The following is a 72,089-nucleotide window of genomic DNA, read 5'->3' as shown; positions in this document are numbered from 1 at the left end:
GGTAAAACTCATGGGCTGGGATAAGGACAGTTTACTAGGACTGCAAAGGAAGAGGAAAATAACAATAACAATACTTACAAAAGAATATACAAAGTGGGTGATACACAATGCAATTTGCTCACCACCCCAAAATCCAATGCCCAGCCCTTCCCCGAGCAGCGATTTCTCCCCCTTTATATACTGAGCATGATATCGTGGTATGGAATATCCCTTTGGCTAGTTTGGGTCAGCTGTCCTAGCTGTGTCCTCTCCCAACTTCTTGTGAAAATCAACTCTATCCCAGCAGAAAACCAGGACTTTAATATCAGTTGAGGCATTAAGTGACCTATCTAAAGACACTTTGGAGCTTTTCTCAGGATGATACCTTTGAAATTTGTTTATTTTCTTGCTCTGCCAGGCCAAGAAAAGTGTGAGTATAAGAACATTAGCAAATTACAATCAAGATTTTGTTTTGCAAGGATGTCTTTTTTATATTAGTGCTAAAAAATTTTAACTCAATCTCTGCTTACATAAGCAGAGTTTGTAATGATTTTTGTAAGCCAGGGCAGGGTTGACTCTAGCAAAAATATTGAGTGGTAATTAAGTTTTATCTAATTCCAAACAAATCTGATGGTTAAATCATTTTATGTCAGCACTGTTCCCTTGATGTTCATTGTGGTTTTAACTCCTAAAGTATTTAGAGACAGAAACTACATTCCTCATTTTGCTATGATAAACAAGTCAAATGGAGCCTGAATTCCTTTTGGACAGTAAGATTTTTGTGAAATTCCACTGATATTTCAGTGGCCCTTATCTCTTCTTCCATTTATCTTGAATATGGTTAACTGCAATTAAAACAGAAATGGCCGCAAGACCTTGTAAAATAACATTAGCATTTTACCTCTACAAATAACATTTTGTGCAACATACTCAAGGGTGCATTTGTCTTTTCATAGCCGTATCATGGTTCTGACTGATGGGATGCAGCTCCAGAAATGGACTCCAAAATTTAGGTGTCTGTATGTGTGTGTCTATATTATAGTCAATAGCACCTAGGCAGCTATTCACCTCATCCTTAAATGAGCCTCTGCAGACTCCATTTTCTGTAACAACTTGATCTTTGTTGACTATATTGGGACCTTAGCAATCCATCTCACATTGAGGCACATACATTGTAGATGCTTACATTTAGGTGTCTGAATCTACACTCCCATTTCACACCACATAACTGGCTAATACATCAAGGTCTTTTCTTTTATAGAATCATAGAATCATACAAATTAGAGAATAATTCAGGCTGGAAGGGACCTTGGGAGATCTTTTGTCCAGCCTTTAGGGTCTACTTTGTACTATTTGAGCTATTAGAGCAGTCCAGGCTGTCCAGGGCTTTATCCAGTCAGATTTTCTCCATTTCTAACTGATGAGCTTCATTTTACATCAGAAATTCTTGCTAATAGTACTGAAGCAGTGACCTTCACTTTCGTACTGTCAAAACCCTTTCCATTTCTATTTCTCCATTTCTATCTCCTTGTATTCATTCTGGAAGGCATTCCAGTCTTCCCCTCTGTTATGCATGCCCAGCTTCAACTTCTCTTTGAGCTAAAGTATAATTTTTAAAATAAAAATACTATCTTCACCTCCAGAAAAATCCAATGATGAATTCACCACCAGCCTTGGTAAGTTGCTTGTTACTTTCTTAAATGTGCTGAGTTTTAACTTCCAACCCTGTATCTTACCATTTCTTTAAGTGATGGACAGAGGAGCCTTCAAGAAGCAATTCCCCACTCCTTTTTTGAAAACATATGTGAATATAGTAAATTATGTTATGTTTTGCAAACAGAAATGCAGTTCACTTACATCACCACTCACTGGGAAAAAGCTTCACGTAGGAGCAGAGGGCAAGGCACGTCCATCGGGCTATAGCTGAAGAGTGGCAACTCAGCACGGCATTTCTGGAGATCTCATTCACACTTAATGAACTTCTCTAGCAAAGACAAATTCCTGGAACACAGATGTCACTGTTGTGTATATCACTGCCAAAAATGTCAATAACGGGTAAGCATCCAGGCAAAAAGTACCAGGATGATGAATGGTCTGAAGAGAAAGTTAGTCGTAGGGTAAGTCAGAAGGACTAAATGCAGATGTATAGTTTGGCTAAGTGGCATCTAAGAGGCCAACTGACGGTTTCATCTGGCTTCTTCCAGATGTTGTATGGGTTGAACAGCCTTTCTGTGGCAGGCTTGGACAAAAATAACCTTTAATATAATGACATTTCTGCTTCTCTGGAAAATGTTTACATATGTGAGAATAAAGTATGAATGTGGGTAGTGACTGGGTGCAAGAATGACTACATTTTCCTATTACTGCTGTTGCTTACAGCCTGCTTTAAATCCCTGCAAGGGCCCTGGGAGCACTGACGGGCCTGACTGTCCCTGCCCACACCCCTGGGACTGCCTGACCCTGTCCATGGCCCAGGACCCTATGTCAGCCCCCTGGGGCCTGTCAGCCCCTGCCCCAGCGACACAGCAGCAGGGCCGGTCTCCAGCTACCCACAGCCCTGCCCTTCCCGGCCACAGACCCCACCGAGACAAGCCCACCCGTGGACCCATGTCCCAGCCCGGCCTCAGCCCATCCCCAGGGAAATGCCCGATGCCTGGGGCTGCCCTGGTATCCCCAGCTACCCCGCTCCTGGCTGGGGCAGCAGGACAGGCCCTGCCCGCCAGGCCCTGCCCTGATGGGGAACTGCCATAGCACCTGGGAGCCTCCAGCCTCCACTGCACCCTGACAATTATATTTCTACTCCACATAGTTAATATGACAGCTTTCTTCAAGGTCTTCTTTCACTAACATGCATAAAAATCTCTTTAAGACTGGAACTTCTTCTAACTAACTTCTTAAAATCATGCCAAATTACCTCCTAAGTGCAAGGTTTCTGATAGAATAAACAGCTAAATCTTTGAAAGTAACAGCCAAATTAATGGTAATAGCCTTATGGAATAAAATAAGGAACATATTCATTTCAATTTTATGTATCATACTAATTGATATCAACAATAGTAATGCCATATTTTGCTGGTGTAATCATCCCAACTCGGCTGTTTCAACTTTCAGGCTGTCACAATGATTTAACAGAGCAATAGCTTGCTTAGTTATTCTTAACTGAGCTGTGATTCTCTTCAAAATCTTTCTTATGTTTGTTTTTTTTTTTTTTTTTTACCTGATTCTACTGCTGGAATCTGCCCTCCCAGGTTGGGAGAGGAGGCACTGAGCCATACCCAGGTGAAGATACTACTCAGCCATGGTGCGGGCACAAGTCCCATATGGCACGTGGACATGACGTCTTCTTTTTACTGGTGTTGCACATTCACGCCAGGGGATTCACTCCACGGCAGAGACATTGCAAGGCATACGCTCCAAAGAGATCCTATGTAGATCCCATCAGTTTAAAGATTTTGTCGCGCACAGTCCTTGAAATAGTTCTTCCATGACAAGGAAAATCTTGTCTCTCTGGAATAAACTGTGATCAACCACACAGCAGGGCTTTATCCACCTAGTCACTGACCTGTATTTTGACACTTCAGATAAATACGACAAGGTGTTTTGCCTTCCATCTGAAGCATCTCATTTAATAAGTAATTTGCTGCCAAATTTTTAACTAGGGCTCCATCAGAAAACATTTTCCTTTGTCAGCAAATCATGCAACATCTGCCTGGTAATATACTTTCCCCTGCTCCCTGATCCAGATCAACAAATGAAACAAATATTTAAAAAATCATCAATTTCCTGCCTACTCAGAAAAAAATACAACCCTTCTTCAGTCCTGTATTGTCTGACTCCCAGATGCATCAATCCTTCCACTGTCATCCCCCTCTTGCATATGGAGGTGAGAAGAGCTGCCTGGAGTCGTGGGTGGTCTGGAAGGAGACTTTCTTTGCTTAGAAGAGTAAAGTGAGTTAAAGCTGGCTCTGTCTGCCACGTGGGGCTGGCAAGCCTGGCAGGTCAGCCAGCCCCATACGGCACAGGGATTGCAAAGAGGGCAGTGTTGGGCAGTGAGGGCATCCACCATTCCCGATGGACAGGAGCCCATCCAACTGCACTGCTCTTCCCTGTGACCCCAAGAGCCGGACACGTCCCCATTTGTATGATCGGTATGGGTCCCATCACGGGGAAAGAAGACACCAAAACCGCAATCGCCCTCTTGTATGCGCTTGAAGCAGCTGGACTAGCAGGGGGATTCAGGGATTCTGCAACAGTCTCATTTTCTTTCCCTAAAAACATGCTGATGGGAACATTAACTACGGAAATTCCCGCACATGAGTTCTTGTTAGTATGTATGGAGATCACAGTGTATCCACAGATGGATTTATACACACTAAGAAGACTTGTAGCAGCTTCTAAAAATGTAATCCTTTCCTGTCTATGACTGTGAGACCTCAGAGAGGAACAGACCGCCTAGGCTATCAGGCCACCCTGCTATATGAGGCAGCTATGCCTTAATACTGTGCTATGCACAAAGCTGGCCAGCAATTCATGTGAGGGAGAAGTTTTATCCAGAGTATTCATCCGGAACCTCACATCCTAAGCTCTGCGGATTTATCTCGCATGAGAAGTGTGGGTGTTTGGAGGAATCCTTTGGTCCTTTCTTGTCTCTGCCTGCAGAAACAGAGAGCAGCTGTGCATCCATCTTAATTACAGCATTTCCCTTGCAGTGGTTTGCATTTCCAAAGTTGTCTTCCCAAGGCAAAGGTGATAGTCTTCTCTATTTTCCTCTAATCAAGAGCTGAGTCACTCTATTACAAAGCCCATAGGCCAGATATGTTACTAATGCAGTTGCCCGAGTCCTTGCAAGTTCACCAAAACAGTGCAGATCCAATTCTGAGAAACAGCTGACTGTTGCATGCTTCTATTGAAAATCTGAAAGATAACATTGAAAGAAGCTACACGGTTTTCTTTCTGCTTTGCTTTCCTTGTGTTGCTTTAATGTCAAATATTACCTCCCTGTGACTTCAGTGAGCTTTTATTGATCCTGGGAACTGGGCTACTGAATCATATTCAGACAGTTTCCTTACACCTGCCTACTTTAGATATTGCAGCTCCTTTTCTCCCTTTGGGATGGTTCTTGAAAACAGGCAGACATTGCTCCTTTGTTTCAGATGCCACAATATTTGTGATGAGTGATTTACATGTGCAGGTAGGTAGGTCCGGTCCAGATCCTCAGAAATATGCAGGTGAATAGGGAGAATTACATTCCTACACACCTTCAAAAAACTGAATTTGCACCCCTGAAAAGGGGTATTTGCAAGTGAATTCAACGTTGCAAAAGTGTTACCATTAAGTCAGTTGTATTCAGTAAAAGCAAAGGCATTGGCTTCAGTGGAAACAGAGGTAGAGCCACAAATTGCCCATTTGAAAACTGAACCCCAAATACACAAAGAGTTAATGTTGACTCACCCAGATAATCCTACCTTCTAACTTTGCCTGGAAAATAGGCTGAGATAGATAATAATATCTGAATTTCTTTATATTGTACCTATAATTTTAATTTGGGTGTTTCTTTTCCCTAGCATCAATCCCAAACACTACTTAAAAGCAATCTACTCCTTGTTCTGATTTCAGAAAAGGCTGTTTTACTACTGTTTATATAGCAGTGAAATCAAGTTTATATCCCAATGCTATCAGTGTTTCTTTTATATCGCACATGTACATAGAACGAACTTCCTGGTGAACTACCATTTCTAAAAGGTTCATTACTGAAATTTCAGTCTCAAGTATTACTTTTCCTTACAATCACCGAGCGCATTCCACTTGGGTAGCATTAATCTGCTACACAGACGGAGGCAAGATGTTTCCATTATTCACTAAGATAACTAGTTCCTCAGTTTCTGCTGACAAGGTTGTTTTCCAGCTACTCCAACCCAAAAAGCTAGCAAGAGTTTATTAGGAACATAAAGACACAACCCTCAGGATTAGTCACTGCATCTATGCAAAATGTTAAATCTTTTTATTTCTGTTCTTATAGACCTGGAAATATGGTAGATGGCGAAACTACAGCTTCTATATTTTATACTTGATATAACAAAACAGTAAGATCTGAAGTTGTGTAGGATGAGTTTTCTTCTGCAGGTTGCATGTTCACAAACTGACAAAGCCCAACCAGTTTTTTGCCTAGGGGATACGTGCTTTGTACCAAATTTTCAGGCAGTTTTAAGATAGTCTCTATAATTAGTGGTCTAATTTTGTCATGCACAAATGACTTTACCCACCCAAGTAGGAACACGAAACTCATATTTGTGAACTCAAATTGGCTGAATATGTGTCCTCAAACAAATGTACTGTGAGTCTGCAGCATACATAATATTAAGTATGGCAGGCTCTGAAACTGCAGTCAACAAACTAATATGGAACACTGTGAAATTATTTTGGTGTGAAATAGATGAGACTAGGAAATAGACCAAAATGAAAACTTTTACTTTCCTAAACTGGCTTCTGTCCAGATCCCCCAAACATGAGCAAATTCTCCCAAGAAACTTTGAAGCACTGAGAAGGTTTTGCAATGCCGATGTGTTGCCCTTTAAGGGTGTTAACATTTGGTATCATGATCTCATCATTGCTTCAGCCTAGCAGGATCTAGGACTCCATCGCTGGACCTCATCCTTCAGGAGCACCTTGAGGCCATGCATGAAGGAGATCTATAAACCCCTGAGAACCAGGGACTCTATAAAACACCAGACAGAAAAGATTACTGATAATTCCATTCACGATCTCAAAATAGACTTGCACCACACATTTTCTACACTGGCATTTATATTCTTGGTTTTCATACTGTGCCTGTTCCTGTATTTTATAAGCTGTGTACCAGTACAACTCAAATGCTGTACTCTTAGCTCTATCATTCTTTAACAATTGTCCATTCCTGTTTCAAAGCTTCTCTCTTCTGTTGAATTATCCAAATAAGGCTAAAAGAATGATTAGTGATAAAAGGACTAGTGAGTGCAGATAGTGTTCCAAATCTTCAGGAAAAAACTATGAGAAAACATTCTGGCAAATAATGTATGAACCACCATGGCTTGATTCTGTTATGTTTCTCGCAGTATTCCATGGGAAAGCATAGTGCAGTAGGAACGATTAATCTTATTCACCTACCAGATGTGGGGGGTTATATATGCTTCTGAGTAAACCTTGATTTTATTCTTGTCTGCACCCTTTACTGCTGCTTTCTCTATATAAGTAGAAGATGTAATGATAGCAATTATTATTATAACTAATAGCACATTTCTTAAATTGAGGCTATTTTGAGTTATAAGAACACAAAAAGCTTGAAACAGGTGGAATGATTTTCTTTAAAAAATCATAAAATACAAACCAAATGAGTCTTTTTTTTAAGTTTTCTTTTGAGCTAAAACATTGTCAAGTTTCACCCTAGAGCAAATTTCTGTGGATGAGTTATAAATCTCTAAATAATGAGGTTTTTAATGAAAACAAGGCTAAGTCAGTGTGAATTGTAGCAGAGCAAATTGTGTCACTATAACTGTAACTTAATGGAAAACTACAGATTATTGAAAATGTTTTCTGATTATTGCTTAATTTATCAAAATCATATCATTTACAGCACACTCTAAATGAGGCAAAAGCATATTCAAGGATGTGACAGAGATAATTATAAAAAGCACCAAGCAGCCAAGTAACGAGTAGGTAGAACTGTAAGTCACACGATAGGAGAAAGTAGTATTAGGCTCAATGTAAATCTGAGATTTCAATGGTTATATTGGTTGTACGTATGGGAGATGGTGGGAAGAACTGAGGACAGGGGTTGTCTAGATGGAGGGAGTGATACAGAAGATGAGTGGAAATGGCTTTGACCGGTGAGTTAGTAACATCATCTGTAAAGTTTTCTTCCTGGAGTATGGTATAACTGCTGTAAATGTAGGCATTTTTAACTGGAAGCTTGAGATGCAATTAAGCAAATGAACAGCTAAAACCAAAGGGTCCCAAAATAAAGGAAAGGTTAGCAAATTAGCTCCGAGGTAAACAGCACTCATCAATTGTGCAGCCTTTTACATTTTCAAGGCATTGTACAAACATTGACTAATGAAGGCCTTTTTTTTTTTTTTTTTTTTTTTTTTTTTGTTCTCCCTGGAGGTCACAGGAATTGAGGCAACTACAGATGAGCAGGAACAGGCCCAAAATGAAGTAGTGCGTCAACCAAAGATAACAGAGGAGGGGATACCAAGCAATAACTGAGTAATAGGTAGACACATGGAAGATACAAACCTAGAAGAGCCATTAATAGTGTGGTGCAGAGCTGCTACAGAGCTAGCTGGTCCATTACCTGATGCATTAACGTTGTGCAGCCGTAGCGGCTGCATCTGAGCCAAGAAGTCCTCCCTCAGCCAGGCACAGCGCTGTGCTGGGACCAGCCAGTGCTCTGTGCCTCTGCGCCTCTGTGCCTCACTTCATCGCACATGAAAGATGTGCCTGAAGCATCACATAGTGCACCGAGAGGATTACAGACCAAGAAATTGCATCCAACAGGAGCTCACACCCGCTGCAGGGAGAGCCCATAACCACCACACTGATAGCACTGCTCTTTCCTGAAACTCGCCCACCATCCAGGCAAGAATGGCAGATTCGTGGAATGGAAAACACTCTAAAGCCTAATGCTTACAGAATTTGCTTGCTAAGGGAACAGCCAGGTTCCTGGGCGTTAATTTTATGTTACAAATTCTTACAATAAAAATACATAAACTACTGTGGGAATAGGAGAAGAAATGCTTGCCAGTGAATGCCCTTATCATAAGATGATTTTGCAAGGGCTCCCTCCAGTCTCACAAATCTTTCAGTTTCATTTGTAAAATGATCCCATTTTCATCTTTCTCCTGTTTTCCTCCTAACCGGAAACCTCCCATAGTACCCTGGATTGTGGGAGAAATACAACCCCTTTTCAGCTGAGGACACCAGAAACTTGGTTTTACCACCTCAGTCAATATTCCAGCCACCAACGATTTTACAGAAGGTGGATGTCTCCTTCTCTTTCTTCTGAACAAAACCAGCTTTGATGGCTCACCATGCTGTGAGCGCAATAAATGAAAATGTAGCAGTGCTGTCTCTGCTTCAAACCCAGACCAGTCCCCCAGTGTGAATTAGGTATGCTAAGAACAAACCTACCAAACCTGGCTGCTCAGGGTTTTAGGGTTAGGCAGGCTTTTTGGATCCCACAGGGACTTCAGGCTAACCCCACACTACCCCACACTACCTGAGAAGGCAGTAGCTCTGCGAATGTGTACTAGCAGAATTTTCAAGGCCAGGCAAAAGTGCAAGCACTTGAGTATTCACTTCTACTGAGGGATTAGACACAATACTTGTGCCTCAGTTCCACCTACATAGCATTTGAAGTACCTAAATGTCTTTTTGCATCTGGGCATGAGTGTTAGAGGTGACATTAAAAGCATGTAAACAGGAGCCCTAAACATCCTGGACTGTCCAACTTCGAGTCCTTAGTAACAAATATCTTCTGAGTTGTGAAGGCTGGATCACAGAAAAAGATGCTGAGAGCATACAAGTCATTTTGTGACTGTGTAGTGGCTGCTGGTGCAAAGCACACATTTTCAAGTGTTTCCAGAACTATAGAAGCCTTGCAGCTGGTTCTGAGTCATTTATGAGCACCAGAAAAGGTGATGAACATTATAGGAAATGATCTCCAGTAACTTCAAAATATTATTCTGGAATGGAAACTTCAGTGAGCTATTTGCTCTGGGAGGTATTTTGTGCTTATTAGGCTCATTTCTGTTCTGTTTTTACAGAACTGCACTGCCTACTCCTGCCCAGGACTTCACAATGATAGGCACAGCTGCATCCCATGAAGACTGTGCAAAGCATCATTTAAAGAAAGCCAGTAAACAAACCAACAAATTATAGCTCACTCAGCAGATGTTGAAGATAGCATCTCATGCTGGTACACAGGGTTCTTACTCTGTACGCCACTAGAGTGAGTATTCACCAAAGCTCTCACAAATCAGAGACTACAACACACAAGAGGACCAGCCCCAATTATTATGAACTGAGCCAGCAGGCACATTAGCAGCAGCACCACCATTCTGCTGGCTGCTGTCAGCTTTCTTCTCTGTCTCCATGCTTCCAGGATGATGGTCTGTTCCTTCCTGGAGTAATTTGTCATCTCAACTGTTCAGCCAAGGGACAATATAACATGAACAGATGAGATCTTTTGGAGATGGAGAGTGCTCTAGGAGCTGAGACACACAGGCCAGCAGCTGGGACTACCTGCTAATTGTAAATGCAGTGAAGATACAAAACACCAATCTTGTACATTTTCAGAAAAAATTTTCCTGACACTGACTTCTATTCTATTGCAGTCTAATATCTCAAAGGAAATGGTAGAAGCTTCCTGACTTTAGGCATTTAAGCCTCGACTGCTGAATAAAACTTAACAAAATACACTGCAGTGAGCAGCTTTTCTTTGGCAAGAAGACAGCCTCATCATAAGGCTTGCCCTCTCGCGTGTCTGTGATTTCTGACAGATTACAGTTAGCCAAGTAATTAAGGTAAAGAAAGTAGCTTAAATAGGAACCTAAAACTGTAAGAAAGGAGAATGATTATAAACAGTGCAGACTATATTAAAGGATTATAGCAAAAAGAAAAAAAATGCCTCAGGAGGATTAAAGTGTTAAATAGTAGTTAAATAGCAAAGAGAGAGAGAGAGAACAGTCTAATGCCTTTTTTTTTTTTTTGTAATCCAGATTTAGCAGCAATTTTCAGATGTCTGATGCCCTGGTGTGTGAAAATTGGATGCATTTTCATGAGATTAATTTCCTCAACAGGAATGGGGTCAGGTGAGGGAGTTTTGCAACTTCTTGCTGCCAGACAGCCACTAGGACATTGGTGGAGGTCATGATACAGATCTTAATGCCTTGCTCTTTCCTTCACTAGAGGGAATGCTTGCAGAAGGGAATGATTGTGCTATCCGGCTTGAGCTGAGCAGCACTGTGAGTACCGCTGTTTACTTGGAGGGGGTAGATGTGGCATGAAACAATATTTTTAGCATCTGGTATCAACAGAGAAAGATAGTCTTAAAAGAAAGAAACATGGAAGATTTGTCTGAAAGTGAAGCATAGATTTAACAGAGGGCACCTTATACGCCCCTATGGTGTGGTAACCCGAAAAAAGATGGATTTCATCAGAAAGCAGTTTATGACCACAGCTGATTTACAAGGTGAGTCACTGAAGCACATACTCTAAAAGAAGGCAGTGCCCAGTAAAAATTGACTACATGTGGCAAACCACATGCCAGCCCTGCCTCAAATTCATCCGTGCTGGCCACGCTCCTGTGTCTAGCCTATGTACTGAACCTATCCCAGAGTCAGCCAACGCTCCTCTCAGGGTTGGCAATGTCTTTGACAAGATTTTAGCTTAGATTCAGCTAATATATATCAAGCTATTTGCACTCTGCGCCTTTGTCACTTGAATGAGGAAAAGATACCAGCCAGGAATCTGTGTTTAAATATAATTTAGCCTGTCAAGCAAGAGTGCTTCTTGGTTGGGGGTGTTTAAATGGGAATCGAGGAGCTTGTTGTGAAACAGCAAGGTCAAAGACAACCCCTCTGCCACCGTTCAAGCCCTCCTTCCAGCTCCAGGCCCTGAGGCAACAAGAGAGGAGCCTCAGAGAGGAGAAGGCAGCATCTGGGAGAGCTGAGGAAGCCCTGCTTGGGGTGGGGGGAGCAGACAGATGCCAGCTCCTGGGGCTTGCATTTCCTGAGGCCAACTTCCCCTCTTGTTTTTCCTCTGCTGCTACAGACCACCAGCAAGCCAGACTTCCCATGCATGTACGTAGCTCCAAAATCAGCCACCTCCAGAGCTTTTCCCCACACTGAGCTCCCAGGTCTGCCTTGGGGAGGCTGCCACCGGGAAGGGAGACTTACCCCTTGCAGGCACGGGAATGGGAGCAGTGCCAGAGCACCCACCACCTTTGTACATCCTGCTCTGTATGCAGCCAGTTCGCAGCAACCCTTAAAAAAAATAATTCCAAGAACACATCCTTAAATAGCAGTGATTTGAGTGATTTTAAAATGCCACTGTGCTGCTGCACAGATCTGCTCTCTGTGGGTGAAGTTTTCAGTAATGTCACTCACTTCCCGTTAGTACTGAATCTTGCGGCTCCAGCTCCATGTATTACTTTGAAAATTTGCCCGTATGTATCTTCCCAGATCTATCAGCTCAGTTTACTGACACAATCAAATGTTTACTGCTTTCAGCGCTGCAGAACCAATATAGCTGAACAGCAAGCTATATCTACTTCTTGCAGCATCATCAAAATTGCCAGCTAAATTTTGATTTCTGATGCCTTATTATTGCAATGAAGATGTATGGAGAGAGAAGGAAAAAAAAAAAAAAGAAAAGAGGTTTCATTTCCAGATACCCATCTGATTCTTGAAACTGTCATTGAAACAAAAAATACCCACCCCCACCACCTCAGAAAAGCATATATATTTTTCCTGAACAGTAAATGAGCACCTAAACACAAGAATAAATTAGATAAGAAAGAACCAATAAGTCATTTTTTACTTTAACTCCATGTGGAACTAAATTCTCAAAAACAACTGTCAGTCTTGTGAGCACAAATTTTGGCACCCATGACTGTAGCCAGTTAATAACTGAATGTCCTGACGTAACCCATAGGTCCTCTCTTTAGGCATCCTTTATGTCTTTAATTGAAAGTACAAGTAAACATGATCGTAACTGTTCTTTGCAAAAGCCAGGCACCCCAACAAAGGGTGTAAGCAAGGTGGGACAGCCTCAAGAATATCTGGTTGAAAAAGACCTGATTAAAACAAACAAACAAACCAAAACAGATTTTCAGAACCAAATGCATCTGGTGCAAGGACCCTAGGAACTAAAGCCTGAAGCATCTGACTTGTATGTCCCAGTTCCTGACACGGCAACTAGGACCCAGCATTTGGTGTTTTGAGACTCATTGAGCTATGAGCTGCCAAAGTGAGTTCACAGTTCACTGGGGATGAGAGCTAAAAGCCTGGGACTTGAGTGTATCTTCTTTTTTTTAAAGGCTTTTCAGCAGGGTAGATGTCTCCAACCCCTTGCCTGGTGGTTAGGACTCTTCCTGAGAAAGGACAATCTCAAACTTCTTCATGCTGAGAATTGACCCACAAGCAAGTCTCCCTCAGGCAGTCAAACTGAATCCCCATTTCCCTTGTCTCAGAGCCGTACCCACAGTCAGAAGGAAGGTGAGGTTTAAGAGTCATCCCTCTTTGTTGCCTGCCTGGCTGGTTGGCTTCTCTGTCCTCTTCCCCTTCACACACAGCTTCATGGGCACCTCATGTTGAAAGGCAAGGCCCATCCCAGTGAAGCAATCATCAGGGACAATCCAACACTGTGTTCACACACTGCTTCAGCAGCAAGAGTCCTGCACATCTAAGCCCACCACACTTCTTTCAGATCCACGTCCAGGTAGCACGGAGCAAGAGTGGAGTCAGGAGGCAAAGCAAGCAGGAAATATGAACAGGAGGAGAGCACAAGAGGATGCAGATGAAGAAGAAATATATTTAAGGCAGGGAGGTTGCTGCTAGCGATGAAACCCCAAGGAGGTCTGAGAGACCAGAATGATGTCTGTGCAATTGTAGCTATTACCCATTTAGACCTGTCAAGTCTCAAGCTTTATGTCTGAGGGGTATTTGTTCAGCTGCCTCCTGGACTGGTGCTGTGCAACCTGGAGAGCAACAGCAACACAGATTTTCTCTGTCTTTACCTTCATTGATGAGCTGTATCCAGTGCAGAAGGTACCAGGCCCAGGGGAGGCTCTGGCAAGGGATAGAGGCAATAAAGTTTGTATTTCCATCAGGCCCTTGCTGGTTGGTACCCTCTGGTTTCATGTAGCAGAGCTGCAAGTAACATAATGTAGAGCTGGATGGGGAAAATGTGGAGTCAAAAGCCACCGTAGCCATCTGTCAGGCATTCCGATACCTGAAGTTTGTTACCTCGGAAATGGCTGAATGTCAGTGCTAGGTGAAGATTGTGAAGAGCTTTGATTTAATAAAATAAGGCATTATTATTATTATTGTTGTTGTTTTTATTATTATTATTATTATTGCTCGTTTGGCACACCTAGTTTTAAAGGCCTGGAGAAACCTGACAGCTGATATGGGGATTAATGTTGTCATTTGCTATGGTTACCAGCAAACCTTTCATTAAATTCATTGCTGCAAGGTAAACTGTATTTCCACATTCACTCTTGTTCTATGGCTGCAGCAAGCTGTTAAGGTAGGACTTGGGATTTGGCTGTTCAAACAGAAATGTGGGCAACTGATTAATTGTAATTTGGCTGCCATGCTCTTTGGTGTTTGTTGTTTTTTTCAGCACATACGGATAATGATTACTGCACGGGCAGAGATGTTTACGCTAACTTTCAGGGACCCTCAAGGCAGAACTCTGGTTCTGATCCATCTCTTCTCAATAATTCCTTCTCCTTTTAAATAACTGAAGCACATTCTTCAATCTCCAGGCATTAAATGAAATGTAAGAGATTGAAACATCTACAGTGAAAATACTAGATGGAAATAAAAGGGCAACTACTTTGTAGTTATAATATTAAGCAGCATCAATATGCCCATTTCCATTAAAATATTGCACGCTAAAGGTTACAGGAAAGGCCACGCTGCAGCAATAGTTTGATTTGTACCGCTTTTCTCTATAGAGTATATAAGTCCTGTCTTAATTTTGTCAGAAGATATGCCAGCCTAGAAGAGGGTATGCAATTAAGAATGAAAAAGCACAAATAAACACTGCCATCTTTTGGGCACCGCTTAAACTCCACATTTATTAAATCCCAGATACATGTAATATATCAATGCTATACAGGAATGCACATACACGCTTAGCTGTGCAGCAGGTGACTTTAGGGTACTAGCTTTATTGTTTCTTGAGAAATGATAGGGACTTAAAGCCTGAAAGTCTCCATCCAGGTCTCTGCAGCTGACCACTTTTCTGCTGTGGCATCCCAGGCTCCTGCAGCATGGGGTGCAGAGTGATGCCTGTTTCTGAGGCTGCCTGTGGCACCTCCTCGGTAGATGTAGGTCCTATCAAGAAGCAGATGGATGACTGAGTATTCCTTGAGAATTTTTGTGTATTGAAACACAGGGAATATCAAAGTAAGGTAGAAATGCAGTGTTTTCATTTCTATATGGGGGAAGAACAGCTTCATGTTTTACTAACATGAAGTCCAAATGGATTGCATGTAATATCAGACTGTTAACCTCTGGGATGGGTTTGCCAGCTGACGTTCTGTGGGTAACTGTCCTCCTGACTGATACAGGCTTTCCCACTGTGATCCACACTTCCACCACAGCCGGGCTTGACTATTACAACACATTGCAACTGTAAGCAGAAGTTGGACTTTAAACAAGCTCCAGCCCCATCAAAACGAGTTTCTCAAACCATAAACACCACCATCCCTATGCTCCAGGCACTGCCTTAACACTTTCTGAATGCCACAACAAATTCCACCAGTTAGGAACAGCCTGTACAAACAACTCCAAAAGCAAGCATGGGTTTTCAGGTATATTTATATGTCCAATGCTCATTTGAATAGGAGCTGGGTACTCCAAAACCCACTGAGAGTCTGGTCCTACCTTGAAACGATAGTGGATATTCATCCATACTTTACTGAAAAGGTACCCATAGAAAGACTTTATACAAGATTAAGGGCTAATTACGGAAAAGTGTTGCACGTACCAGTGATACATGCACTGAAGCAGTCATCACCATTGTGGTGGACAGCATCATGGCTGGTGGTAGGTAAGCAAGCAATCAACTCCCTGGACCATACCAAGGGATTAAGCAGTTCTTGAAACATCCAGGAGCACTCTGGCCAAGAAGGGACTGTATAAGGAGATATGACACCAGTCAATCTGATACCAGGTAAATGAAAAATAATAATTTGTACCTGACTTGGGTAGTGTGTACATCTTTGATCAAAGTTGTGTTTAGTCCTGAATAACATAACCTCTCAAAGACTTAATATTCAGTGATTCTGCATGAATTGAGTACACTGTGAAGACCAGAAGATAAAGCCCTGGGAGCTCCTTTCCTGACCTCACTCCTTGGAGACACGGCACTAAATCCCACAGTGTTGTGCAGGCACTGGCATGCACTGGAGTCCTGCTCCCAGTTCCACCACAGTAAGTGTGGAGAGTAAGGCAGAATACTCAGAGACAGAAGAAGTCTTGACCCTTGAAAGATAAAATGTTGCAGAAACTGCAGAAATACAGACAGGCAGACAAAGCCTGAGCTCAAGATGCAGGGGAAAACAAAATAACTTGTTCTGTGGCACAGTTTTTTAAAGATGTTTAGGCTCCTAAATCTTGATACATCAGTTGGTGTTGGCTGCCTCTGAGGTTCGGCTTTAAAAGACCCAGGTTTCTGTGACAGACATGTTCCTGTTTATCTCCTGTCTCTGTGCTCTCCTTTCTTTCTCCTGCACAACTCTGTGGTGGAAAGGCAGTTGTACTCCATTACATTCCCAGATAAAGATACAATTCCTTAATATCTCTCTCAGGAAGGCCTACACAAAGTGACATTTTGGGGAAAGGAGAATTAGATTATAAAGCACCATGACTTCAACAGAGGTCCAAAACTAACCCACTAAATTTTGACATCTCCAGATTCCCATTGCAATTCTTCACCTGAGCTGTGATCTGGGTGATGCTTCTCTCTTCAGATTAGCTTTCTCCAGCTAACACTGTTCTACTCTGCATTTTTCTTCTTACCATCCCCAGACGCTGAATTTACTAATATTTTCCAAAGAATACACAGAATTTTGAAGTCTGATGTGCTCTCTATTTCTGTAAATTGATATGCTCCATTCATTTACTCAGTGGAGTTTGGCAGCAGTAGCCCCAGCCCAGTTGTGCACGGCACACATTGCAGAGAGATCAGCATACAGATATGTCTACTCTGCTTACCAAGCATATCGTTTGCTGCTTTGCAAACAGTGAAAGACTTGATTAAATTCAGGTTTTGTGTGTTTGCCAACCTGGCTTGAGGTCATAGTCAGTGGAATCAAAATCTCATTAGAAATGAAGCATACACTCAAGAATAAATCATTATCTTTTTCACCTGCAGACTCCTCACTGTCTTACATGTATTGTTTCTGTGTGCAGTCTTTCATTCAAATTGGTCCTCAATAAGAAACGTTGGATCCGGTTACTTTCTGGTGACAAGAAGACATTATCTGACACTGTATGGCTTGGATACATTTTCAGGTTGTTCTTGTCTTATTATTTTTATGTTGAAGGTGCAGGATCAGCAAGGGGGATGCCACAATAGTCATCTGCTAGAGATTGCCTGGTCAGGAAGAGGGAGTGGGCGATGCCTTCTTTAAACAACTGGATGAAGTCTCCCAATCTCAGGTCCTGGTTCTCAAGGTGGGGGTTTACCCATTCCAGCATCTGCTGGAAGGGCAGCATGTTGGGCTCAGGCAAGCCAGGAGATTTCTGGGATGTGTTGAGGGCAATTATTTACACAGGTACGGGACAGGACACTAGGGAGATGCTCGGCCAATTCAGCTGCACATGGATAATGAAAGACTAATCAAGGACATGATAGCAGCCTCAGCTGTGGGGACCATGAGATGGTAGAGCCTAAGTTCCCGATGGAAGTGAGGAAGGCAACAAGTGCAAAAATTATTCTGAATTTCAGGAGAATGGACTTCATTTATTTCAGGGCAGTGGTAGATAGGATCCTGTGTTCAAAAAGCCCAGGAGAGCTGTCTGAACAACCACTTCATTGCACAAGAATAGTCCACCCCAACAGGCAAGACAGAGCACATGGCATTGATATTGCAGGAGGCCAGCCTGGTTGAATAGGGAAGTCCTGAGTGAACTCAAATGCCAAAAGGGTATATATAGAAGGGGAGCAGAGACAGGCTATCAGGAAAGAATATAAAGACATTGCCCGAGCATGCCGGAGGGAAGTATGTTTGAAACTGGTAAGGGATGTGAAAGGAAAAAGGAGCAAAACAGCTTGGACGGTCACGACTCTCTGGCCTTCTACAACCTTGAGAGATTCACCCCACACAGAGTTGTTGCTTCACAGTTTATTATGTCAGCTTTGCACTGATAACACAGAGATAGCTGGAATTATTTTAGTGGGAAAATAACGCTGTCCTCACAAAAAGGCAATTTTCCATGAGAAAATTTTCAATTTCGCTCAAAAATGTTTTGATTTTCTGTCAAGTAAATTGAGCAGACAGCAGCCCAGCTGCTGACTTGGAAAGCTCTTTCAGCTGTGTTTCATAGCAGCAAAAAGTCAAATCTACCAAAGCCTGCCAAAGGGGAAACTAAAGGCCACATTCATCATCCTCTCTAGTTCTCAGTCTGCTCATCTCTCTCATTTACGAGTGTCCGGCAGGGAAGCATGAGATCTTCAGCCCTCTGCCTCTTCAAGTCCTTGCTCCTCCTACACCCAAGCCCTCCAGAAACCACCAGCTGATTTCACCTGGCACCCACCACCAAGAACCTTCAGGTGAGCAGCCAGAAACCTTTCCCCTGAGGTTGCTTCGGTTCTTGACATCCCTTTTGCAATTTTCACCTCTACTTAGCATGCTTTGTTGTGTTTTGTTTTGTTTTGTTTTGTTTGTTTTTTAAATGCAAAGGCTTTGCTTCTAAGGAACCACCAGTTTCCAGGCCAGAATGACCACAAGTTGCTTCTGCCGAGTCCTTCAAGGCCACATCTACACTGCTACAGGAAAGAGGCCCATAGACGAGTCTGAGGCCAAGCCCACAGATGGGCTCCTGGCCATCCTGCAGAGAGCTGTGCCCTGTGCAGAGCAGGGCTGTTTGGTGAGAGGTAGTAGTTGCAGCAGTACAAAACAGAGCCACAGCCATGCGGCACAAAATGAGGGAGCCTGTGCTCAAACTTGCCTCCGGCTCCTCTTTTATTTAGCAGCACAGATATACCCTTTGGCACAGACCAGGACTTTGCTGCAGACCATTCCAAGATATGTGCTATTGCCTGACTGGGGAGATCTTACAGCATCTTCTGAGCTCTCCTTTTGCCACTGGCAGAGGTGATCTCTCCCTCTGGGCTCTTATCTTCTGGGGACCTCAGCAGTAGCCCATTTTCCTGTACCCTCGGCAACTCATCCCCCTGCTTAGGGAACCGTTGGGCTGTGCTGGAAGGGTGCTCTTCTGAAGGGTGGCCCCAGAAATCTGGGATTTGCCAGTGATACTGAAAACTGTACTCACCAGGAACAAAGAGGTCCATTGGATAGTTCTAGTGGGGTAGAGAAGTCTCCTGCAAATGTCTAAAAATCTGGTATATGGAGCCTCCATGAGACAGTGAGTTAGACACCTTAACAAGGAGCATCCTCCCACCTCCTCTTTTACAGCAGATTTGGTCCCCATCTAGGGTACCTCCTGTCTCCACTGACAGTTTGGAGAGCCTGGATACAGGTCTCATTTAGATGGTTGAAACTCAGGTGTCTTCAATACTAAGCTGGCATCATACAATGCTCTTTACTCTGGTTAGTGTTAAAATTCACATGCTTTTAGAGGGACAGCCTAAGGCCTATTTACCTCTTCAGTCTCACCAATACCTCTTCTTACATCTTCTGGTCTTGTTTCTTCCTTTACACTGGATTTAAAAAATGTCTCAGAATCCTAATCCTCACATGACTCGCACTGGAAAGGCCAAGGACCATTGTGCCCTACTAATGGCAGTCCATTTTATCTAGTCAGTTAATGGCAATGTTTCTCTGACATCTATAACGTTTAAACACTTATTAAGGGATGTGTTTTATCAGACAGCACAAGAACTTTCTTGGATGCATTCGTGCTGCTGTGGTTCCAGGGAAACAAGATGAACATTTAGTTCAGAGGTGAAAATTTTCAGTTGTGAGTGTGTATCTAGAAAATATGTAAGGACATGCATGTATATATGTGTATTTCATCATACCCTACTTCCTAATTTACAATGACACCTGTGGATTTCAGCTCTTAGATGAAAGCTGAAAGTGGCATTTTGGAGAAATAACTCACAAATAACGAAGTAGAACAAAATGTGCGTGACTACACTTTTACTAAGGAAATTTAAATGAATAACAGCTCATCACAACTGAGCTGATTTCAAGGACTGGAAGGCAGGTGATGAATTTTAGCATGTGCTGAGGTTATACCAGATAACAGCATCATTTTAAATTTTACCAGATAACCCGTTTCCTGCTTCAGATTTTTATTATGTGTTTCAAATGAAGAGGAAATTCTAGGTAGTGCAGCTGCCTTGCTGTGGTATATGACTCCAGCCTGCCAATGGCTGATTTGTGGTGCAGTTTTAGCGCTGTGGATGCTGGCTCAGAGTGCGATAAGCAGCATAGGTCCTGGTTAATGCAGATACTTCTGCAACTGAGGCCAAATCAGATACTGCAAATATCTCAATATCTATCCCCGCCTGCTAAGAAGCAGCTGCCGATGCACTACACAAAAGAAGGTCCCTAAATCTGGGCCCTTTATGGTGCATCACATTTGGGGAACTTTGTGTGTTTTGGGGTGAGGATGAGGTCAGTAGGAAACAGGAGTCTGTTTGGATCTTGGAGGTATTTAGATTTTGGACACAAAAGAGAAGGAGGCAGGGTCTTCCCAGGGACAGTCACTGGAGGAGTGGGGCTAACATCTCCCTAACCACGGGAGCTTGAGTGACCCTGGGAGGACCCTGTTCTTTCTTAGTCATCTAAGCCTGTGTACTAATGTTGGGGGAGAAGAGGGGAGGATGAGTACTCCCCACCTCCCTTGGAGGGATGTGTGCTCTCCTGTCTGTACTGCAAAGTGGAAAAGCTTTCCAGTGCATAAATACAGGAGTGAAAAAACCCCTCACTTGTCTCATCTACTGACCCACTGGGGCAAGTTACTTCAGCTCCGTGTAAAACATTGTTTAGCTTTAATCACAATTATCACGGCAATGCTGAAGAACTAAAAAAGGACTCCATCAGACTAGGGGCTGCACAGACACAAGGAAGCAGTCTCTGTCCTTAAAACCTGTACCCCAAATGGGTGTTGGTGGGGGCAGGTAGGACTCATGGCAGATGCGAAACAAGTCGTCATGACAAAGATCATGTCAGTGCCAAATGGATGCAGGGCTTCTGCCGAGTGGGGAAGGGGTTGCTGTGGGGCAGGCGAGCTAAGAAAGAGTGAGAGAGAGGGGTAGGGATACGGAGGAGAGGAAGACCCAAGCTGAGCAGAGGTGAAGTGATGGGGTGGCAGAGGTGCTGCAAGGAGCAGGATGTGAGCAAGCAGACTGTCAGTGCAGGGAGAGAAAATGAAGGTGGCAAAAGTCCCTGGCATGCTTTTCTCAAGCCTGCTGGCCGCAGGACTCTAAGTGGAAGCAAAATGTATGTTATCATGCAAGTCAGAGAGGATTTCAATTCAAGAGGGGTCCCCCCCACATCAGCCTGGGGCAGGAGGGAAGGTACTATTTCAGGAAAATGTGGCCCTGTTTTATGTTCCCCAACAGCCATCGCAGCATTGCTCATCCTCCCTTACAGACATTAGCCTGGACATTTCTCTTTCCACGCAGCAGACAGGAGGATTCAGAGAAGAAAAGCTTAGCCTGGGTTTTTCTGAGCCAGTGAAGGAATTGCAGTGCTCAGCTCTCAGGAAAATTAGTAGCTAAACCCTTGAGTTCAGCTTCAAAAATCTCAGCCAGATTATTCATTGCTGTTGCTATTCAGTATTCAGATACTTTTGGCCAGGCATATTATTTATGATCCTAAGCAATGTCCCAGTTATTGTTTGCTATGACACTGAGTTAGGACACAATGGGAATGTTAAGAAGAACCTGCAGATATCAACCCTTTCTTGGACAGAAATCAATGCTTGCAGGAATCAGCACAGAGATGTCAAATTGTCACAAGAGTCAGTTTTGGTCAATTGATTCCACGGACATGGTGGGCATCTGAGGCTGCTTGTCCCATTAGTGAATCTAAAGAACCCATTGAGTATTCTGGTTTTTGATGTATAATTTCCAAGAGCTATCTACTTTGCATGGCATTGTGAGGATTATTAATGTTAAAATGATTTGTTGATGATTCTCGAAAGTTCGATCTTTCCTCTCTGACCCCTGCAAACCCAAGTGACTTTCAAGCTTGGTACAGCAAACCTCCCCCTTACTTATGCAATTTATAGGAATGCACCCAGAAAAGTCTGCGTTGAATGTTCCTGCTCGCAAAACCTTAAATGACTCAGTAGCAGCTTAAACCACAAGCAGCATCAATGTTTGCACCACCAATTGTTTTGAAAGGGAAATACATTTCCATTTTCACGAAGCAGAGGAAGATAAAGTGATGTTTTATGAACTTCCTCTTATGTGTCAAGCTGGCTTGGTTGATTTTTTGGATAGCACTTAATCGTGTTGGGTCTTTTCCAGGAAATGATAATTTACAAGCTTTTGAAACTCATACTCCCCCTCTTCACTAGTCAGAAACTATGACCTAGTTTAAGTTACAGCTTGAAGACGTGACCTAGTTTTACAGGTAGCCTGCACCCATTGTGCTCAGCTCAGCATTGTAAAATTTGGAAATCTTCTCTTCATGAAAAGTGAACTGGACTGTCACCTTCGATCATTGCTCCTTTCTTTCTGGCTCATGAAAAGTTAATAGTATTGCCTAATTTAGAAAGCTCAGGACAAAAAATTTGAGAGGTGCTTGATCTCCTCTATTCAAGTCCTCAGAAATACTTTGCTGCCCAGGCCCAATGGTCAAAAAAGGCCTGGGTGCTCTTCTATAAATCTCTGCAAAGGATGGTCATCTGGGGGCCACAGTTTAAGACCACCTCACCACTGAAGACATGGCTGAGTTGCCCATTGGTTGAGGAGCTCAGGCAAAATGAGTGGCTGGCACTGCTGACAAGGGAACAACCTGGGAGAAACACAGAGGGACATGGGGAGAGCACAGCTGCCGGTTTTTTCCTTCTCACACAAACAGTATGCAATTACGGAGGAAAATGCTCCTCGCTTGTCTGGTCTGCCTACTTCATGGCTGAGTGTTCAAGCACCTCCAAATATTGAGCAAATGCAATGTTTTATAAGAGGCCTGGACTTATTCATGGCTTTGATGTTGTCTAAGTACAGCAGTGGGCTTATTTCCTCTGGAGCAGAGGGCACCCGTGTGCTTCCTCTCTACATCTCTACCTGGATGAGGCAGGAGTTCCTCAGATGGGGGCAGTTCTGACCAGGTGCAAAATCTGAAGAATTTGCATCCTTATAAGCAGAGACAGATGGTGATGGTGGGTCTTTCTACACAGAAATGGTCTGACGGGTTTTCTGGAAGCAGTTTTCCTCTTAAATGCTTTGATCTAGCAGAGCACATCACAGCCCTAGCAAAGGCATCAAAACCTTAATGAGTAAGTCATAACTGCTAACTACCATTTGCAAAGATCTCCATGTGGTGTCCTACTACTTTTCTAAACTTTTCACTGCTTTCAGTAAGGTTCTGCCTTAAACACTGGAAATAACTGAAAGCACTGTTCATTGTCACATCCAAGCAGATGAACAAGGGAGAAATAATATGAGAGAGAAAAGTTTATATTGAATAACAAAGTGCTGCTGTAATTAAAATGGAGGTTCCTCTATGTAGAAAGCTATACGTGATCCCATCCATCGTATCAGTGGCTTTGGAGCAATGAGCCAGGCATCTGACCAACGGCTCACTTCCATAGCAGAAGAAAAACCAAAACGTGTGGCACCGAAATATAGGAGCAACGCAGAACTTGAGCCTTCAGAGGTATATACTGAGTTAATTTTCCTCTTAGCAAAAAATAATTGCCCTACAAACATGAGTATGGGCGAGTCATGGTGATGGTTATATTTCACCTCCTTTGCACATAAATAGGAATGGGTTAGGTGAATACGCTATTGCAAGGGTTATTTGCACCACCTAAATCTAGGTCACATCAAGAAATTCAAAGAAAACTTCTGAGTTTACCAATCCATTTTTAGCAAGTACCACATTTCCGAGTACGCAGGAGTTGATAATATGAGAAATACCAGTATTTCGTTCAGCGTGGCCTTTTCTCACTTTAAAATTAGTGCTGTGGTGAACTTTGGGGTAAAGGTTATACAATGTGAAACAAACACGTAGGAAGGGCTTTGGTCCAGCCCAAACTCAGCTGCCAGTTTTCATGGCTGAAGCAGCATGACGCTCACTGTCACCTTCAGTCCTATTTTACTCCCTGTGAGAAGCCGACTGGCATGTGCTGGTCTCTTGATGTTCAACCCAAACTACTGACTCCAAACAAAAGACCGCGATGAAAGATAGTTCATCGGTAACCATTGGGCAACATCAGCTATAATTACTTCGAGAGGAGGAGCTGGTATTAAACCCATGGTACATTCTTGGTGTTGGTCCTTATTTTAGTGGCTCTTATAGTCTGTTATTTTTTCCTCCCTCTAATGGCCAAGAGGGAGAGGAGATCCTGCCCTGGCAGCAGGAACTTGCTCCAGCAGACTCTTTGGTAACCGGCCCATTCCCATTGTTGATTCAGACTGTCTCGTGTTGGGAGCAAACCCACATTCATATACTTTTTTTTTTTTTTTTTCTGTAAGAACTTAAATTACTTTTCATTGAATGTGTCTCCAGCCCATAATGGCCATAAAGGCCATCTGTGCTCTTGGGCGTTTGGCTTGCAAGTGGAGGACAGCGGATGCTGCCTGGGGCCTCCTCTGATGTCTGTCTTTCAGTTTCATGAGTGTCATGAATACCTGGGCAAAACCAACAAAAATGAAACAAAAATAGCCTCCTTACCACTATTTCTGCCCCGGTCATATTTTACAGGTGTTGCACAAACACGTTTGATAAGGCAATGTGAAAGCCACTGGAAAGTCAGGTGTGTCACATCTCTGCTCCCCTGCTAGATTATGGCCTCAACGTTAGGATGGAGCAACTATGAGCCCTTGTTCCCATTCCTGTCCTGTTTCTGGCTGCCACTCAGGGATGCTGACAAGAGATGGATCATTTTGGACGTCTGGTGAGCAAAGACAGCATTTCCATCACCTATTCATTTGTTGGTGGTACTGCCAAAGTCATTCAGCACAGAAATGCCAAAACAAGTAATAACCTTCCTTGTTGGCAGATCTCACAAGAGATTACAAAGACAAGATATGTCACCGATGAGCAAATATTATTCCCAGGGCTATATTATCCTCAATTGCATGTAGACTATACATGCAATATTTGATGTAGATACAACTAGTGGATCTTTTGTAGAAGAAACATTACTTGCATTGTTGCTATGTTTTAAAGCAGTTTATACCACACAGAGTGACAAATAACAGCACACACTAAAATAGCCACCTCCCAAAAAAGGCTTAAAAAGAAACTAATATAAAACTATTTATAATACTAATTTTATTGATGTCAGCAGGAAAGCATCCATTGAGACATGAGAAGCTAAGCCCTTTTTTACCAGTACAATATTAACTGAGATTAATAAAACTGAATGAATTGTAACAAGGAATTTATGTATTTGGGGGGAATTTTTCGCATTCAGCAAGTCTCACAGCACAGCTGGGCCAACAGAGTTCTCAATTATCTTTTTTATGTGAACTGTTTTGTTTCACAATCTCACACATCAGCAAAATTCTGCAAGTGTACAGATGGCATATACCAGAGAACAAGAGCAAACTTGAGGAAATTTGTTTGGATAGTTTCAAATAAATCATGGGAGCATTTCTATTTGGCTCATATTTTTGAAAAAAAAAAAAGTTTTTTTAAATGTAATTTTCAGCCAAATTGAAAAAAAAAAAAAGAAAAGAAAAATAGCCAGACAACAAAGAAATAGAATAAAGTGCTATTAATCCACAGGCAGCAGAATGCTGGAGTGCAGTTTAACACATTTGATAGTAATTTATAATATTACTTTTTATATTTATAATAAGGCTAATGAGGTTTAAACAAAATTATCTCTTCTTATTCATAGTGGTACAATAGGACTGTTAGGTTTGCAAGAAAATGCAGATTCACGTAAGTAGTAATTCAACTATATGTTTGCAGGTGACAACAGATGGTAAGATAGCTGCTTTCAGGAAATTGTAAACACATTAAAAATGTTTTGTGCTGCTAGTTTATTCTCTAATGTATTACTCTCTATCAACAGTGATAGATCAAAGAAGCAAAAGGCAGAAGCTCAGGCGTGGACTTTTGTTGCCCACATGGGTTTACTTTAGCTCTCTTGCTGGCTCTGTTTTGACCTGCTTGAGGAGCCCTAGCTGTCGAGCCCCAGGGCATGCAGCACATACACTCAGTTTCACATGATAAAAACACAACTTAGTGGGTTGGAACTTGGTAGTATCTTCTGCCTGAGAGGGTAGTATCTTCTGGCTTAAGCTGCAAGGCTGTATGCCACTCAGTGCCTTGTAACTCCAGCCCTCTTCCAGTTAGCAGGACAGAAATAACCTAACTATCCATTTTCCAGAACTGCAGTTGTTTTTCCAGAGCAAAGATCTGGAGCCATGATGAGTGATAAACCATTAAACCAGATGGACCTTGTTTTGTTTAAGCTGTGTTACTGCATGTGATATTGTACTGCAAAAAAAATTATTAGTGAAGCTCACATTGCAAAATGCTGCAGGTAACCAGGGAGCTGGTAAAATTTCTGTGTAACACAGAAAGCTTTATATCTGGGAGATGTTTATACAAAAATAATAGACAATCTGCAAATGGTTGCTAACTAAAGCAGTGTCATTAGCTATTAGTTCCCAGAGGGCAAAATAAGTACGCACAGGTTACGCCATTTGCCGTACGTCAGTTCCCCGGGATGTCAGCAGGGTGCAGAGCCCAGGCTGGGGTCAGAGCAGGCACAGGAACCTGTACCAAGCCAGCCACAAACTATGGACCAGCAATGAAGATCTGTTCCGCTCTGTGCATTCACAGCCAACATCTGCAGTGAACTCATTTTATCTGTGTCCAGGGAAAGTTGTGATTCTGGCATCTGGTGGGTTTTTGTGACACAGCAAGGAAAAAAAATAGTTCCAAGCATTTCAGTCAGTCCGATTAATAGTGAAGAGTAGGTTAAAATCCTTCAAACTGGTGGGACATGAAGTAAAAACATTTTGGGTATGAGAGTATCTGAATTTCCCAAACAGTTACCTTCCATGTGGTCATGTTTCAAGTGCTTCAAAATCCATGACCTGCTGGGAAGAGAACAGGGGGAGGAGATCCTGTTTGTGAATCCTTCCCTTATGGAGTAAGAGTCCCCAAAACTGCCCACCAGGCAGCTTTACTTACACCTGGTAGTACAGACATAGGGACTGAGGGGCTTTGGGACCTACAGGATGAGGCAGCAGCTACATCGTGGTTATGAAGACGTGATAGCACCTAAAATGTGAGCTCAGCAGTTGAAGAAGGATTCTGGCATCCTCTGCTAAAAGAACAACCAGGGATCTCTCACGGGGTGAATGAATCAAGAACCAGAAGGTTGGAAAAATCAATCTATCATTTTGTGACTTGCAGCATGTAAGAAGCTGAAAGCAATTGGAGTTCCTGCTTGTCTTCTGTCACAGCCAAACATAAATCGGAGTTTGGTGATGTGCGGTCTGGAGAAAAGCAATGTGTCTCATGCAGGAGGGCAGGCTGTAGAGAGCACGTGGCTCAAATGCTGAATGTACGGCAGGAAAATATGCCCTCCCTAAACTTTACAAAATGGATTGTGAACAGATAGCAGTAAATTAAAAGATACCCAGCCCCTCACCTTCACCACTAGAAACCCAGCACATTCAGACTTCAGGCTAAAAAAAAAAAAAAAGCAGAAAAGCAAAACATCTGAAGTTGCCTGGAAGTTTGTGAAATCTGATTTAAACAACCTCAAGCTGACAGAGGTTTCTCAGCTTTTCACAACCAAGCTTTGCTTTGGAGCTAGTCACAAATTGTAACATTCAGCAAAGGTATGGGGTCTGCAGGGTCAGACACCACCGAGTTAAAAAAAACAACACAACAGTTGGCAAAGTCGCCAGGTTGTGATCCCAAATACCAGCAACTAGGAAATACTGGGCAAGAAACCAATGCAGAGAGGGAGAAAGAACAAGAAATTGCCTGCCTATACGTGTAAGAACATGTTCTGCTTTAGATGTGAGTTCTCTCAAATCACCCCAACAAAATGCTGCATATGGTCACGTTTGTGAAGTTTTGCTGGAGACTAATTTTGTAATGGCAAAAGTATAAGCGCGCGATAATGGTTGGGAAGCCCCCAGAGCTGGTACATCAAACCAAAGGGCAGCTTGGACTGCTTCGTCTGGCCGATCCCCTGGCTCCTTCTTCCCCAACTACTTTTCTTCATTCCTATCCAGCTCAGCCCTTGCAACAATGCTTCAAAAATCTTTTTTTGACAAACATAATTCTTGTTGTTTTCCATCAAGAGATACAAGCAAAGCCACCTGAATTTGGGCCAGATAAGGGGAAGTATACCTAGGTCTGAGCCAAGGCTGTTGCTATCACCGGGAAAAAGAGCTGTAAGTCAGTGAGAGTGGGGCGAGCAGGAGACACTGGCAGCTGGAAGGAGCCAGAGAAAAGGAAGTGGGATAGACAGAAAAAGAAACACTCACTGGCTGGAAAGAGCTCGGGAAGGCGGGGGGAGGAGTACCCAGGTGCCAAAATATGCAGTCGTAACCCCATGTATGAAAATTTACTTTTTTAGCAAAAGCAGAGTAAGAATATACGGATGTTTACATGCACGCAAATACACTGAATTCCAAATAAACTATTTCCAAGTAAGATTTTTTTTAACTTCAAATTTTAGCAAATAATCATCCTCTATCCACAGACCAAAATTATCTTTTGAAGATTATAAAATAAGAGTCACATGTACCTTTCCTAGCCAAGAAAGCATTACCTTCTTCTCAAGGTCTCTTCATTGATTAGCCTGCTCTTTTCATTGTGTCCCGATGAAGCAATCAAATAAATGAAGCAGAAAAGAAACAGACACTTCTGGAGGAAAACTTGGTTTTAGGAAGGTCAGTGCTAGAGCAGGTGGTTTTACTTCATCATCTTGGCATCCATGCCCAGGCTGCCTCAAGTGACCCTACTGAAGCTTTTCAATCTGTGGCTGCTCTGATATAAAGAGCAAAATCAAACTGTACTAACAGATCTACATGGGGTTTCCTGCTGCCTTTTAAGCACATCTAAGGGTGAGAAGGAACAAGGGCCAGGGCAAGACAGGCAGAATAGGACCTCTATGGCTCCTCATCATAAGCCCCGGGGTAACCTATGTAGCCCCATGAGGACTACTGTATCACATCCTTCCCACCTAGTTCATCACATAGTGAGACAATTTGCATCCAGAGGACTCCAAGAAAAAACCCAAAAATCATTAAGTCATCACACAAGGGAAATTTAAAGCCCCATGTTGCATTGTGAAATTCAGATAGCTACAGCACTCCTGACGAGCACAGACTAAGACATCACTACTAAGCTGAGCCTCAGAAGCCCTCTTCTAACTCCTGGTGTGGGTTAGAACCAACCAGTGTCTTCCCAGGGGCTCAACACAGGCTACAGATGCTGTGACCTTATCTCATAGCCTACAGCCATTCAGATGACATTAAGTGCTGGTGGTTCCCTTCCTTTGTATGATACCAGAGTATTCACCAACTCTACTACGCACTAAGCCTAACTCGACTTTCAAATCATTCAAACACCCATCTCTACCTCCCCAGAGGGTGACTTAAACCCCAGAACAGACATACAGAGTAGTCTACATTTTTCTCGCAGTCTGTGCTGGACATCTCTATAGTGGAAAAAAATGATTCTTTGAGTGTGACCCATGGCTCTTGAGATTTTGAAATAAATGATCCAGATTCTTCAGTTATTTCTGGTTTTGAACAGATAACTGCTTGGTATAAAATATAAATTGGAAGTTCTCAATTCCAGCTAAATTTCCAACTCCTGATAATGTAGCCCTAATTGAAAGTGGTGGATGCATGTTTGGAACCAAATAAAAACTCCACAAAATTCATTGTAATTGTCTCAGAATAGTCGATTTGGGCCTCAGTTTGAGTGAGTTATACTATACCCAGCCTGCATATTCTGAAGTCTGAACAAAATGATCGAAGCTGCACAAGAAATACAGGGACACAAGAAAATAAAGAAATCACAAAATTGATTTTTTTCTTAGAAATATATTTTGTAAGAAAACAATATTAACATTAAAAAGAAATGTTTATTATACAGTATAAAATATTTGCTTGAATTCAACTCAGTTCCTTATTAAAAAAAAGCCTGAGGATTTTTATGAAGCCTCTATTCCTACAGATTTGTGTCTTTTGCCTTCTGTGATTCCCACCATGTTAAAGAGCAGGTTTTCCCCATCATCCTTAGAGCATGCAGGCAAACACTCCTAAAACCTCCCTCATCTCTTCCCCAACAAGTTGCTGTTCCCTGCCCAGATGTGCTCTAAACACCACCCACAGTATTTGCAGCTCTCTCCTATGACCCCCATACCCACCCTCCAATTCCATCCACCCACCTCTTTTGGCCAAGCAACTATACAAGCGACAACACATGTTGCAGCAAGCTCAGGGTCTCCCCGTATTATTTTGTTGGCTAATATGAACAGTGGCCAGCCACTGACAAATCATGTGGAATGGCCGAGTTGTTCTCGGCCATCTGTTCTCATAAAACGTGTAAGAATATCTCTTACCACTGCCATTCATCTGCCAAATCCGGCAGAAGTGTGCAGAGGGTTAAAAGCTAGAAGGGAAGACAAAGACAGGCAATGCAATGACATAAGCTTCACTGTCTCAGGAAACTAACCTAAAAAAGTCATGACTCAATTGCAGAATTTACAACTTGCAGATTTTGTTGTAGGAAAATATGCCTGTTCAATAACTATAAATACCCCTAATACATATCTATGGCTTATGTAGTAATTTTTTTAAATTTGTTTCTGGTTTAGGTAATGCCAGCTTTGTAATTTCAATTACCCTCCAGGTTTGAAAGGCACCCAGTGACCAGCATTCTGGTGTAATTATTCATGACATTGGTGTGATTCCCCCCTTCCAATAATACTGACAAGTTTAACAGAAATTATTAAGTTAAAAAGAACAAAGATATATATTACATTTGCTAATTGCAAACAACCTCTTTTAGCTGCAATTTTTCCCATTGGGATTAAAAAGTGCACCAGTTTAACATGTCTGTACATTAAAAACAGTTTAAGACATTAAATATACAAACAGCAAGAGATTTTAAATATTTTGTATCAAATACTATAGGACAATATAATTTACATATTTTTTTTTTTACACAAAACATTACACCTGAAATATAACTTTAGATATTACAGAATATAAAAATACATACTTTTTGTCTAAAAAATGTCTTTGCAGGTTCTGGCACAATGTAATACTTTAAAGGCACACTGTATTTTGGCAGTCTATATTTGCAATTAACTGTGCAACAATAATAAAAATAACCTGTAATTAACCTTGTAGAACTGCAAGGCCAGATGATCTCCCTTCTTGGAATAGCTCTTTTAATCAGGTAAAAACTTATGTTGAACCATTTAGATGTTCTGCAACTCATTTCTGCTATGGCCCGAGCTCTCCAACGCTAATCCAGCAAAGCAAGAACAGGCTTAGCTAAGGATGTGAAAAGCCACATCAAATGCAACGAGATTAGTCATGCTTTCACAATCTTTGCCGTCTCAGGGTCAGAATGCTCAACCCCAAGCAAAACTGAGCCCTAAATGCAAGTTGGGAGCCAAGTTCTGTCCTGCCTATGTTCCCGCCAAAACTAGGAAGAGTAGCGCAGGTTACACAGTCAGGGCAGAACTTGGAAACAGAAGTTCACTAATGTTAATTGCTTTGATTTCAATTACACCAATGGAAAAGTCATAATGACTCTACTGAAGCCAGCAGAGGCATAGGAAGTAAAACTGCTGTAAGACTGACTCAGGAGAACAATGTAATTTTGCTCTTCCGTGCATTTGTGGGACTCCTGCTGGAGTCGGAGGGCAAAAATGTGTCTTTAGAGATACATGGCTTATACAGATGCAATTGGGTTGCAAAAGATTTTTAGTTGTGTCTTCAAGTTGTTTCTGGACCACTAAAAATCCCAACAATTTTCAGCACACTACAGAAAGGTTCAGTCTAAATCCCTTACTTTAAATGCTCCAAAATAAGTTGCTTCTTGTGATGAATCCAGTAACAATGGGTTTGATACCTGGATACTTATCATTTCACCAGATTTTAATTTAAAAAACCCTCCTACATTTACAGAATAAAAATGAAATTCTGAATTCCCTGACCAGTATTTGGTGCTCCCTCCCTTCATCAACACATCAGAGCGCCTTACTTTAAGGTTTGTCTTAGTCATATATACCATCAGCTGAAGCCCTCTTTTGGTCAGGTTTCCTGAAGTTTCATGATGTCTAAAACAAATGTTGGCATAAAGGTAGTAAAATCCGTCTTGATTAACAATTAGTTTTCCATCATTGAATGTCATATTTGATAAGTTTGCCTGGCCTTTGTCATGATGCCAGGATGTGAGGTTCACTTTGCGAGTTCCTGAAGAGGGGGGAAAAAAAAATAATCATTTATAAACATTTAACAAACCCCAACATTTAGAAAGCAATCTCTGGGTTTTTAGAATCAATAGCAACTACAGTTACATAGGCTAAAGTGAATATTAGACAATTCTGATAAAAATTCATAAGAAATTTCCTTTTTTCATCCTGTACTGCCATATTTCACTTGCTATTTCTGTCTGCTCTCCCACCAGAACATCTAGTGGACCATGGTACAAAACACTTCCTTGGCCAATAGTTTGATTATGCTAAGCAATCATCCAGCAAGCTCTGTATAGAAATTGGTTTCCACCTAAAACTTTCTTCAAGTAAAAAATACTTGAGAGGAATTTGAAAAGAAAAATTACTAATGAAAAACTAGCAAATCTTGTTACCAGTCTTTAACCTGTAAGTGTTTGCAAGGTATAACAAAATCTGAAAACAAGTTAAACTGATAATTCTCCAATAAGAAAACTTATGAAGCCTTCCAATATTTTATGTTCTTGTGATTGCAGTGGTACAAAGGATAATAAATTTTAATTTGAGAACACCCAAAAAAATGGGGAATAATCAGTACAATTGTGCATCTTTAATACTACACTATAAGTTGCTTAGACTTTAGATAGCACTTCAAGTATTTATGACATAGCAAACCTTTTTATGCAAAAACAATGTTTAGACTTAACCCAGTGCTTACATGTACCAGAATAAGGCTCCATGATCTGGTTTAGTCCTATCTTAAGATATCTACGATAGTGGCCCACTGCACAATCCTAATTCTTTGATAGTTGTACAAATACTTACAGCTGGGCAATTATAGCTGTTTGGGAGGTAAACCTCAGATTCTTTGTCTAATACCTAGTGGAAGGTCTTAGAAAAAGAGCTTTAGGAAGACAGATGTGATTCTGGGTGCATTGCTCTTTTCTTATTTCTATTTATTTATTTTAAAGTATCTTAAGTTTCAAACTAGAACCAATGAGGTGAGATATTCCATGCTTGGAGGAGGAACAGTCCCCTTCAAGTTGTCTTGTGCTGAAGATCCACAAATTAGGAAAGAAAATGATGATCATATTCTGTCTCTCCACAGAACATCATGCATGTGGGACTCAAAATACACATACAAAAGTTACCACATCTGAGTACCAAAAAGGACAGATTAATAGAATTAACATATGTAAGCAAGAATTATTTAATGTCTTCTAACAGGTACACATAAGCCTTTTCAGCTTTGCCTGCATGATGGTGGCCTGGTAAACAGGAAGCTGTCCCTTATCTGGTAAGGTGACTGAATGCTCTGTGAAGAAAATGAAGAGTAGGCGAGAGACTGGAGATGTTTTGATTAGTTTGTCAGCTCAGCACTGTCACTGAAAGCTAATCACATATACAGGTACAAATGTTCTCCAGGAACTCTGGCCTGAAAGGCACCTCCTGGGTGCTATCATCAAGTAGCCACGTTGTATCATCTCTTGGAGGTTTCAAGTTGGTTGAATCTAAGAGGTCATTTCATGTAGATCCTGGACATCAGTAAAATGTTCTTCGGACATTAAGAGAAGATTTTTCACTGAGAGGGTGGTTGGTCACTAGAACTGGCTCCCCAGAAAAGTGGTCATAGCACCAAGCCTGTCAGAGTTCAAGGAGTGTCTGGACGATGCTCTTAGTCATATGGTTTATGGTTTTAGTACCTGGATGGTCCTTTCCAACTAGAGATATTCTATGATTCTATGAGTCTACTATTGAGGCTAAGCCAAGAAATGACCTGGCAAGAGGTATGATAGGCACAGAGAGAGCATTTGAGTCTTCCTGCCGAACCTGGTCACATTTGACACTTCACTTTGGTTTTGGTGGCACAGTGTTAAGAAGCAGCCCGCAATACCAGCCCAGACAGCATTGCTACTACAGCACGTGTATTATGTAGAGGTTTATCACAGTATTTTCTGTTGAGGATCATGCCCTGCAGCACACTTCTCAGAGTCCCTTCCACCTCCTCGGCCTCACCATCATCCCATTATAGCATCCACCTCATTTCGCAGCCTCTAACTGCAAAAATAGAGCAACAGGCAACAGTGGGAGGAGAAGATCCAGCCAAGGCCCACGGGCATGCCCACACAGAGGAAACAGCACTGTCCTGAGAAAGCCACACAGGCCCTGACCCTTCCTGATATGCACAAGCCACTAACACTCTACCATTTCGTTCAGGGCATAGTACAACAGATGAGAGTTGGCCAACTTGTCCTCCTAACCACTAGCAATTTTCAGCACACAAGACTAACTCCATTTGCTCCCTCCGAGACACTCACAGGAGTGGGTCCACACAGGCACCTGAAGACCTTACACCTTAAGCTCCCGATGCATCTAAATGCCTGCTTGGAATATGCAGTACCTTATTCTCCCAACGTCAAACCAAACCAACCTATTCCCACCAAAATTTCCATGGCTCACGGCAGGGCCCACTGCCCTCTCCTTCAAGCATGTATCCAGGCATGCCCCCGAACCACCAGTGCTCACAAGATGCTGGGAAAGAGCTCCAGGTATATTAGTTAAAAAGATGCCTCCTGGATTTGTTTGTGCAGAAAGAAGTGAGGGGAAGTAGGGACAGGAGAATTTGAGAGCTATGAGTCTTCGCTAACTGCTAAGGGCAAGCAACTTTTGCATGTGAGAGGAATACTTTAATAGTAGTCTAGAACAAAAAGCTTCTGGCACTCTTCCACAAAGACTTGAGCAAAGCACAGGCTGTCAAAAGCAGATCATAAATACAATCCCTTATGGCTCCAGTGCAGCCAGGTAGAAATTGTACAAACAAAATCATACAGAACAGCCATCTTATGTGCAATGTCTCAACAAAACCCCTCTGAAAACCATTAATTAATTGGAAGTCATACTAAGATCTTAAGTCTCTGAGCCCAGAATTATTCACCTACAAGAGATGCTGAGATAGGGGTACCACAGTACATCTCTGAAGCACTGGGCATAGCTGAGGAAGTTGTAGAACATGTGCCCAATGTCTGCCAGAAATACTGCCCCAAGGAAGTTGGGCTACCTTCAAGATAAGGAGAATAGGCAAGAAATCACTGCTTGGATCAGGAGAGGCACATCAGCGATACGGGACAGGAAGAGAGAAAATAGCTGCCACAGTCATTTGTAATTGAGATGCTGAGGGGGGCTCCAGGTGAAGTTTGTTCACACTGTTTTGGTGTTGAGGGAAATATGCATCATTCATCCATGGTCAGGTGGAAGAACAGGCCAGGAGGTGATGGAAAATGACCCTATCTATTTTGAGCAGGAAATTAGCCTAGATAACTTCTGGAAGTCCCTTCCAACTGAAATTATAATGCTAATATTGTATTAACTGAGGTAGTTGGGCATTTTGCCACAATTCAGAGCTTCAGAAGAGGCATGCCACAGCCAGCAGCACAGCACAAAGATGCATTGGTAGCAGTTATGCCATGCAACCTTTAATGGAAAGAGTGAGCAGGCTCTCAGCACTTCTGGTAGTAATACACCCAAATTTGGGGACACCAAAACAATCGGTACTCCAAAACACAAGAAGAGGAGAGAACTGGAGCATACAAATGCCAAATCAGCTGTCTATGTATCAGAAACTCTGAAACATAACCCAAGCCATGGGACTGCTGGAAATGCTGCGATAGTGTCTTCTATGATAAAATTTACTATGGAGCCATGAAAAAAATAGCACAAGGTAAGCCATGTTGACAGAGAAGGATGAGGTCAGAGAGATAATGAGTAAGATAACCTTCCAGACATGGTAAAAAGCATTTTAAAAAGATAACGCACAGTTTTTCTGGTAACTGAAGACAAATCAAACCAATGTCTTGGATATTTGTAGAGCATGAACTAAAACTAATAGAAATGAGTTTCAATAAATTAATAAGAAGGAAGATGATGGGAGGGGAACAGAGGAGAAAGTAGCCCTGTCTTGATAATTTGTTTGCATCCTCATAGCTTTCAGGTATAAATAAAACCCAAGGGAAGGACCAAAGCAGTGTTTGCTCTGAAAAACTGGAGGGAAAGGGTAGCTAAACTGAACCTGTAGCTGTAAACAGCTCAGAATACTACAGCATTTCTTTAGACAGCTAAAGGTATCAATTCACATCTCAAATGATATACTTAGCATTCACATTTATTTCTGTGTGTGATTTTCACCTTGAAACTGTGACTAATTTTTGTAATCAATTTATAAAATCAAAATCCACTGTTTTTATTTAAAACCTAGGTAGCATTTATAGTGAGCTCTGGTAAAAAGCAACCAGCAAGCATCCAGATTTAACCTAAGGCAGCAAACCTAAAAAATACACACAGCAAGCCAAACCACTATGGCTTCTGCAGCCAAATGATGGGTGGGGACATCAAGATCTGGGAAGGGTTATTTCTCCTTCCCTTGCACTCCCTCCAACTACAAAAGTCCACTTGGGGCTTGATATTGTTGTGAAGCAGGTAAAAGGAAAATGCTCTCTTACAGACAATGCTCAGTGCCCCTTCACGAAGGATGTTGGAGCGACTCCAGAGGAGGGCCACGAAGCTGATCAGAGGGCTGGAGCACCTCTCCTACGAAGACAGGCTGAGAGAGTTGGGGTGGTTCAGCCTGGAGAAGAGAAGGCTCCGGGGAGATCTAATTGTGGCTTTCCAGTACCCGAAGGGGCCTACAGGAAAGCTGGTGAGGGACTGTTTATCAGGGAGTGTAGTGACAGGACAAGGGGTAATGGGTTTAAGCTGAAGGAGAGTCGATTTAGATCAGATGTTAGAAATTCTTTACTGTGAGGGTGGTGAGGCACTGGAACAGGTTGCCCAGAGAGGTTGTGGAAGCCCCATCCCTGGAAGTGTGCAAGGCCAGGTTGGATGGGGCTTTGGGCAGCCTGGTCTAGTGGAGGGTGTCCCTGCCCATGGCAGGGGGGGTTGGAACTAGATGATCTTTGAGGTCCCTTCCAACCCAAACCAGTCTATGATTCTATGATGTTGAGCAGTAAACTACTTAAAATCCTGTTTGACAGCGATGAACACTGATTTTTATTTTTTTTTCCCCATCATTGTTTATTTTGGGTCAGAGTGATGACAGTAGTGAACCTTAAAATACTAAGAGATCTGTCCAGACTCATGGATAGCATAAAACAATTTAGAAGAATTTCAGACACATAGGGTAAGAAATCAAGGGAAGAAAATAGGAATTGCCATTTGTAGTCAGAGGAAACAGGATGGGAGAGAAAAACTCCTGGTGACCCTCAGGCAAATCCTTCATCCTTTATGCCTGTCATTAACCTCTGTGCCACCCAGCCAAGTGGGTACTGCCTCATACCAGTCAGCACGATACTAAAGTAACTCACAACCAGTAGGTTCAGGGTTCCAGCTATCCATAAGGATGCAGCCCCTCACTGCTGCAATGCCCGCAAGGACCATAGAAACTATGCTCATGATTAACATCCCAGCAATGCGCTTCCAAAGGAGCCAGAAGCTAAATGTGCCAGATCAGGAGGGCGTATGTCCGACTCAACACATTAGTAAGGGGTTGATCTGCTCCAAGGAGAAACAAAGCAGCCTGATGTCACAGGCACTATATTTCTGAGAGTTCCTGCAGTCTGTGTGCTATTAAAAAAAAAAAATGAAGAGAGCAAGCAAGAGCAACATCTCCCTTGCCATTACCCACAGATGCGCTACATCATTCCCTGGAAGGTTATTGCAGTGATGCACAACAGATGACTATCAGCTGCTAGCCCTGATAAAAATACAGTTTACAGCAACATCCAGGTAGACAGCAAATAAATTCCCCCCAGGAAAAGGTGGGTTTCACAAAGCATGACACTGACACACTCCACTTCTGTAGATATAAGTGATCTGTCTCTATGATTAGCAAATTAATTGAATCTTTCCCAAGACAAAATGCTAAGACAAGTTTACTGATCCTGCATCTTCTACTATTGACCTATGTCAAAAGTCAAAATCTGACTGAAACAGAAGCTTGTCAGGAGGCATTTGAGCTAATAAGAAAGCTTGTAGAAGTTCTGCCTGCCATCTGACAAGCTGCTTAAGCTCTCTGCTTATAAAGCTCTGGATCTTGGCAATGACAATGCACTTGAAGGGAGAAAGAATCCTATTCCTCCAGGCAAGAAGCTAACCGCTTGCATACAGAAGTGCTTTGTCTTTAAATAGAGCAAGAGCAAGGTATTACTATGCAGGCTGCTGAAATCTCAGGTTTCAGGCCTCAACACAGCATTCCCCTTTGGTTTGGTTATATAAAATACAAAAAGAATGCACGCAACTTAATTAACAAGGAGTTCAGCACTGCAGAATGTATACATCTTCAGAGGAAGAAGGCAGTGGTGATCAATGCCCCCTGTCTTGAGATCCTCTGATAACTTCAGAATAAACTCTGGTTTATTTCTACCACACCAATGATGACGTGTGTTGAGAATACAGAAAGAAAAGTCTCAACTGACAGTGCCTCAGGGCAAAAAAGAAAACAGTACTAAAATATCTTAAAATTGTAGGAATGAATCTTTTCCCTTGGAGAGTGTTCCCAGGCAGACTCATGTCTTCTTCCCTCATAGTGTTCTAGGAAGCATATTCCCAAAGCCATCCAAAGATACATGCGGGTAGAGAATAAGAGCTCTGGCTAGATAAAAGAATGCCATCCTCTTACCAAAGGGGCAGATAAAAGCCACAGAAATATTTTTTCCCTACTCGATAGCTCAGAAAAATACTGCATCCAAGTCACACTGACCAAAAACCCTCTTGCTCAGAGTACAACACTATGATCTTTGATCTTCCTGCTACTGGACTAGATGGATGCAGACAGACCCTTGTGAAGCTTTGGCATGTTTGAATGCCAGGAAGGCCCTGAGAGTCTTGATGTGAAAAAGTCTATACCAGCCCTGCACCATAATAATGAATGGAATATGACAAAAATGTTTTCAACATTCCATTAGCAGAAGGAAACACTTGCTATAAATTCAGCCCTGTGCTATGAGAATGCAACGTACCCAGAGAGGGCAGGGAACTAGCAAGTTACAATAATGAAATTAGGACTGCAGTTCTAGGTTTTCAACACCTCAAAATGAAAGATGTGCTTCCTCTATGGCAAGTTCATATACTAATTGGCACCTGACATGCGTGTTGTATAAGATTCTCAGCTTCCAGATCCACCCTGAAGACAAATGCTGTGTTCACCCAATCACACTTCAGCACACAAAAGGAGTGTTGCTGCAAGGGGTTTGAATAGGTGGACATAAGACATTCTTGAATTTTACAACAGAAAACTTCATCTGATGACAGGATTAAAAAAATCTTAGACTCAATAGAAGGGAAGCATCTTCCCACCTGCAAGACCTGGATTCTGACCAATCTTTGTGCTGATGTATCTTGTATGTACGTACGCATACATCTGTGTGTATGTATACCTATAGCTGATGTCCAGTGTGAGTGAAAAACTCCAGATGGGCCCTACTAGCCAAAGAAAATAAAAGTTCAGAGGAGAACATTCAACGCTTATCTTCATTCCTCACTTGAAAACAACACAAAGAGGCAGGCCAAGTCCTCAGAGCTTGACCATGAAAACCAGTCATTTGAAGTGGAGGCCATTCAGCACATAACAGACTGATGTAAGATACTTGAGACAAAGGGGAGCTACCCCTCTTGTTAATGTTACCCCTGCTGCCTCTGAAATCCTTTAACACATCCAATTTATTCCCATTATCAAAAGCCACTTCTGAAAACCCAGTCTGTTGCTGGTATTGCTAAACTATTTTCATATACTTCACTGTTTAATACATTTATAGTAGCATTGGAAGTAGTCACTTAAAATTGAACTTACCAGATGGAATATTCTTATCATCAATAATGAGATGGGCAAAAGGCTGCTTCTCAGGTTTGTTTCTCTTGTACAGATCCATTCCTAGTGCCTCCATTGCAGCTAGAGAGAAAAGAATCGCATTACCTCAGAAAGACAAGTGTAGTAGAACTATAATATTTCTTATTCATAAACTACCTACCTTTTTCTGGTCTTGGTTGTGCTCTTCCCATGACACGCTGGACTTCCTAAAATGAGAAAGAGCCATTACTTCAATGTTGTCTTGTTTTTGTAACATTGTGTATTGCACAATTACAAGACAGTATTCCTGTGTGTGTATGTATATGAGGGGAGTGGTTCTACCTACAGTATATTCAGATGCCTGGGATACATATTCTCATATTTATATGATGTATAATATGAACACACAGTTTAGCTGCCACAATCAAATAACTTCTCTCTAACACATCTGATAAAGGCGGATAGGAATGATAGTGTGTATAATCACCGCACTATTTATCGAAGTAGTGGTGACAGGACATTTACAACCTTTCCTATTTACTGCACTTGGAATATTTCCAAGTATAATGGAACAATGACTGCTAAGAATGCATCACATAAAACAATGCAGCTTATGAACTGATTTAATTACGTGGGGTCAAAAGGTAACGAAAGAGGCAGTTCTATATAGGGACTAGTGTGCAATCACACTAACAACTAAGGAAAGGTAAGCTCTGAATTTAATTTGTGATGAGGTAAATTAAAACCTCCACCCTCACACTTCATCACTAACAAAGAAGGTTGCAAGACTACAAGGCTTTATAATCAAGGCTCATTTCTAACAAGGTATGCAGGAACTGAAAGATGAAGCATCTTCCACATTTGTACTGGGACAAATGGACTGGGGAGCCAGTTTGGAAGTATGCATTCTTCAAAACTGCAGATGAATTTTAACATCAGTGAAACCCATGTTACCCAAAACCAAGAACAGCACAAGTAACAGACATCAGGCACCACAAAAAGCCTTGCTTCTAATAATCCACTCCTGTTTTCCTCTTGAGAAAGCATACAACAGCAGTTTTCAAAAATGTAAGCAGCCTGTTCTTGTTACAAGACTGGACTGAGTCTTGGTAATACTAGGTTCAATCATCAGTTTTGTCCCCTGTTCCGCTATGACTCTCCTCATGTCTGTTTTTTTTAAAAAACAGGAGTAATACTCTACTTGCTATTCAGAATACCTCATACAATGGAGCCATCAAGAAGAAGTTTAGTGAAAGGAAACATTTTGCTCAAGATAGCAAATCATATCTTATCTTTGAAACCAAGAATAGTCCTTTTGTTTTGTCTTTATGTCACACATATTGCTGTTCATCTGATTCAATACCATGTATATGCAATATGCCTCAGATTTGGCCAGATCAGCAATGTTCCACTGTGCTCTCAATCACTGTGATGTTTTAGAATTTGAAATTCTGCTTTGAAAACATACAAAGTCCTGGTTTTATGTAATTTTGCAGCCAGCGTGAAATCTGCAACACCTTAGCTGGTGCATTTATTGTTCTCACTTTCCCCTTTCAGTAGGTGTTTAAATGTTAAACCAAAATGAAAAGCCACAGCAGTATGGAAGTTGTAGTATGACTATCAAAGCATAATACTTCAGCAGAGATATGCTGATTTTGTAGATAAGAATCATTAAGATGCTTTCTGCTGTAGAGACGAGAAGAAAAGCAGAATCGCAACTTCAAAAGAAGCAAAACTCATGTCCACCTCCCCCATTTACATTCACTTCCCCTCTGATCTTCCTACTTCAATGTCAGTTCTAGGAGCATGAAAATGAAGTTCAATTCTAGGAGCTGCACACCAGCATCAGCCTCTAGCCACACTTGAGCTCTAACTTCATCAGACGTAGGAAGGCAACAAAAAATTGCAAGTACTAGATACTGTGAAAAGTGGCAAAAGTCTCTGAAGAGAACAAAAGATAAAAAAGACTGGGAGATGGACCACACTCAGATTACTGCACCACACCTATTCCCAACCCTTTCCCTAGAAAGGGAAGACTGCTTTGTTTTCCTATCAGATGTGGAGTCTACTTTTGTATCCTTTCCTTCTGGGGGATGTGATGATGTCCTTGTCTGGAGAGCCTAGTGGGCAGACCCAGAAAGACCTATGTACATTTTAATCTCCTATTAGCTAATGTGGTACTAATAAAAATATCCCAGGGCTGGTAATGGCACAGCCCTTGAAGTCCCTGAACTGGCCAGTTGTTATCCTCCTCTTAACCTATGTTGTTCTTAGGAGTACAGAGTTCTGCTTCTGCACATTTCCAAAGATGCTCTAGTTTGAGCAGCTGGGTACCTCACCTTCTGAGATCTAGCAGCCTGACTCAGCTCATCTTCCATGCAAAAAGGCTGTCGTTCTCATGAAATGCAGCCTGAGCTGCTTTCTTTCTGTTGGTGATGCTGTTCATTTGCGACATCACCACTTGGTAAGCAGAACAGCTACCCAGGAAGACTTGGGTCCACCACCTTCCTTGTCCTGATGGTCTTGAGCCTACTTTCCTGTTTCCTAGGAGCATCTCTGACAGAAACACTCTCCTGTACTCCTCTTGAAGCTATGCTACTATGCCATTAGACATGCAAGTGTCATTACAACAAAAAGGAGATTATAAGCGTGAGCCCAACACTAACACACTAAGAAGAGCTGGAGACTGGCTCATGTTCATTGACTCTTCTTTGTGCTTATCATTGGATCAGAAGTGGCTAGCCTGTGGCCAGAAAACAGAAATCCTCCCTCAGCCGGGTTCTCCAAACACTGGACTAGTGTCAAGTTCTTTACTTGATTCTGACCAGCCCCACAAAATTTTGACATTTCTTTCTGTTCTGTCACCCAAGCTTCCAAAAGAAAGTTGAAATACATGAACTAGTCCCTAGATAACAGGGATGGAGCTGTGGGTTTCCTCCTGAAGAATAAGTAGTTCAACACTTCTCTTGATTTTTTTATTTCATGTTTTTACAGTTCCAAGGTGCTGATACACAACCTACCTTAGGAAAAGCATTTTAGCAAGTACTTGCTTCTGACCCTGAAGGACTCAGACCACATTTTTCAGTGGACATTTGAAGATATCCGGATGTCTAAAGATGGTCTCTTAGTAGGATTATAAGAGTCCCCTGGTATCCTTACTGCAAGGAATTAAGAGGTAGGATTTTCCAAATCTTTAAAGTATCAGCTGCATTCTTTAGCACCTGAATGTCTTTTAGGTATCTCATACCTCATCACAATGTCACTACCATTAAGACCAACATTACTACCATTAAGAAAGCAGAAACAGCTCAACAGAACCTGTCACTAAGACACTGCTATAATGGCATGAGAACTGCTGACAAAACATTACCAGTGATTTCTCTTAAGACTGCCACCCACAGAACCATGTGTGCTACCAAGCTGTTGAGTTATTTTTAGAAAAACTGTACACAAAAATCACACCACTCTTAGTGTTACAATAAGCTGTACTTGTACACCTTTGCATCATTTGCTCACTGCCCACCAAGTCAACTCTGCTGGCCCGCTTCCCACATTCCAACCTCCTTCATACAGTCACTGTTTAAACAACAGACAAGCAGCCAGTCACAAAAATGAAAAATGTGTCTTCCTTCACCCAAAAAAATTTAAGAGGCCATTGGGAAGCTGCAAAACTTTCACATTTTAAAAGCTAAAATCATGCTTTAAGTGCCTAGCAAGTTGGGAACTGCTCTTTCCTCATCAACAGCAGGCTGCAAGTTTTAACCCTTAGAATCTCAGCATCTTCAAAACAAAAGTAACTCTTGCTGTTCAAGTTATGTCCAATGTTGAGGATGCAGAGATAAGGCTACATCTGAATATGTGACATTTTTGTGAACAGTTTTTCCTCTCCTTTGGGTTTTACAATATCTCAGTATCTACTTTGAGCAGCCATAAGCAGCTGTTTCTTCTACTACCTGAGTGCTTTAAGTCCAGCTAATACCAGGAAGGAGTATCTGATTATCTTGCCGGAAATTCAGCAATTTGAAGAATGCTAATCAGGAAGGAAGTGAAACAGAAAGTACATGAACCAATATTCATCAGAAGATAGTTTAGAGACTACTGTATCCAAATGAGTAGTCTATTGCGGGCATAAAATAAAAGGCATGTAAGGTTGTAGGATGGAAACTGTGACATTTTAACAACTTACAGCAATCACTTGTGACTTTGTCCATTACTATGTGCACTTTAAATGTCTGCTAAGTATATAGAACTCTTTATGCAGCCCTGGAGGTCTAGCAAAGTACTCTGCTGCCATGTGGGAGACTAGTTTACGCCTGAACTCCCCAAGCTGCTAGAAGCTGGGAGTATTGCCAAGAAAAGTTACTTATGAATTGACCCAAGATATGTTTGTAGTCCTTTCTACTTCAGGCTCATAACAGACTTCATAAGAACTGCGGTTAGTGCATCTGGACTGCCAAAAGGTTTTTAGGGTTACATGCAAAAAATTAAGCAAACAGACCAGCTAGGAAAGTGTATTATTTGTCTGCTTCAAAGTTTATATGTAATATTGAAAATATGCTTTTTACTGAGTAAGCTGCTCCCTAAGCAGTATTTTTATCCTGAATTATGTTAAGGAATTCACCATTAGATTTTGATTAAAAGAAAACTTTTAAATATTTTTTCAGGAAACAAGTGTTTCTAGACCTGACCTTGCAGCCCTACTACACTGGTTTTCATAAGAGCACTTTCAATTCAACATTAATCCCTGCTTTAGATTTAAGCACCAGGTCTACAGGTATGCAAAGAAAACCGATGAGAACTGGAGCAGTAAGCTAAAAGCTGTAACCAGACCATAAACCTGAGCAAAAGCAAGTTGTCTATTTTCATTTCCTGAACAGCTTGAATTGCAAAAGACAAAATATTGAAAAAAAAAAAATCACAAAACTGAAATGGTATTTTAAAGTGTTCTATTTCAGTCACTTAACATGCTGCCAATTCAAATAAGGATACTGGTTCTTAAAACACACAGAGGTTACTTTTTTCTTCAGGAAAGTGAAAAAAGCATAGACAATAAACACCTCTTTCAAGTCACATTAGCTGCATTCACACACACACATAAATGACTAGCACAACTGAAAATAAGATTCAGCTGCATCTCTGTTCTTCATTGTAGCAGAGCCAATGAAAGGCAGAGCTTACAGAACATGATAAAGTATAATTTTGCCTTAACACTGTTTCTTTCACTTCTCTGCTATACCGAAAAGATGCAAATGTAGCCCTAGGCAAGCATTTCCCTATTTTCCTCTGTGTTGTCAATATACGATGACAAAGCATCCAGAACACTGACCCAGCTGCTTAATACATACTGTCGCATTCAAAGGAAATTCAGAGTCTGATTACTTTGGCAAGGGAAATTTTATTGTTCTCAAGCTAATGGTCATCAGCCAAAAAAGTTATCCCTACTCACTACTTATCTTGGCCACGGACATTGCAGCATTTAACCTCCCTCCAAAAAGGCAGGATATGCAGCCTCAACTAAAGCCAATGCCTTTGTTGAGTAACCAGCAGCAAATGACCAGAATACAGGGCTTCCCATTCACTTACTGTAACAAGCTCCTTACTCTGTCATGGGAGCTGCATGAACGAGCAGTCAGAAGTAGGTGTAGTGTGAGACAGTCTATAAAATGCTGGAAGATAGAACTAATCCTACAGTTAACTTTTTTTCCCCCTTAAGCTTTTCAAGGAGGTGGCTAGCAAATGGGACAAGACATGAACTCCTAGGTTTCTTTAAATTTTGTTCACAAAAAGATCTGTCACTCAGGGTACTCTGTTAAAAGCAAGCATTAGTGGAATTAAGGTACCATATAATTAACTGAAGTACAATTCACTCTGTAAAGTGTACATGAGTTCAGCTCAAATCTAATGTAGTATCTTTTATGAAAAACTGTCAGTCTTATGCAGATGTGAAGAAGTAGTAATGGACCTGGTAAGCAAGGAAAATCAAATACTATAGCAGACATTCAGCTTTTAAATAGCCCGTAATTAACACTAAACAGTATCATGAACACATAGAGATCAAAGGCAGTAACTGCAGTAAGAGGTGATTGTGACATACATCCAGCTTGCCTAGGCTTCTTCATTTGGTGACTTCTTTAGCTGACTACCGTTATTTGTGTTTGGGAACAAGCTGTCACCCTCAACTGCTAGGTAAAGACTGCCTGGTTATCTTGCTATGGCATAGTAGCTCTTTTGCCAGTGTGGGAATGGTCTGCAGAACACAGAGAACTGGCAAAGTGAGGGGGGGGGAAAAAAAAAAAGGAAAAGGAGATACCATCCCTTACTTCAGGTTGCAAAAAGAGTAAGAAACAAGAGCAAATGTTATCTCCTCTGTCTTTTGGGCAATATTTTGCTTGTTGATGATCTTGACTTGGGAGAGTCTTGTCAGAAACAGAGTCAGGAAGATTGCTTTGAAAAAACATGGAACTGTCTTTTCTTATGAACATCCAAAATGTTGGCAAACCTATACAAATAGTAGGATAAACAACTACCATTCAGTCCCATCCAAATGGGAGAATGGCCAATCAACTAACTGCAATCATAGTTTTCTCAGTGCAACCTCAAGTCTTCCTTTCTTAAAAATAACAGAGGTGTTTGAATACAGAATTGATTAACTACTACCAGGTTCATGAGCAAACACAATATGATCTTGGATGCAGCTTCAGGTATTATTCAAACACCAGAAAATACTTTCCAGAACTCACCTCTGAATACAGATATTGGAAAAATTGTTCTAAATTTAACAGGAGCATGAAATGAAGGAACACAGTCTGCCTGCAACTTACTTTCTGCACAGCTCTTTGGAGAGCCTGTTTCATGCTTCTACACGATTCTGGCATTAACTTCACTTCTTGATTTTCAAAGGATGTATCATGCAAATCTGTATTTTCTTGATGTCCAAAAAGCGTTCTGACACAGTGCACATGTTCTTTTGAAATTCTAGTAGGGTCCATCTGAAACAAAAATATAAGGACAGACACTTAAAACTGTGGTTGTGCAAGAGAATTTAAATCAGAGAATTTTCAGCCATCTAAAAGTTTGGCACCTAGCTAAGTTTATAATCTAAATATTCATTGCAAACAATAAGAGAACAAAAGTTCCCCACATGGAAGTTTATTTCATTCAAGAAGCGAGAGAGATAGGAGAATTATCTTCTGGAGCTGCCTAGTTCATTAGCTTAGACTGGATAACTGACTTTCAAAAGTTCAAAGATAAACCTCACTCTTATAGTAAAATCAATAACCCTGAATTCCATTTTTTGACCACTCGGTGCAATATAACAATTATTTTAGCAGGCAACTTACACAACCATCCTGTCTGTAAAAACTATAGTTTGCAAGATGACATACAAATGCCAAGTAGAGGAACTTGGGGAAAGTATGTACATCTAGCATCATTTTCAAGAGGAGAAACAGCAGAACAGAAGCTAGTTATCACTATCACCACTTGTTTTGTGGGCAAGAGATATTGTTGCATGAAACAGTCACCAAGACAGCGCAAATTCAGAAAGAACAAAAGATGATAAAACTGTACCACAAAACAGCTCTGCTTCATGGGACAAAGACTGGTAAATCTAGAGTATCTGCAAGGTATTTTTAGCAATCAGTCTTTGTAATTGAATCAAACATACTTTTAAACTGTAAGTTTAGAATACTCCTGAATTCTATCAGTTAGATAAATTGTAAGGATATTCCAAGGATTAGGGTTGTGCCTTGGCAGAGTTTAATTGCATAAACTTTATTTAAACCATTTCACCCCCTCTCCCCACACTCCATATACTTTTCACTCAAGAGATATTAAGCGCTGTCTTTCAAGACATGGCCTAAGACTCTCAGCAAATGTTCTCAACTGGTATTTATTTCACTTTTACTTGAGGCTTGAAGAAGGGTTTGTGCACCCAAAACCTTGTCTAAATTCTCTAATTGTATCAGCTGCTCTAATAAAGAACACTTACTACTTTCTGCATAAGGTGGAAGGAACAATTTTATCTAAGAATTACAAAAGGTAATACATTATTTGTAATCATGATGAGAGAATGCCAAGACATTATGGATAGTGCCTGACCAGTGTTCAGTTTCCTTTAACATAGCACTGAACAAAACTGATCATCAAAAGGAAGTTTTGCCAAATACAAACCAGTCAGAGTGAATAAAACATGTTCTATCATTTGTTCATACAAACATAAATATGATCACCTAACACCAAAAAAGAACTGAGTTAACTTAAAAGCATAAAGTTAGGATTACAGAGGTGAATTTAGGTCTACACCAGCCAGGCAGCCATCCAACAGACACACCGCAGAGAAACATTTGTTGCACAGATGGCAACACCGAATGCTGCCTCATCCATCACCATCCTTCTGCTGAAGTCAGTCTCCAGATGAGAGCCGTTTGCCTGATCTATTCAGACCATCAGTCCCTGTGACCTGGTTTAGCTGTCTCAGTTATCCCTGCAGATTTGGAATCAAACAGGTCAGAAAAGGTTCACCTGAAGATCAGATGCCACAGCTTTGAGCAGAGGGGTAGAGATGAGTCACAGAATGGCTTGGAGGCAGTAACATCTTCCTGGGGTGGCCTGACACAGCTGAATCCAAAGGAAAATCCATGTATAGCCATTACAACTCTACAAATTAAGCACTAAAAACTACACTAACAACTTCTGAAGTCAGCTAGTGCAGTGCAGCCTCATTAACTGTTTAAGCTGATTTAAACCAGCACCTCTGTGCTCTCACCTTCTTCACCACAAAATTTCATACCTGGTTCTCAATCTCCTCTTCTAAATCAATAACCTGTGAGGAATTCTTGCTGATCTGATTTCCTGGAAGATTAGCACCCTGAAACCAACTCAGGTATCAGACAAGCATCAGAGCCGATAGAGGGACAGGCATAGGAATGAAAGAGCAGGAAGGCAGCACTAGCTTTAACGACTGTAAAACTGCACCATAAAAGCATCTCTCCCAGTGTGTTCCACTAGTATCCAGAACTCAGAAATTCAACTGTTGACTGAAAGGGGAAAAAAAAGAAGCAGAAAGTGTTTACCAACAGCCGCTAAAAGGCAGTTAATACAAAATGACCTGGGTTGGAAGGTACCTCTGCAGGTCTCTAGTCCAGCCCTGTGCTTGAAGCAGGGCCAACTGTAACTTAGGTCAGGTTGGTCAAGGCCTTGTCTAGACAAGCTCTGTGGAATTTCCATTGATGGAGACTGTCAGCCTCTCTGGGCAAACTGTTCTACAATTTAACCACTTTTATTATGTAAAAACACTGTTTTTGATGTCCAGCTAGAGTTCCTCTTGCTGCAATTTATGACTGTGCCTCTTGTTTTTGCTGGGCAGTTCTGAAGAGCCTGGCTCCATCTTCAGATTGCTAAAAACAGTGATTAGCTTCCCTCACCTTAATCTGTTCTTCTTTAGGTTCAAAGAATCCAGTTCTCCATTTCTGATACACTACAGTCCCTACCTATCACAGCGGACTTCTGAGGGACTTTCTCCAGTTTGTTGATACACCTCTGGTATTGAGGGACCCAAAACAGGACCCATTATTCCAGATGTAGCCTCTTATGTTGGGATTGTTAGAGATCTGAGGGAATTAGGGTCTTCAACAGGATCTGGATGTCCCTTCCCCCCTTCACACACACCACAGGATAGAAGATAGAAAGCCACAGCAAATAACTGCCAGCAGATACTCATTTTTATCAGTAATTCTACAAGTGATAGACTATTACCCTAGTTTGGGATTTATTTAAACACATCTTCTGAAAAGTAGACAAGAAAACTAGGTTTTATGACACAAAGACCATGAAATTTGTAAAGGCCTGAGTGTCCAGCATGACAAATTATGTGTAGCGTAGACTTACAGCTATCACCCATCAGCAGTCAAATGTGTCACACAACACTGTGCTAGAACAGTAACAGCAGATTGTACAGAAGCACTTACTCAGATTATAGTTTATCTGCTGAAGGCTTAAGACAGAAAACCAACATCTCTGCACCTACAGTTAGAAGACTGAAGGCTTAATGGCAACACTGTAACTGATAGATTCAGCAGCTTAAAGCTGCACAACCCATCCTGACAAACTGCAAGTCTCTAGAGATTTAGTGTTTGATAAGGTCAAGCTCTGATCTTGGGACTAGCAAACCTACCTGATTGCCCTTACCTTTTTCAAAGAATACCTAGTCTTCACCACATTTCACCATGGAAATAAGCTTGCTTGTCTGAAAAGGCATTCTCAGAAATCCTGCATCTTACATCTTTATAAAGAACATGTACTGAACTGCCATGGCTGTAAACCAGTACTACCAAGCACTGAGACCAAAACTGTGGGCAAGAAGCAATGAACAGAAAAGCTTCCAAGTTCAAGTGTTTCAAGAAGAGCTTCTAAAGAGCCAGATGAAATACCAGAATGGTCTACAGGAATCAGCTTGCTAACTTGCAAGGCACAGAAGGTGAGCCTTTGAAGAAAGAGACCTTCAGCATGAAGTCCTAAATATTTAATGCCTGGAAGAAACATCAAGATGCAACCAAAAATATTGGAGAAAGCTTTATGACATGTTAAGTAAGCTAAATACCCTAGAGGAATTAACCTATTTAAATGAGAGGAGTGTCTAGCTTATTTTTTTCTATGTTACTGTTGTAATAGTAGAAAAAATCTATCATATTGTGATGCATCCATTGTGTCTGACCTTGGAATCAGATCAAATCTTTCAGCACCCCTTGATTTTCAGCATCTTAAATCATTTTAGTTGCATCTCTGGACTCCTCTCACCTAAATCAGGGCAGCCAAAATGAACTCCAGCATTGTGGGCGAAACCAGATGAATTTACAGAATTAAGAACCAATTTTCCTATGTTAAAAGGAACATTTTAACATGATTTTAAAAGCTACAATACATTCCAGCCAACTTTATCTATTAAATGTTACCTCAATTATGCAATGTTACAGTATCACATTCTGTACTTACGCCTTACAATAAAAGTTTACAATTTATACTTGCACTTATTTTCAAACTTAAACCAACTTCCAGATTATCAAATATCACTTTGCACTCCACCAAAAAGGGGTTCTTCCAGGCTTCCAAAAAGTGCTAACAACCCCCCGCAAGCTGTTTTCTGTTAGCCACTGCTCTAGCACACTCACAATATTTTAGATGAAGTCTGAAAGGCAATTGTTTAAAACCATAATGAAAGTCAGAGTTCCACAGATGCATGAAACCACAATAAAAATTTGTCTTCCAGGTCCCCATTTAACCAAGTATGAATTCTTCAGTGCGATAAAGTACTTAACATTAGTACAGACTTTTTTTTAAATGGGAAAAATGGGTAAGCTTGGAGTTCCAGGTTAAACTATGGGAGTTAAACATCCAGCCCTGGATTTGACCACTTCTAGCTTGTGCCACTATCCTCCAGTTCAGTCACTGTTAGACCAAGTTCCTACTCTTATGATCTAAGTACATTAAAGGAAATGGGCCAGAAGAAAAAGTTTCAAAGCAAAGCTTTTGGAGACTATACTTTAGCATTTACCAGTGAAAAGTTAAATAAAATATTTCATTCTGTCACCTTGTGCTGTGCATGAATCTTTGTTACATTAAGATCTCCAGCTGCTCAGAGCATCTAACAAAATTTTCATGGCATTTTCATTAATCATGAACAAATATTCTTCATGAAGTATAAGCAAAATAAACACTTAAGACCAATACATTTTGTTAGTGGTTAATTTCTCGGCTTCAGTACATTGCTTGAGATGAAAAGCCAGAACATCTTAATGTTCTTATATTTCAGAGCACTATTACCAGAATATTGGTAAAATTCAATTCTTAGCTTTTTCTTTATTTTTTAGATATACCAGCTCATTGTCTCATTTGCATTGCGCTGCATTATTTCTTCACCACAAACATGTGTTTACCCATGAAAATCTAGTGTCAGTCCTCGTTATGTCTTGTGAAATTCCAAATGCTCAAGCCACAAAATAAACAAAACTAAGGAAAAACCAAAACCTCAACTATTGTCTCAGCTCATACTGTGTCATGATCCAGCCCAAATGATTTTATGCAAATACAGATAAAATGTGTATGGTAAAACTGAGTCAGAGTTTACTCAGACTCTTAATTAGAGTTTTAAAGAGCTTGTAAAATGTATAATTTCTTAATATCGGCCTATACAGTCAAATCTTGCTAATTTACATTTGGTTAGCTCACCAACCAAACAATTCAAATTTTTTGATGCACAGATCCTACCATTAACTTCTCATTATTTTAACAAAATATAGCCCAATACTTAAGTTCTGTTATTAAAAGTTCAAATTTAGATAGCTGAAATTTGTACTGAAAAGTACAAATTTAGATAGCTTGATACAAGTACATTTGACAGCAATCTTTTCAAAGGAAAGAGGTCAGATTATGTCCCATGCAAATAAAACAATGTGCCAAGACAGTTAAATAAGACTTTACTTCTGCAAGACCTACTATATTCTTCCTTCTATCTTATTTCACCATAAGAAATTGGTGAACAAATATGAATTACCATATCTTATTATTTTGAATTATGTACTTCAAAAATATATATTTATTATTCTAATTTTCAGTGATGGCAAAAATGACATTTTCTTCATTAGAAATTTTTCAGGCAATGACTTCAGTCAAGTCTACATCTAGCTACATTGTCTCTTTTAGATGTTTTGGAAGCTCAAGTTTACAAAGGACTCCATCCAACAGCGTTATTCCAAATCTACAGGAACAAGAAACTGGCAAGAGAATTAAGCTGCCAAATGCTGAATTACACCCGGACTATATAATTTTTTAAATCAAGGAAGCAGAAGAAAAATAGTTATTGTGGTAAGAAAGCTCCTTTTACCCTTTGTTAGGCATGTGTGAAGCACTGACATGAACCTATCAGGAGAAGTCCCTAATAAGAGCGGGTGAAGGTAAAGAGAATGGAAATACAGGGTTTTCAAAAAGTATTAGTTGTTTTGCTACAATGGCTCTCTAGCCTACTAATCAATGTATAGCTGTGCATTTCTATGAGCTATGTTTTGACAAAGACATCTTTTCAAGTTCATGCAGATCTGGACCGAAAAAGATTTCTCTGCCACAAGCTGAAGTAGGCATTAATTTATTTTCACTGTCAAGCAAACAAGTAGCTTCAAGGTACTTTACAATGAGTCCCAGAAATTAAATGTCACTCTTCTGAAGCATACAGGATATGATTAACTAAGTACTATGCTGCCATTCCATTTTATTTTTGTAAAAATGGCAAACACAAAGCCATTGTCAGTAAGAAAATACAAATTGGTCTACATAATAAGTGATCAACAATGTTACTGTATATTTGATAGTCATTCATCTGTTTAAGTGGGTATACATTTGTGCAACATCTGTTTTCAGAGTGCACTTTGTTAAGAAATCCAGTCTGTTACATCAATATCAAGCACATCTACCTAGAAAGTAAACCAAAAGAAACAGGTTTCCACTCCCCAATGACTTCAAATGAAAAGTACACACACCAGAAATACCACTTCGATGAAGGCAGTGAGACTCGTATGAACAGAACTAATTAGCACCTGATGAAAAAGCCGAGCAGGAAGCTAACACCTAGCCCTGAGAAGCAATCAGCCATCAGCCTCCCACTTCCTCTGAGCAGGCTCAGCCACACGGGGTAAGAGATGCAGCAGCAAGTGAATCCAGCCAGCAGCCGAGCTGTTTCCAAGAAGCGGGCTCCTCTTCTCTCCGAAAGCCAAACCGTTCGTCACCTCATCTCCCCCCACAGCGATGCCTCCCTGTGCTCCTTTCTGCGCACACCGCTGCCTCTTCTGAGGCGCCCCTGGCAGATCTGGGGCCTGGTGGGGTGGTGAGGGGCGGCTGTCAGAAACGAGCTCCTGAGTTACAGCGGGCACCTCCAGCCAGGCCCACTAATGCACAGACCCCACTCCGCAGGGCCCCTGGGCCATCTGAAGGACAAACGATCCCAAGTGATGAAGTGTGGTGGCTTTTTTTTTTTCCCATTAAAGACATTTCTCCTGTTGGTGAAACATTTATGGCAGCCAAAGACCTCAGCCACATCAAACCACTCTCTGGTGAATAACTGAAAGCTGATCATTAAAAAACTAAGCCCCGCAAGACTTCAAGTGAAGGATCATTAAGCTGCTTCCTGAGTCAGGTACCCCTCACATCCGACCTCGCTGAGAAACCCTGTACCTCAACACGCACCATGAGGCCACAGCATTACCTAGAACACCTCAGGCCGAGCAGCTCCAGCGACCAGGGGATAGCGCAGGCCGGGCAGGGTTCCGGGAGCCCTCCAGCCTGATGCCCTCTCAAAACTGGGCCAACTTGAGAGCCAGATAAAGTTGCTCTCTGCCCCTTTTTTTAATTTATCTCCTCAATCCCACCGACACGAGCACCTTCGCCTCTTCCGAAAGGGGCGGGGGTGCGAGCCGCTCCCTCGCAGCGCGGCTGCCGGTGCCCAACGCCCACCGCGAAGGCGGGAACGGGCCGCGCCGATCCCCTCACCCCGCCGCCGTCTCTGGGCGCCAGCAGAGGCGCCGCTTACCTGAGCTCGGAAGTAGAGGAAAAGGGCGACGCTGCAGACCACCTGCCCCAGCCCCAGGAGGACGAGGGCGGCGAGAAGGGAGCGGGAGGCGGGCGGCGAGTGCGGGTGGGCCGGCAGCGGCGGCGGTGGCGGCGGCGGCGGCGGGGCGCTCTCGTGGGCGGCGCCGCTGCCCAGCTCCTCGGAGCCGCGCAAGTACTTGGTGTAGTCTCGGCTGGCGCGCCGCATCGCGCCGCGGGCAGCTCCGCTCTGACGGCTCCACAGGCGGCCAGCAGCTCCACGGAGCTCCCTAGCCTCAGCAAACAATCCTGCCGCCCCGGCCAGGCACCTCTTATAAACTGGGCGGCCAATCAGCCCCAGGCGGCGTGCCTCTGCCCCCCCCTCCACCCGCCGCCACACACATCACCACCGCCCCCTCCTCGCCTCCCCTCCCCAAGCAGAGACCGGCCCCCGCGGGCCGCGGCGGGAGGGTCGGGTCGGGTCGGGCCCGCCCCGCCCCTGCCCCCGGAGCCCCGGCTCCACTGACGGGCCGGTTGCCCGGCGATCGCGGTTAGCGCTGCTCCTCCTCGCGGAGCGAAACTCTTCGCCTTCCCTCCACCATGAGTGAACAAAGTACAGGCAGCCCTGCCCCGGCTGCCTCCAGCTGGACGCCGTCCCCCCTTGCCCCCTCCTCACCCTTGCCCCCGCTCAGGTTTGTGATGCACCCGGCAGCTGAGGCCTCTCTTAGCCCGTGGTCGCTCTGGAGGGTCCTTTTCCCCCAAATCCCGGGGTAGCTGGAAGTGGCGCGCACCCCGGGTGGACCCTCTCGGTCGTCCCTGGCCCCTTTGGTGGGTCAGAGGACCGAAGGTCTGTCAAGCCCTCCATATCTTAACTCACTCCTCACTCAGGCTGGGCAAAAATGAGCACAAATGGTGATGACTTGCGCTGTCCAAAACAGGCAACATTGTTGAGAGCCCTGTTAAAGGACTGGGGTAAGGAAATGGCAGAAAGCTGTGCTGGCAATTGACTGCCACTGAAACCAGATCAGAGCCTCCCCACCTCCCCTCACACAGCCTGTCCGCTACAGAGGCACTTCCAAACACTTGGGTAGGAACATCTTCCTGTGCTTCCGACACCTCGGCTTGCATTCAGTACTGAAACCTCTTCCTCATAAAGTCATGCTATGGTTTGAAGATACTTTTTTTCTCATGGTCCTCTGAGGGTCCAGTTTAGGTCAAATTTCCCTTTCACATACTTGCTCATTTAGAGTTTGTCTGTTTATTGTCTTTCCTCCCTCTGGACTTTCGCTCATCAGTTTATCTACACTTTTGGAGATGTGACTATCTCTTCGGTAGATCTATCTCATGTGCCTGACTAGTCACTTGGTGGAAAGCGTTCTAAATCCTGTGAAAGTTCTTGTTGCAAAGGCAGTGCAGGTATATTAGGTCTGCAGCCCTGTAAAATTCAGTGGGGAAATGTTCCAGACATAAAAGCAAGTGAGTTGAAGTCCAGCTCAGGCTTCAAAGGACATGGGAGAATGACACAGATCTATGTAGGTCATTGACTGTAGAAAAACAGTCTAATTTTCAGCTCTTGATACATGACAGAATATCCTGTTTAGGTCTGCCTAAGCTAAGAAACTGAGAAACTTTACCTCCCAAAGAGGTTGACTGAACCAGACATGATTACATGCTCCAACAAATTAAAGGAAACTGTCTGAAATACACCAAACCACCACGCAACAAACTACTATCAAAATAGGCTGATATCATTTAACGCTGGACCCAAATAGTGCACTAACAATTACTTCACCAACAATGAGACACATCTGAGAAATGATGGTGAGAGCACCTGCTTCCCGACATCACCCACCAGGAAGTCATGGAGCAATACCCCAACCTTGAATGGCTATCCCATCTCTTCTTTCCAAATGCTTACGTTTATGCTCGGAAACATTGGTGGCATTGTGGTCTGTAGAGAATTGGAGGAATTGTTTCTCTAAGGGTGTCTCAACTTTTCTGAAAACAAAACGAAGGTAAACTAGCCACCATCCCCTGTAAATTAACTGTGAAAATAATCTCAGACTATACTGAATTATCTCACACTCCTGAATTAATTTTACATTGGTCTACACCAACATTTTTTTCAGGAGAGGAATAACAGTGAAAAAAATTTTTTTAAAGATACAACTGTTTTTTTTAAGAGTCTGTGTAGTTTTTAAAATCCGCTCACCAATTAATTATTAAACAATCGATAAAGGAGAAGTTAGGATATCATCAGTGATGCTAGTAGATGATTTTTTTATGCTTTCATATGAGAAGGAACTCAAGAAAGACCTCTGTTCTTTTCACCTTGGAGCTCAAATCTCTTCCTCATGAAGAAGGAAAAAAATTGTGTGAAATCTTCTTTTGTAACCTTAAGACTTTAATCTGGTCTTCTAGATCCTTCAGAAGAAAATCCAAGGGGAACTTTACTGAAGAGCTATGAGGATCTGCAGACACCGTCTTTAAACACTTTTTTATATATGAAAGCATCTTTCTTCAGAAAAACATGCTTCTTCCAGGATCACTGCTTCATAAACTATCTTCTTACTGGCACTATCTTTTGTATGATCATCACTATGCCACACCAGGGAAGCATTACGCCTGACCTGCATGCCTAAGTGATACCAGCCTTCTAACTGGCATCTTATATGTATCAAGCCTATCTTATTTAATCTCCATCCACAACAATTTCATCCTCACCAAATCACAGATGCAACTGCAAGCACCCAGGTACCTGTATCCGAGCACTCAGGATATCAGGCTCTTCAGGAGTCACCTCAAGAAAAAGACTTTAACCTTCCCACCAAACCAGTGTGGGTTCCTAGGATACACTAGAATGCACAGATGACATCTGGACTGAAAACTTGGATTCCCTCATTGATTTCTACCACAAATTCAGCAACCAGAATTGTCCATCAAACTATCTCTGGAAAACTTACATCAGCATCAACTTTCTAGACACCAAGGTCAACATAAAAAATACCAACCTTCAAACTACCATATGCAGAAAATCCACAGACCAACACACCTCCTTCCACAAACCATCAGCTATCCAAAACACACTAGCAAAACTGATATACAACCAGCCCACAGACATCACCTCACTTGCTCTGAGGAGAACATTCATGACACGCTCTCACAAAGCTACAGTGACATTCCTCTAGGATCACATGTTTGGAGAAGCCACCTAAACCTTGTACAACCTTACTACAATACAGGGAGAAAATCCCCTAATGGGTATCATATACCACAATATGCAAGAAATCTACTCTGGAAAATGTTAACAAGTCACAACTTATGTTGGAACAAAATCATACCTTGAAATGATTTTTCCTAGAAACACCCCTCCTTCCCTTTAAACAACACTCATCATCATTAGCTCCAACATTTAAAGCAAATTTCTGGCAGACCGTGCTGGCTAGAATATAGCTCGAGAAAATCAGATGCAAACCTTGCCACAACCCTCATGATAAATGCCTGCTACACCAGAACCACCAAAATCCACTGATCCTACACATGCACATCCTGAAATGTCATGGGCGTAACACAATGCATTCACTTCTCTTAGAGAACTCTGTGGGTAAAACCAAACAACCACCATGTGCTACCTCATTAGGAAAGAACAGCGACATCCAGTTACCAGTTGGAAAATTATATTTCCAAAACAACTACTCTGTCTCTAACCTTGCAGTCCTTACACTGCAAGATCAATGATCATAGAATGATAGAATGGTTTGGGTTGGAAGGGACCTCAAAGATCATCTAGTTCCAACTCCCCCTGCCATGGGCAGGGACACCCTCCACTAGACCAGGTTGCCCAAAGTCCCATCCAACCTGGCCTTGAACACTTCCAGGGAGGGGGCAGCCACAACCTCTCTGGGTAACCTGTTCCAGTGCCTCACCACTCTAACAGTAAAGAATTTCTTCCTAATATCTAGTCTAAATCAACCCTCCTTCAGCTTAAACCCATTACCCCTTGTCCTGTCACTACACTCCCTGATAAACAGTCCCTCTCCAGCTTTCCTGTTAGGCCCCTTCAGGTACTGGCAAGCCAAAATTAGATCTCCCCGGAGCCTTCTCTTCTCCAGGCTGAACAATCCCAACTCTCTCAGCCTGTCCTCATAGGAGAGGTGCTCCAGCCCCCTGATCATCTTCGTGGCCCTCCTCTGGACTCTCTCCAACAGCTCCATTTCTTTCTTGTACTGGGGCCCCCAGAGCTCGATGCAGTACTGCAGGTGGGGTCTCACAAGAGCAGAGTAAAGGGGCAGAATCACCTCCCTCGACCCGCTGGTCATGCTTCTTTTGATGCAGCCCAGAATACAGTTGGCTTTCTGGGCTGCGAGTGCACACTGCCGGTATGATGGGCAAGAGAACTGAAACTTATAACTCTATCAGATACCAGGTACCATATCAGATGGATTCGAGAAAGAGCTTAGAGTTTCCCCACATCTCAAGTCTTGTGGAACTTCGATGGATATTACCACTTCCTCTGATCATTTAGCTTCTGTCACTTCTTATACTCTTAGCAGGGTCAGGATGTCTCTCTGGTCTCAAATTAGCAAACACTTTCCCCTCAAATGTCCAACTAATTAAAACAGTTAAGTGCAATTCAGAGCAATTAACTACAATTACCTTCATATTCTCTCTGTGTTTTGGACCCAAAGAGTAGTTCATCTACCTGAAAGTGAATCTACTTTATCTAATATCTACTTTACCCAACTGTATCTGTTGGCCTAATAAAAGATAGTCTCTTCCTAAAAAATGTGTCTTTCTTTGGATTGTGTAAGGACTAATGACATAGGTAACAGTTCCTGCGAACAAAGTTCTGGCTCTATAATGTGAACTCTTGCCCCTTGAGAAGATAGCTCTTTGCTATTGTCTACAAAACATTTGTGTTGCAGGAGACTTGATCATGAATACAGTACCCGTTGTGATAAGACTGCATAACTGCTAGGATTTTTTAATCATGTTGCTTTGAAGCAGAACAGGAAACATAATGTTAACATGAAAGGCTGTGTTGAAAGTAGGTTTTCATTGCAAAGTCAATTCTCATTGTGAAGTCGAAAGTCACGAAAAATCTGAAAATGTCAAAGAGCAGCAAACCTGCAAGTCAAACATTCAAATAAAAGTCCTTTTTTTAATTTTAGTTTCTTCTCCTTCAAAATAGGGAGAATCACTAAAAGTTCTCCCAACCTACACTTCCAATGAGGCAGCATTTATTAACTCAAGAGACATTATGCAGCTGAAATATTCAATTTCAGTAAGGCAGTAAGTGCATCTATCCAACTGCATCATATTTTAAACAGGCATTGTTAAACAAGTGCTATAGTCTTAACTGGTGAGATTTTATTCTGTGGAGAGATGTTCATAACTAACTTCTCTGCTATTACTGCTGGTTGGAATATTGTTGGCAAAATTATTTCATCAGCAAAAGGTTGTTTTGGACCTGGCACAAGTGTTTAACTGAGATGTATCAGTTTTGAGCATGTTTTGGACAGCAAGATTTCCAAGGAACAGAACAGACTTTTTTGGGGATATAAAGAGAATCCTGTACTGAAACTCTCATCTATTGAGTGTGAATAGGGACATTTTGATGCAAGTAGTGAAAATAAAGAGAGGTGTTTTCCATGTATGTAAGGAGGAAATGAAATTCTGACAGGCTCCAAAATTATCATGAAATGGACTTATCAGTTTTTTCACTTCTCCACATGCTATGAAGTGATTAATGTAAGTAAATGTGTAAATGTAAAAAGAAAGGTGGCAAAATATGGCCAATAGCACAGAATGCTTTTATTTAAAATAGTAGTCTAGAAAAGGCTGAGAAACAGCAATTGATATACCAGGAAATAATTGCTATATTTGAAAACAGTGGAAAAATGCATTAAAATGTCATTTAAATTTTCTAGTGAATTGCTATTCTGCTTTTTTCTAGTCTAGTGGGTATGACAAAGGTCAAAACAATGAAGCTGATTTTGAAATCTCAGCAGAAATAATTAGCATATTAAAGTCTTTTATGATTATGTAAAAACTCTTAAATTAAGGTCATAGAAATAGCTTTTTTTCCCTGTTCAAGAAAAAATTACTTGAAATAAAATTGTAGGAATGTTCTTACATTGTTTTAGAACTGAAATCAGCAACAGGGTGTTGTGGAAAATACTGGGCAATAAATAAGAGAACAGTTCATGTCTGTCTACATTTGGTAAAACAAAAAAAACCTCACTTTGCTTGTCAAAGTTAGGCAGTAGTTAGAGTCCTCAGAGCCTGTTAAAAAGCTCAGAGGAATTGGTGAATATATTTTTCAGGACTTTAGTAAGTTTTGGATCAGGTTTCTCCAGTCAGGAGGCTCGAAGTCCCCTTATCTGAATTTGCACAATTTATTTCTGCATTTTACAGGCGTCACACACTGAGATTACATCACCTCAAGGCCTCTTTTGCAGAAGAGGGACTTTCTGGATATTTCTTTAATCCAGATGTGCTGAAACATTTCTGAGTAGAAAAGATTCCTTTAGCGCCACTTGACTGTCATAGCACATCTCTTCATTGTGCCCAAGTTTTGAGTATCTTCAGCTAGACAAGGTCCACGACTGTGTGACAGGTGACGTGCAGAGCTGTGAGACTCCTCTGATGCCTCATGAGATGGAGTCAAAAGACAGATGGGAGTCCATCCCAGTGATTACCATCCATCCCAGGAACACAGGCAGTGAAGCACTTTGGTCAGAAGAGTTTGATATTGGGTAAAGTCACTCTGGTCAAACTATAAATTCAAAGTGTTTCGATTTTATTTTTCCAAATAAAACAAAACACCATACAATATAATAAATTGATTAAATCAAAACATTGCAGAAATAGTATTTTTCATTAAATGGTGTTGTCAGAATTAGTTGAACATTTTTTATCTAGTTTCACTGAGCAGCTTTTCCTTCTCCATGACTATGATGAAATACATGCAGCCTTAAGTTTTTATTAAGACAATTTGCCTAAAATTTAAGATTCTAATTTACAATGCAGTTTGGAGCTGTATACCTTTACTTTCTTGTGGCCATATTCCGAGCCACTACTACACATCTACTGCTTTCAGCACTGCCTAGAAATGGTGGAATTGCTCTGATGCCAAGGATGAACCTATTGCTGCTATTACTAATCAGATTTAGTTAAGATACATAGAATTGGAAACAAATCATTTGTTGATCGTATGTGTGCCAAAGGACAGTTTTCTCACACAGGAGGCTAAAAGCAGTACTGAGTCAGGTGGAGATCCATCTAGCTCATATTTGCCTGTGTGGGTGGCAGCTGCTGCAGAATAGGAGTAGCCATGTCCAGCTGTGGAAAGCAGTGTGGCTAGCCCAAGCCCTGCTCTTTAGAAACCAGACTGCAGTTCCCTGGGGTCTGTCCTTCACAGGAACGGCTTTGTTAATCAAGTGGAGTCTGGAGCTCCAGCCACCACGCTCTAATTTCTGGGTCTGAGACTCTCAAACTGGCTGGAAAAGTGGTTCAGGCCAAAAAAAAACCCCAAACCCAGGATCATGCGCTAGCACCTGCAGTTCGCCATCGACAGTGACAGGGAGTAGAACAGTTGCATGCTCATTCAATATCCAGGCTCTCTTGCTGCCCAAGAAACCAATAGCCACAAAATCAATAGTGAGTAAACCCAACTAAGACAAGAGAATAATGTTCTGATTTCAGAAGTAGCAGTGGCCAATAGTCCATGCCCAGGAAAAAAATAAAAGAACCGGGCAAGCATGTAATTAGACTTCCCAATACACTCCAGCAGCTTGTGGCTCAGAGCTGTCCTAAGCCAGCAGTGGTATTTTTTGTGTTTAAGACTGTGCCTGAAGATGCCTGAGGATTCTGATGGTGTGTGTACATGTGATGGAGCCTCAGTGGGAGCTGAGTCTTGGATGGGGCATGGACAAGTGGATGTGACACAAAAAGAAAAGACACAACACAGCAGTGATTACAACAGAGAGTATGAGTCAGAAGCTGTCAGATGTACCCAGCAGTGCTTGTGGCTCACAAGAGAGGACAGAGAGTACCAGATGATGCAGTAAAGATCCCTTAGAGATGAAACTGAACAGGGAAGACCTGGAAACATTAAGTAGTGGATGAAGACCCATGGGAACAGAGCAAGACTGAAACACTGGAGGTCAACACAATAGAGAAGTTTCTTCTTAAAAAGCAACATCCCTAAATATGACTGCCATTGTTAGTACTAAGTCCAAAGTGATATTTGAAAGGAAGTCGAGTGAGATAAATTAACTGTCCACTTGATGTAGACAAATCTTTATCTTACAAAGGGGACATGGCGTTCCCAGGGCATATGGGAGGAGGAAAGAGGATCTCCTCTTGGAAGAGAAAAGACTGTGCCTCCACTCTTCTCATTTAAGTTTTGACAGTGCTCTCATCTAATCCCATCAAACTTCACAAACTACTTGTTCTCATTCATCTCACTGGCATCAGTCATGTCAGTAGGTGCTCTCAGAGCACTGGACTGGGCTTGGCACAGAACAGCCCTTGGGGAGGAGAGGCTGGTCTCTCCCACAGGCACACAGTTTTATCATGGATTAAAGCACCCCACAGGATGTGGGAGACTTGCCCTCACATTCCTCTTTGTCCAGTGGCATTCAAGCCCACACATATTCCAGGATCCCCAAGAAGAAATTCCAACCACATATCTGTGTGCTGGCTGAAGGATGGGCTCTCCCAGTTTGCATGACATTTTAAGGATTTGGAAGAGGAAAGGAACAGGGAGAAAGATAATGTGTGTGTGTGTGTGTATGGGTGTGTTGTGGTAAAAAGCACAATTTGTCTTAGAGATAATATCTATCTGGAACATCTGTCTTCATCTCTCACTTCCTCTTTTCTACACATATTTTAGTGGTTAAAGCATGGGACAAGAGCATCTGGATTCAATTCTGCCTCCATGAAGGAAGGCACAGCAGGATGTCCCACTTCCCTGGAAAGGAGTACAACCATCTGCTCTTCTGATGTGGGAGCAAAGTCATTTGCGTAAGCCCACCTGTGAGAGCCGTTCCACATTGCTTGGAATAATTAGAAGGAAAGCAAATTGGGGTTTTCCGACTTAGGAGGATGCTCATTGCAAAAAGGAGACAGCATGATTTGGAGAAGGGTTTAATGCAAATTATGATGTGATGTTGAATATATATCCTGAAAGGAGGGATGCAGCACTGAGGTGTCTCTCTTTGTAGATACCTGCCCTAATTATCAGCCCTCCTCTCTCTCTTTTTCTGCTTTTCCCCAGCAACACAAGGGAACTTGCTGCTCAGCACTGGTACCTGAGAGTTTCATTCCAAGTACCTGCTATGGAGAACATAGACTACAGACCCAGTTCAGGACAGCTTTGGCAAGGATCACATGAAGTTTGGTGTCACTGCGCTCAACATGACAGCCACAACGCACTGTGGATGATCAAAGCCTCTGTGGTAGCCGGAGTAACCTGTCGAAATACATATCCATTATTTTTTTCTTCCTTTATCACCTCATTTGATCCTGCAGCCAGTGCCACTTAATAGTGGAAATAGTTCAAGTAAAGATCATGGTAAAAGCTGCCCAGGAGCATTACAAAGCAGAGGCAGGGTTTACAGAATGAGACCACCTAACACTGTAGTACAGTCAATAGCAAAGAAAGGCACTTGTATTTACCTTTTATTTGTAATCAGTAGTGCTAAAACTTCTATAACCTCTTCAAAAAGTGCACCAAGGGTGCACAGAATCAGCAATGGTTTCAGGTACACTGGAAGTAGAAACCAGCTCCCTCATCATCATTTAGCCTGGGGCCTGAAGAAATAGGATAGTTTCTTCATGAATAACCACTTGCAAATGATTACACCCTATTCTGCCTCATCATACAAAAGCACGATAAAAGAATGAACAGAAACAGGGAACACTGCTGTTTATTCTGCAACACTTTTGAAGATCTGGATCCTAATTACATATCATAAAATACTTTGGTGCCTCATATAAAGGCAAAGTGTGAAAATAATACTTTGCTAGTTGAGAACTTCCTAGTAATTATAGTTTGAAATGTTTGCATTTGCTTTATTTACTCAAAGGCAATTATCACCAAGCTGGTGAAGTGGGGTGAGACTCTAAATACAATGCTCTTGTTCCAGTCCTGTTTCCACAGGGTGGCAGGGTTAAGGCCCCAGTGAGATCTCACAATCTGTCCCAATCTGGTACCCACATTCAAGAAAGACAATTTCAAACTGGAAGCAGAACAGAGAAATGCTACCAGAATGTCAGAGGAGTGGAGAGCTTTCAAAGTCAAGGCTGAAGGGGTATAATTGCTAGCTATAAATACATTAGGGATACAAGAGAGGAAAAAGAGCTTATTTAAACTAACAGTCTACAGATAAACAAATGAATATAAACTGGCAAGGAATATATTTAAGCGGGAAATCAGAAGGCGGCTTTCATAGAATCACAGAATCATTTAGGTTGGAAAAGACCTTTGAGATCATTGAGTCCAAACATTAACCTAGTACTGCCAAGTCCACCACTAAACCATGTCCCTAAGCACCACATCTGTGCATCTTTTAAATACCTCCAGGGATGGTGACTCAACCACTTCCCTGGGCAGTCTGTTCCAGTGCTTGATAACACTCTTGGTGAAGAAATTTTTCCTAATATCCAATCTAAACCTCTCCTGGCACAACTGGAGGACATTTCCTCTTATCACCTGGGAAAAAGAGACCGACCTCCACATCACTACAACCGTCTTTCAGGTAGCTGTAGAGAGCGATAAGGTCTCCCCTCAGTCTCCTTTTCTCCAGGCTCAACAACCCCAGTTCCTCCAGCTGCTCCTGATAAGACTTGTGCTCTAGATCCTTCACCAGCTTTGTTGCTCTTTTTTTATCCATTTAAGGAGTGATGTTCTGGAATAACCTACCAGTTAGAGTAGAAGGGGCAGGGAACCTCTCTAGAAACCTCACTAGATAGACTTTATCTGTGAGAGGGATTATTTAAGTATAAGTCTTGCAATATCAGAGGTCTATCTCAGAAGGTCTTTTCCAACCCTTCTTCTGCATTGACTTCTGCTTACGGATGTCGAGCACTTTCTAATACTAAGGGGAAGATGCTGCTCTGCCTATGTAAGGTGCATGTACCTTGAAGCACAGTGGAATTATGTGGTTTCTAGCTTACAGGAGCATAATATGTGGATCTATACAATAAGGCTGTGTTTCATGCTATTTTAATTAAGAATTTATTTAATTACATTATATTTAATTATAGTATATTTAATTAATAAATAATTAATTAAGTTTAATAGGAAAGAGTTTGTATTAGACAAAGGCTCAACATCTAGGCATTGTTATCAACATGAATGGAGAGGTTTAGGGGCTGAAACTGCAATACGAGACTGCAACTGTAAGCTTTATGCAGCTTTCTGCCTCAGAGACCAATCCCTGTTTTGCCTGTAATTGGCACAGAACTGGATCCCTCAAAGAAAAGGGGTTTACTCTTGCAGTAAAACAGACACCACTGGTGGAAAGACCTCCAGGTTTATCATTTTGCAAATTGGGAAGTGATTCTGGAAAGGAGCACAAAGACAATTCTGCTCCATGCAAATGCTCTGGCATTGGAGCCAACACGCACTGCAAGTCCTTGGACTGTATATGCAGGTGATGGTTTTATCTCCCTCTTTTACAAAGCAATGTTTACCTGGCAAAAAGTCAACAGCTTAGCCAGCTTAGCACTTTTACTTATTTTTGCTCTCCAGACATCTTTTAATGAAAAAAAGATACAAACCCACGACTTGGTCCAAGGTTCATTTCTAGTTATAAGACTCACCATTAATTAAATGGCAGGTTTTCAATCCCATCACCGCACTGACAGCAGAGTTCGAGAAGTTCATGAACTGGTTCCCCACAGTTATCTTGAACATGAACTCACTGTTTAGTCAATGGCTTAGAAAAACAAGGTTGGACAGCTGGTCTCTGTGCTAGTTACCACAGTCTCAGGGCAGGGACAGAGGAAATTTAGAGAATATTTCCAAATACAGTCTGCCAGATTATTCAAATCTACAATACATCTGCATAGGCGTTTGGTATTATTTGCTCTAGAATTTAACGTACACTGTAATATGCTCCCTGTTTTATGAAGTGTGAAGGCTGACATCTGAAATTAGCGCTATTTCATAGCCCGGTATCCAATTGCTACATCTGGCTGTGTCATGTAGTCTGGGGAAATGCCCTACCACAAGGACTTGAGCCACAGAGGATGGTGAGACAGATGAAGCTAGATAATCTTTTTTATGTCCGTGAGGGTCAGTCTTTCAACACCAAGAAGAACTAAGACAAATAAACAGAAATGGGACACACTGTAATTAATGGCTCCAGAACACAATAAATCCAAACAGCTTCTTATTTTCAAACCATGGCTAGCTTCAGACTAATATGAAAGTTTAGAGGGCAAAAAAGGTAACCTAGTCATTTCTTTCCTCTCAACTATTGAATTGGATCTTTCTGACAGAACCACTTTCAAACTAAATATGCAGAGCACTCCCCACACCTAAGGTCACTGTATGTATGTATGCATGTCTGTGCCAGGATGTCATTTGAGAGGCTTCTTCCTCTCCCAGTGTTTCCTCATCCTAAGAAAACATCATGTCCTCACGCTATAACTGTGTAAGAACATTTCAAAAATGTTGCCACGTGGACTTAGATATCCAATACAATTTAATCCTGCTCAGGTTATTTTTTGTATTCTCTGGCGATCCAAACTGATTTTCATTTTAAAGTCCTTAAACACAGCCTTGAGGAAGAGATGGAACAAATGGCTGCAAAGATTATTTTCAGCACAGATTACCAGATTCACACATGTCACCGCAATATGACAAGATTTGCCTTATGAGAAACTAAAGATTAATTGAATGGGTTGATCAACATGATAGATTAGTGCTATCCCCAGGCCCCAAGCACATGCACGCACACACATACATATGAAAATTGTAGTCTGGACTCAGCAATCACTTTCATCTTCCCGATCAGATGATTCTGAATCTTACTTTATTGCATGCTGGTCACTTTTAAGTTTGTTGAGTACAACGGGCCTGATTCAAAACACACTAAAGTTGATGAAATATTTCCATTTAGAGTCAGAGGCTGCCTCTTTCTCTTTTACATCCCACCTCCTGCACCCCAAGGCATCGTGCATCCTCCTGCTCTTAGGCTTTGGCACTGGAAAAAGGGAGGAAGGGCGAGGAAGGGCGAGGAGGGACAAAGTGAAATTCCTGGGGAAGGCTGCGTCGCTTGTGCGAGCTTCATGTTCTGATGTCTGTTCAGATCAAGCGTGTGACTCTGTGCACTCTGACGAATATATACTGCATGATTTGAAGAAAAGCTTCTGGTTTTCACTCCTTGAGGCTGGCTTTTTGGTACCATGTTTTTAACAACTGATTTTGAAGTAGTTTATCTCATTTTATTATGAAAGTTCAGGCAATACCTCTCTGTGAGATGTGTTAAATCCTCCCCGCGCTTTTTTTTTTTCTTCTTTATTTTGAAGTGCTTCACTCATGTGGATTGTCAGTGTGCCAGCCCTTGTTGCAAATAGCATGCTGTCCTTCTGTGCCCTGGGCCTCCTGGTTGGTCTGGGAAATGCAGTGTGCTAGGAGTTTCTGGCCTCCTTTGGGGTTAGGTATGATGGTCTCCGTTGTGCGTAAGCAAGTGGTTTCAATCCTTAATTGCAATGGGGAAGTGGTCAGACAACATACAGTCCTGGCAGGATAATGGCAAAACGTCTTGGAGGAAAACCAGAAAATAACAAATATGTTACATATGAAGTGAATATGTATTTCTAACATAACCTGGAAAATGTGTAACATATAGGAAAGCAAAATACAGTTGTTTTTTGGGGTTTTTTTTGATGGTGCTTATTTGAAACTGGAGCATTATCTCATGCTATTCCCTTATTCCTCTTTACAGAAATTAAAGAAGTGGTCTAAACATTTTCTTCTTACATCACACTTACTTACACAAATCCAAGCACTTATTATGAAGAAATGGATGTGGGTTTTGACTGTAATTATGAATTCAAAGTGAGCTGTCAGTCATCAGCAGTGAAACACCAAGTTACAGGATTTTGCCTTATTTTTATCTAGGAGAGAGAATTGCTTCATCACAGCAGAGCACTAATACCTTGGACTAGACAGCTCACCTCTTCTGAAGAGACAGGAAATCTTTCACAATATCATTTTGGTAACTCACTACATCCTTCTGAGATATGTTTTACTTTACTCACTTTACAAAGGATTAAACAGAGACATGGAAAACTTAGCAGCTCTAAGTCTCTCTATAATTCAACATGACAGCTGAGAATTACTTCCAGGAATTGTGTTTCCAGTGCTTTCCTACAATCACTTTAGTGATTCTCTTGAAAACATACTGACCGGGATAAAATCCAGCTCACGCTCCCAATCTTGTTTGTGAAGCTGATTATCTGAATAAACACCAGTCATCATGCACATCCCTGAAGGAAAAACCAAACCAAACCAAACCAAACAACAAATAAGCAACAAACTCTCATCTGAGATTTTCAAAGTAGGCTACTTGGTCTCACAGCTCTCACCGCTACTTTCAGCAAGGCTGCCCATCACTTACATTCAGGTACTTCTGTGCCTGAACTTTTCTTTTAAAGGTGCCGATTCATTGTCCTTCCTGCTGACCTCACTTCGTAGCCATGATCATTTCACACTACAGACATGAAGGTGCCAGGATATTATGTGTATAACGTAATACAGCTAATAACAATGCTAAAGATATTGGTGCCCATTTCTCAGCTGGCGTTCCTCTCTCCCCCATGAATCTCCAAGTATGCTTCTAAATGCATCAGTATCATTGTACTCATCTAACAGACAGGGAAGTTGAGGCATTGTCACTCAGGGGTGGTCTGGAGACCAGTTCAACTCTATCAAGAAGCTGGGAAATGGAATGAAAAGAAGTTTCCACTGCCAAATCCCATAGACATACCATTTGGCAGTGCTGTCTGCTCTCAGCCCATGTAAATGTTTGAGAGCCAAGCCAATGCTACCTCAATACAATGCGTCAAGAATATGTATACAAATATTAATACAGCATCAAGACAATAATTCACTCTCTGAAGCGGTACACAGCAGCTTTGTCTTCATCCCACTCCTCTCACACCTGCTTTTCTGCCCTTTACAAAGTGCAACTCATAAACACACATGAAAAATTGTAGGTCCATGAGCAGCACTGATCATAGGCTTTCCTGGCAAGGTAGTAAATCCTCTAGCTTGTTCAGGAAAGGTTCAAGCCTATGTCTGATTTTATGTGATAAATGCACAAATAATAGTAACTCCTACTTGGACCCAGTCCAAAATAAAATATCACTTAGAAGATTATCCTTTAAGACTCTTTTTGACAGCAGAAATTATTCCTTTATTGTCTTATAATATATGCACAGAAAAAGGCACAAGGGTTGTAGATTAATTCAGCAAGAAATGCATTAGCTTACGTCACCTGAGAAGTAGGGACAATAATTCTTACAGAGCTGGTCAAGGTCTCCTCCTAAATCATTTCTGTCTTCAGAAATAAGGGAGTTGGCACCTGATGCCAGTGGGACTGCAGACTCATCTTGCTCTACCAGAAGAGGTGCATGTATGCCTCCAGCTTCTCCAGGACATGTTTTACTCCAAATCCACCTTAATTCTAGGGAACATGTGTGGACCTTTGTAGCTTGAAAAATATTTGTAGCACCTTGTGTCACTACCTGTTGCCTGTTTAACTATGACAACATCAACAGCATATTCTGATATATCCAGCATTGTTTCCAGCCAAAACCTGAAAAGGAGCTTTCCTTAGTCAATCTGGCGCTGGGTAAAAAATTCTTCCACACTTCCCACAAGGCAACACCCCTAAGAAATTATATATATATGGCATATGTGGAAACTGCTACTCCAGAGCTGGTTTGGATCTATTACCCCATTTATATATGCACCTAAAGTTTATAATTCACCTGAAGCATACTAGCTTGTTTGCAGCTCAGTCACCACCACGTGGGGAGAGAGGAAATACCCATTTAAAAGTTGTTAGACTCTACCTGGCAGTCCAAATGCCTTTGCTGATATTGAAGAGCTTGTACACGGAGGCTCCGCTCAGCCTGACCAGAGAATGGCAATTGAATGGGGAATTGAATTGAAACTGCAGCTGGTGTTTCGTCTACATTCTATAAGAAAAAAAAAGAGGAGAGGAAAGGAAAGGAGAGGTTATATTAGTTTAGAGTTATATTTCTGAATTAAAAATACAACATTTTTATGAAAATGAGGATTCTTCTAGAAAGAAAAAATCTCTATAGTAGGGGGAAAAAAGAGCAGTTCTACTGATGACACTGTTTCAGCTGTTTATAATCAGAGTCCTTTTTTCTCTTTTCACTTAGGATTGACCAAGAACTGCACATAAAAATATCTTGGGGAAATGTCACTGTCATTTTTCAATATATTAAAATGGTTTCAGATGGCTAGAGAAAACTGCTAAGACGTTTTCTACCCAAGATGACATTCAGAGCTCTGAAGCATAAGTGAAAACAGCAAATTGGTTTGTGCAGTTTCCATTTGCTCTTTTCGCTTGCTTGCAATACACCATTTTCAGTATTAGACCTCAATATCTGGGGAGTTAGTTATCACAAAACAAGTGTAGCTCTCCATTCTGGTAAGAGTTTCCCAAAGGTCGAGTGTTGTTCACTCTAAATCTGTGTTAAAATTTAAGTTTCAGGTATGATTTTTAGAGGTTGCATTTTATGGTCTGTATGGGTGTTACTATTGGTTGAATTTTTTTTTAGGGAAGAGGTGAATTAAGCCTAAAATTAACCTGAAAGTAGTTCTGCAAGGTATAGTCAACATAAAAAAAAAAAAAAAAAAAAAAAAAAACCAAGAAAGAGAGGGCAATCCATATTCTCTAATACATTTTTAATCACCAGGGTGCAGATAATTCGTAGTCCCCAGCAGACATTTCAGAACTCTTCAAGCCAGCCAAGTTTGAAAGCTAAAAAGGAAAATACTTTTGTTGCAGGATTTGTCTTCTGAAATTTCCAGTCTCACATGTATAGCTAGTTTCTAGTGTCAAATGAATGTCTGCTCTCCGTCCTTTTGTTAGTCTTGAAGA

At 41.7% G+C, this 72,089-nt stretch overlaps 1 protein-coding gene across 1 annotated transcript; it reads right to left on the bottom strand.

Annotated features, from left to right (window-relative positions):
• Positions 1-30,140: 30,140 nt before the first annotated feature.
• TNFSF11 (TNF superfamily member 11) lies at positions 30,141-55,239 on the bottom strand. The gene is made up of 5 exons (XM_054813052.1): positions 54,935-55,239; positions 47,181-47,348; positions 40,541-40,586; positions 40,363-40,461; positions 30,141-32,544 (listed from the first exon to the last, which is right to left on the bottom strand). Exons 1-5 carry the CDS (start codon positions 55,157-55,159, stop codon positions 32,123-32,125), a joined length of 960 nt encoding a protein of 319 aa, XP_054669027.1. The 5' UTR covers positions 55,160-55,239; the 3' UTR covers positions 30,141-32,122.
• Between the last annotated feature and the right edge of the window lie 16,850 nt (positions 55,240-72,089).

The sequence above is a fragment of the Grus americana genome, chromosome 1 (assembly GCF_028858705.1).
Source record: "Grus americana isolate bGruAme1 chromosome 1, bGruAme1.mat, whole genome shotgun sequence".
NCBI lineage: Eukaryota > Metazoa > Chordata > Aves > Gruiformes > Gruidae > Grus > Grus americana.
This window is presented reverse-complemented; position numbering and strand designations above follow the sequence as displayed.

Bases quoted from the DNA above. Each gene is read 5' to 3' on its own strand.
- TNFSF11 (XM_054813052.1), bottom strand. From the start codon at position 55,159: ATGCGGCGCGCCAGCCGAGACTACACCAAGTACTTGCGCGGCTCCGAG. The intron at 40,587-47,180 runs GTAAGTTGCAGG...TTCTCATTTTAG, and splicing joins TCCAAAGAGCTGTGCAGAAA to GAAGTCCAGCGTGTCATGGG. The intron at 32,545-40,362 runs GTAAGTTCAATT...CCCCCTCTTCAG, and splicing joins TGATAAGAATATTCCATCTG to GAACTCGCAAAGTGAACCTC.